The sequence below is a fragment of the Helianthus annuus genome, chromosome 6 (genome assembly GCF_002127325.2).
Source record: "Helianthus annuus cultivar XRQ/B chromosome 6, HanXRQr2.0-SUNRISE, whole genome shotgun sequence".
Classification (NCBI taxonomy): Eukaryota; Viridiplantae; Streptophyta; class Magnoliopsida; order Asterales; family Asteraceae; genus Helianthus; species Helianthus annuus.
Genome location: NC_035438.2, coordinates 54842114 through 54914202, shown reverse-complemented (window position 1 = coordinate 54914202; position 72089 = coordinate 54842114). Strand labels below are relative to the sequence as shown.

Below are 72089 nucleotides of genomic sequence, written 5' to 3'. Positions count from 1 at the left end.
TGTTCAAAATTGTCTTTACATACTTAGATTGACTCAAAAATATTCCATCATTTCTTTGTTTGACTTGTAAACCTAAGAAGAAAGTTAAATCACCCATCATACTCATCTCAAAGTGGCTGGTCATTAATTTTTGAAACTTTTTGCAAAATCTTCCATTTGTTGATCCAAATATAATGTCATCAACATAAATTTGGACTAACAAAGTGTGACCTTTATGTGTTTTAAGAAAGAGAGTTGTGTCAATAGTACCTTTTGTGAAGCCAGAATTGAGTAAGAAGTTTGAAAGAGTTTCATACCATGCTCTAGGAGCTTGCTTCAAACCATACAAGGCTTTGTTTAATTTGTAAACATGATTTTGAAATTTGGGATCAACAAAGTCTTCTGGTTGATGCACGTATACTTCTTCCTCAATCTTACCATTTAGGAATGTAGATTTCACATCTATTTGATATACCTTGAAATCTTTGGATGCTGCATAAGCAAGAAAGATTCTCACTGCTTCTAACCTGGCCACTGGTGCAAAGGTTTCATCATAGTCTATTCCTTCTTGTTGACAATAACCTTTTACCACTAGCCTTGCCTTATTCCTTGTTATTGTGTCATGTTCATCTGATTTGTTTCTAAATACCCAATTTGAGCCTATGACAGATTTGTCATTTGGCTTTGGCACCAGATTCCATACTTGACTCTTTTCAAACCGCTCAAGCTCTTCTTGCATTGGTTGAATCCAGTCTGAGTCATTTAGAGCTTCTTTGACAGACTTAGGTTCTATCTTGCTCAAGAACCTAGCAAATGCACATTCATGTGCTGTAACAGATCTTGTTCTTACACCATCTTCCAGATTTCCAATGATGTCTGATTGGACATGTCCTTTTATCCATCTGAACTTGTTGTGAAAAGTTGTTGGTTCTGATGGACTTGAAGTTTCCCCCTGAACATTTGCCTCATTTGTATGGACTGTATCAGAACCTTAATTATTAGTTGTATTTTCATTATTCTGATTCATGGTTTTTGATACATTTTCCATTTGTCCTGCAGGGTTAGTACATGATTGTTCTATTGATTTTTCTGTGAGATTTTGATCATGTCCTAGGAATTCTTCTGTTAGTGTTTCAAAAAGATGTTCAAGTTTTTCTTGTTTATCAAAAAGATTTACTTCCTTCATGTATTCATCAGAAACTTTTGTTTCTGATGAATCAACAAAAGATACATCTAAACTTTCTCTGATTGCCCTTGTGTTTAACATAAAAATTCTATAAGCTTTTCAGGACAAAGAATAACCAAGAAAAATACCTTTCTCTGCTTTTCTGTCAAATTTTTCAAGACTCTCAAAATCATTGAAAACAAAACACCTACAACCAAATGTGTGTAAAAATTTTACACTTGGTATTCTTCCATTTATGGTGTTGAAGGGTGTTTTATGAAGTCTCTTGTTAATTATGGATATGTTTTGAGTAAAACAAGCATTTGCTATTGCTTCTGTCCAAAAATGAGTGGGCAGTTTTGCATGAGCAAGCATTGTTCTGGCTAATTCAACCAATGTTCTGTTTCTCCTTTCTACCACTCCATTTTGTTGTGGTAATCTTGGAACAGAAAAGTCATGAGAGATTCCTTTGCTCACAAGGAAGCTCTCAACTTTTGAGTTCTTAAATTCTGTTCCATTGTCTGTTATGATCCTTCTGACTGATAATTTTAAAAGATTTTCAATTTTTCTGATAAAATTTATGATCAGATCCGGAGTCTCACTTTTCTTTCTTAAAAATTCTACCCATGTGTATCTAGAAAAATCATCTACAATGACAGGTATGCACTTCTTTCCATAAGCTTTCAGTGCTTATGGGTCCATAAAGATCTATATGCAAAAGTTCTAAATTTTGTGTTATTGATGATTCAGAAGTTGTTTTGTGTGAGCTTCTTTTAGATTTACCCATTTCACAAGCTTCACATATCTTACCCTTCTTTGAGGATATGAAAGGTAATCCTTTTACCAGACCGTTGTTTGCTAATTTGCTTAGATTTTTGAAATTTAAGTGGGCTAACCTTTTATGCCACAACCAACTACCACCTTTGTTATTTTTTGAAAATAAGCACAATTGAGGATGTTCATTTTCCTCTTTAAAATCAAAATAGTAGATAGACTGTCTTATTCTTTTTCCACTTAAGTAAATCTTGTTGTCATCCAGACCAATTAGCAAACATTTTTCTGGTAAGAAGGTTACCTGAAAACCTTTGTCACAAAATTGACCACAGCTTAGCAAATTGTACTTTAAGCCTTCTACATAGGCTACTTTTTCGACGGTCAAAGATCCATACTTTATACAACCATATCCCAATATCCTCCCCTTTACTCCATTTCCAAAGTTGACTAATTTACCTAGTTTTGAAACAAAATTACTGAGCAAGCTCCTATCTCCAGTCATGTGCTTGGAGCTACCAGAATCGCAGTACCAGATCTACTGCACATAATGGTCCTGAAATGGTAAAGTTAGAGGGTTTTTGGTACCCATACTTGCTTGGGTACTTTTTCTGATGAAGTTTTAATCAGATTGTCTTCTTTTGATGATCTTTCATCAGAATATCTGTTGCATGCTGAGCCATGAACAGATTTTTCAATTTTTGATTGGAGATAGTGTTAAACTAGCTTCAGAATTTCAATACACATACAAGTTTCTTTATCTGAATTTTCTGATTTTTCATCTTGTGATGGAAGTTTTGGATACTTTTGAAATTTTGAATGAATCACTTCTGGAGTTTTTGAAAAGTTTTGTCTGGGTTCATTTCTTTTTCCTTTTAAGTTGATTTTTGAAGTTTCAAAAGAGTTATCAGAACTTATTGATCTGCAGGATTCTATATCAGATTCTGATGTCAATTTATCAGAAATCTGATGTGTTACCTTTACAAAGATGGTAGGTTTATTAACATTTGTTTTTATATACCCTAAACCTTCACCTTTGCTCTTGGGTGTTGTTTCAATAAAGTTAATGAATTCTTTTGTCTGCTGAAAACCCTTTACATTTATTTCTTTGGCATGAATTTTTTGGTACAAATTTTTCCTTTCTGTTTCATAAAATTCAATCTTTGCTCTGTTATTTAAGCTTTCTTCAATTAGTAACTGGTTTTCAATTATAACTTTATTTAAGGTTCTTTGCAACTCATCATATTTTTTGTTTTCTGATTTCTGTTTTTTCTTATAGGTTTAGAAAATCTGACATAAGTTTGTTTAACTTTTGCTCAAGATCAAGATTATCTAAATTTACCTTTTGTTCTGATTTTCCAGGTTCTTCACCAGAAAGTGCCATGAGACAGAAATTTGTCATCTCCTCTTCTTCATCAAAAGAGTCATCTAACAGCCATGTATTTGTCCCAGCTATCAAACTGACTTGTTGTTGCTTTTTGGCTTCCTCCAACTTCTACTCATAGTATGCAACATCCTTCAGTCTTTTATTTTTGCACTCTGATGCATAGTGACCCTTTTGCTTACACTTGTAACACACAACTTCTGATATTCTTTATCCCTTGATTTCCCTTCCATCCTCCCTTTATCACTTTTCTGATACTTCTGACTACCTCCCCTTAACATCTGCTCAAAAGTTTTGGTGAGCAATGCAATTGCCTCAGCAAATGCAGAAAAATCTAATGATGTATCAAAATTTTCAATATTTTGGCAGTTTGAGGTTTGTGGATCATAGGTGGGTGTTCTTTGTGAGTTTGATATTAGAGCTAATGATCCCCCTCTTTGGTTTGATTCTTCATATATTTCTTCTTCGCTGTGGACAAGAATGCTATATAAGTCATGAAGACTCATATTTCCTAGTTCTAAAGTGGAGGATAAAGTCTTGGTTAGACTTCTCCATTCTCTAGGTAGAGCATCTAGGAATTTTACATTCCTTTCATCATTTGATTTTACAATTCCAATTTTCTTTAGCTCATTTAAAAGTTTTGCAAATCTATTATAGGTTTCACAAAGTTTTTCATTTATAAACTTTTAAATCTCTCATAAGAGGAAACACAATTTGTTCTCTTGTTCCTCTTCATCCTTTCTTCTCCTTCATAAAGATTTTCTAACTGATCCCATATCTCTTTAGCTGATGCACATATATCCACTTGAGAGAATATGTCATTAGGAAGTGCCACAGTGATTTTCACCTTTGGGAGCCAAGGAGGCAGGGATGCCTGGTGATTGATCAGTTCCTGGAATAGATGGTATTTCAGTAGTTGGTATATGTGGTCCCCTTACAATGGATTGAAACAGAGCTCGATCATGTCCATTAAGGAAGTTGATTATTCTGATTTTCCATTGGGGTATTCTTCTCTGACCAAGGTCGGAGGTTTAGACATAGAACCAATATTGAAAGCATTATTCCATGTTTGAAAGTTTGCCATATTTAGAAAAAGGAATGATCAATTGATCATTTGAAAATAATTTATTCAATATGCTCTGACACCAATTGTTGGTCCCAGTTGGACTTAAAAACTTTATTTTCTCGTAATATGGCAAGTGATTTCAACAGATGTGAAAATAGTGTGCGGAAATAGAAATCAAACTTTCAAAAAACAAGAGCTACAGAATTTTCAAGTTTATATCACTTTGAAACAAAATGGTTTACAAGGTGATTGTGAGGTTATTAGCTATTACAAACGAATACTTGTGTAATTCGGAGGTGAAAGGGCAATGGAGTTTTTGTAGTATGTATTGATTGCTAGGCTTAACTTATCGTCCTTTGCTGAAGAGCTTTCTATCTATAGAAAGTCTTAGGGCATGAATAAACATTTGTTTATTCATGCACTTGTCCTGCAAAAAGTAGCTTCTTATCATATTCATTGAATCCAATAATGTCAAGTTGCTTTGATAATTGTGGCAGGATAGAACTCGTTCAGACAAGTGGTGTTTATCAGAATTTCTGATAACTACTTCATCAGAAATTCTGATGAACAAATCATCAGAAAGTTCGATTATCAGATTTACCAGAAACTGATCATATTTCATCAGAAATATCATCAGATCCATCAGTATGGTCTTTTCTGATAACCTTCTCTTGTTCTTGATTAGCTTTTGATTCTTTGATGAAGATGTGTTGTTCTTTTCAGGTGTCCTATCTCGTTTCTTCTTGCTGTTTTGATCTTCAGGACATTATCTTCTTCTTTAGATCAAGCTGATTATGTTTTTCTTCAATACTTACATAAAAAGTTTCCTAACAGGTGGAAACCTGACCCGCCCGGGTAGGGGGTTGAAATAAAAACATGTTTGGATGAAATTTCTTGTGTTTAATATTTTCGTTTATATGTTTGATTACAAAATGGTTGACAATTTGACTTAAACACTAATTGTTTTAGTGTTTATGATAGGCTATCTCAAGTATGGGAACCGGACTGACGACCAAGCACGCGAAGAACGGAACACTATTAAACCAGTATCTCTTTGGAGACGTTTCATGGCAAAGCTTTCGGGTTAGAAAGCTTTAATATAGTAAAATGTAGATCAAGTGTATTAATTTGTTTTATCAGTTCGCATGGATTATCGATAACCCGGGTGAGTAAGTTATTTGTAAAAAAAACTGGGACCAAATCATCCTTTTATTAAAATATTCTTTAAAATGAGTTAGAGTGTTACAAGTGGTATTCAGAGCTTAAGGTTTAAAGGATAAAAGTGTTCGGTTCAAGACTTGGTTGCATGGTCCGATAAGTTATTATGAATGTTAACGATTGAGCATGGTTGAAAGTGTTGTAAACAACACATAGGGTTATCGTGTGAATGCACGTTACCCCAAATGAATTGGTAAAAGACCGGTATGGTTAGCGAATTACTTTTGTTAACATGTATTGTAGAAAGCCTTGTACTATAGTACGGACGTTTATTAATTTTAACGTTACTAATCTTTATGTTTTAGTAGAATGTCGCTCGCATCTGAAGATGGCGGGAGTCTAATGATCTACCAATGTGATGATAGAATGGCCCGGAGTATGACAAGTAGAGCATGCTCACCAAGGACCTAAATCAAGTAACGGTACTGAATAAAGGTTGAATGACAATGAAAGCCCATTAGGGCGAGTATCACCCATGTACACAATTTAGATATGAATGGTATTATGAAACATTTAAGTAATGAATGACTGTTGCATATGGGAATATAAGATTTGGGAAACATGGATAGGATACCTATCTAGGATGATGTTCCCAAGAGAAACTCGGTGGGTAATACGCATCATTCACAGTCGTGAATAATAAAAATAAAAACGAGTTTAGATTTAGAAACTTGGATGAGTGTGACTATCTAAGTAGACATTCCCAATAAGATCCCATCGAGGAAAAGTAATGATCACATTGATGAATGTGATAGTATAAAAATTATATAAAGTGAAAACATTCTAAATGTTTTGGGACGAAAATTGGTAAACCTAATAATTGTTAAATGACAATAAAAAAAGGTCTTACCAAATAAAATCGGAGACACGGACATGAACCGAGAATTTACTTACATATGAGGTAATGTGTTAGTTATAAAAAAGTCACGCGTATCATGTGTTGATTACTTACCTTGGCCAAGTAAGAAGTAAACACATGATACCATGAACTTCTTATAATAAGCGCATATACGTCCGATGTAGTAAGGATGATGTTAATGAGAATAGTTAAAGGGTCCTTGGGGTCAAGAAACCTTACGGGTATACTCATATAAACGCTTCTCACGGGAACCATATAAAAAATGAAGTATGACGGCATGGATGATGACCTAAAGAAATTCTTGGATTAAGTCATTTTGGACGAAAGAGCCATGGTTAACTAGAACAGAAACATGAGAATAAAGAGCCTGTGTAATAGGACGTAGTTGAAAGGGAATAATCCCAAGTGGAATTGGATGCTCATAAGTGATGGCATTCACAAAAGCAAATCAAACGGGTCAAATAAAAGTAAACACAAAATGGGAGCCTGAAACACAAGGATAATGAGCCTAGGTAATGGGTTATAACTGAAAAGGAAATCCTTGGATTAATTCATTGTGGACTAAAGATCCATGGTTGACAAAAAGTGGCAAGAAAACCGACGTATAAATGACCCGCAGGGTCATAGAAGCGGAGGTATTGCCCGAGCGGAAACCGATCGTAGTCATGGACTACGGTTGGTGTAAAAAGGGTAAAATTAGAGATGAATCGATTAATAGATTTGGCAAATAAGACCAACGTATAAATGACTCCCTGGGTAATTGAAGCGGAGGTGTTGCCAATACGGATAAGCATGGTTATGGACCATGGTTGGAATAAAAGGAGGAAAATGATTTTTTTTTATAATTATAAAGTGGGTGTATTAACACCATGCTCATTTAAATGATAACTCGGATGAATGGTGATCTATGGGATCACTATGACTTTCGGGCCATAAATGGTGGTAAAGGTCTACGGGACCAATATGAAATCCGGGTCATGAATTAAACGGGATGAACCTTAGAGGTCATCCTTTAAAACAAAAAAAGGGAAAATGTTGAACTATAACTTGGTTTTAGTTAATAACGACATTTTTACGAACGTAAAGAACTAGCGAATAATTGGAAAATAGTTTTATTTATAAGAAACAAGCTTGCAAAAGTTCAAAGAAACCAAGTAAAGATGAACATGTTTGAAAGTTTTAAAGAAAATCAAGAAAAATCGAAACTTTGGACCTCAAAATGGTGGTATATTGATGTGTGTAAAATGCAACATATAAAATACATCAAATAAGGCATAAAACTAACCCTTTTTAAGTACTAATGTTGGAAAAAGAGTGCTTTTGTCTTCCTTTTGTATTTTCAGGATTAAATGAGCTCAAATTCACAAAAGAAGCAAAAAGACAGCTAAATCAAACATAAATACAAGAAAAGGAACACAAGTGGATTGCCCGACCCCTCAACGGCATCCTCCCAAGCAAAATAGAGAAGACAGAAGACTGAACACGCCCCGTGCTCAGCCAGCACGGGGCCGTGCCCAAGAAGCAGCAGAAAAGACAAACCTATAGAAGCTTCTATTGCCCACCACGGGGCCGTGTCCAGCGGACACGGGGGCGTGGCGAAAGTACAGCAGGCACATTAATTGTAATTGCGAATTACAATTAATGAAGAGAGAGAGTGTCAGATAGGCACGGGGGCGTGTCCAGCGGACACGGAGCCGTGCCCAGCCTTCTATTCAGCCTATAAATAGGAGTGCTTGGTTTCATTGCAACTCATCCCTTGGCACACCACCTCTCTCACACTTCATCCACCATCCACCACCACCAGAACACCATCATCCACCACCATCATCCATTGTCCATCATAGAGTGTGTGAGTCGTCTCGGGATCCAAGATTGATCGTAAGAGTTCTTGACAATCAAGGCGATGTTTGCCTAAGTCTCTTACATCACTTGGTGAAGACAAGTGTTTAGTATAATACTTTTTATTTTTAATCTTTTGCACTTTTTATTTGGTTTTGTATTAATGACTTTAATAACTAGTTGCTTATGTTGAAGGTGATCTTTCCTTATCGTTTGTCCGTGGTGTCTTGGCATTATTTTACTGTCTATATAAAATAAAAGATTTTCACCATTCATATCTCCACGGTCTATATGGAGGTATGTTGGCTACCTGGTCGGGGGTTAAGGGAACGGTTTGGTAAGGGTCTTGCCCTTGTTCAGCGTTTAGAGGTCCTGCAAGGGACCTGGGTCAAATTTAGTAGGATCTCCTTCAATGCCCATAGGTATTGGATGGCGGGGATCCAAACTCTTTGACCCCCTCATAAGTTAACTACTATTAATACTATAACCCGGCTATTTAGGACTGTATCCCTGCTGACTCAGACTACTTAGTCGAGGGTAACGTCACCGCCAAAAGCGGGGCCTACCATAATTTGCATTAATAACTTAATTCATTATCTTCCAATAATCCAACCCTTTAGGATTGTATCCTTGCTGACTCAAACTACTGGGTTGAGGGTAACGTCTCCTTCAAAAGAGGGGCCTACTACAATAACTAAGATAATCTCTTAAACAAGTGCAAAAGTGCGAAAATAATCAAAGGTTATACTAATACACGAGTCGGATCCAAGTGATTCATCTTGTCTATCTGTTTTTATTTTATTTTTATTTTTCAGCATTTAGTTAGTTTTTATTTACTTAGTTTAAAAATATTTTCTAACATTTTGATTTGATTAGACGCTGAGGATAAACCGGTACTAAAAGCTCTTGTGTCCTTGGACGACCTCGGTATCTTACCAACACCATACTACGTCCACGATGGGTGCACTTGCCCATATGTGTGTTTAGTGTTAGTAAATATCGTGTTTTATAAATTTAAAACTTGGCTAAAAGTGTAAAAAGGGCTTAAAATATACATCAAAAATATATTACACTACACGCACATCAAGTTTTTGGCGCCGTTGCGGGGACACAAGAATTTTAAGAAAGCTCAAAATCGACGGCCTAATCTATTTTTCAAAACCTTTTTAAAACGCGCGCACATTTTTCTGCATTTTAGTTTAGTTTGCATTTACAGTAGCCTGAACACGGGGCCGTGCTCACTGAACACGCCCCCGTGCTGCATATTTTTTAGTTAGATACCCAGATACAGAGTCTGAACACGGGGCCGTGCTCATTGAACACGCCCCCGTGCTCAACGTAACCAGTAACTTTAATTAAAACGCCCAGATACAGACCCTGAACACGGGGTCGTGTTCACCAGATACGGGGCCGTGTCCAGCCTCTGTTTCCGTCTTTATTTTTGTTTTCTGGTCCCGAGACTCAGTTGTGGTCTGCTGAGTGATTCTTATGGATCAATACTCAGGAGGTTACAACTACACCTATGAGGAGGATGATTATATGAGAAACTATTGCACTAATTGTGGAAACCCGCACTCGGTACGATATTGTAACTTGTTTCAACCATCCACTTCATACAACCATTATGAGGAGCCCAGGTACGAGCCATCAACTTCATACACATCCTATGAAGACCCAAGGTATGAACCTCCTCCCTCATACTCATATTTTGATGAACCAAGGTATGAGCCTTCATACTCATACTTTGAAGAGTCAAGATATGAGCCACCACCTTCATACACTTATTATGGGGACCCATGGCGTGAACAACCCACCTCATATGAGTACTATGAAGAACAAAGTTTCGACCCTTATCCATCATATACTTACAGTGAAGAACAATGGTGTGAACCATCTACTTCATATGGGTACTATGAGGAGCCAAGGATCGAACAACCGGATTCAAGCTTTGAGTATCCCAATTCTTTTTCTCTCACCGAAGTGACCAATAGGATATTAGAACACATTAAAACTATCGAACGTTGCATAAAAGAATCTCGCGCAAGGGAAGCGGAGTCCCGCGCAAGAGAAGAGTTAAATTTTAATAATAACGTAGAGATAGTTGAAAATGTAAAAATGGAAGAACAAGAAAGTGAAAAACTGACACATGAGTTAAGCAACGAAAAAGGTGAGGCCGATAATGTTAAATTTCAAGAAGAGTCTAATTTCGAAGAAATTAATATCTTGTCACCTTCTTTTGAAAATCATTGTTTAGTTACCCCTCATGCTAAGTTTTTAAAAGAGCTAAACACTAGTACTAAAATTGAAGAAATGGTAAGTGTTAAGTTAACTAATGATCAAACCTCGCTAATAAAAGAAGACCCTTTTGAAAGTAACATTACACCGGTTCCATGTTTCTTTCAAAATTCCTTTATTAGTAATATCACCATTGATAAAGATCTTTGTGTTAACATAATGCCTAACTATATTTTTGAAAAATTAAGTATTAGTGATTTTTCTCCACTTCAAATACCCATTTTTCTATCTGATCGAAAGGTAATAAAATCAATCGGTGTGGTTGAGGATGTCTTGGTTCAAACAAATCAAATGGTTATTCCAACTGACTTTGTCATCCTCGATGACGCTCCTCTAGTCTAGGAAAACCTTTTGTGAAAATTCATGAAGCTTTGAAAAACCGGAAGTTTAACAACCTACCTCTTCAATTAGGGGCATTCAAAAGGAGCATAGATCTTGAGCATTCAATGAAATATCCTTTTGGCAATAATGACCCCCTAATTGAAGATGAAGATGAGCCACCCGATACAACTGAAGAAGATGACCACTTTGTTGAAGAAGAGGTCGCCATAGAACAAACCTTTAAGGTTCTTGATCTAGATGAGCCACAAAATAAGGTGTTTCCTAAAGACCCACCCATTGAGCTCAAAGAACTTCCTAAAGGTTTGGGATATGCTTTTCTAGACAAAGATGGTAATTTGCCTGTAATTATTTCATCTAGATTAAGTAGCGTAGAAAAAGAGAAATTAGTTAATCTTCTTAAAAAACACAAAAATGCGATCGCTTGGAAGCTTGTAGATATTAAAGGAATAAGTCCTTCTATGTGCACGCACAAAATTCTAATGAATGATGACTACAAAACAGTAATTCAACCACAACGAAGAGTAAATCCCAATGTACAAGAGGTGGTTAAAAATGAAGTCATCAAGCTACTTGACGCCGGACTGATCTATCCTATCTCCGATAGCCCATGGGTGAGTCCTGTCCAAGTAGTCCCAAAGAAAGGAGGTATGACGGTAATAACTAATGAAAAAAATGAATTAATACCAACAAGAACCGTCACAGGATGGAGAATTTGTATAGACTATAGACGATTAAATGAAGCAACAAGGAAAGACCACTTTCCTTTGCCCTTCATTGATCAAATGTTAGAACGACTATCCGGTCATAAATTTTATTGTTTCTTGGATGGTTTTTCAGGTTACTTTCAAATACCGATAGCACCTGAAGACCAAGAGAAAACAACTTTCACATGCCCCTACGGAACTTTTGCCTATCGACGCATGCCATTCGGTCTATGTAATGCACCTGCAACATTCCAACGTTGTATGGTAGCCATTTTCCATGATATGATAGAAAAGACAATGGAAGTCTTCATGGACGACTTTTCTATTTTTGGAGACTCATATGACCAATGCCTCGATAACCTTGAACGAATGCTATCCCGATGTGAGGAAACCAACCTCGCCCTTAACTGGGAAAAATGCCATTTCATGGTAACAGAGGGAATAGTACTCGGTCACAAAATCTCAAGCGAAGGTATGGAAGTTGATCGAGCAAAAATAGAAACTATTTCTCGATTGCCTCCACCAACCTCCGTTAGAGCAATCAGAAGTTTCTTAGGGCATGCCGGATTTTATAGAAGGTTTATCAAGGACTTTTCAAAATTTTCAAGACCTCTAACAAAATTACTTGAAAAAGATGCACCTTTCATCTTCGACAATGAATGCAATCAAGCATTTCAAACCCTCAAGAAAATGCTAGTCAATGCACCTATCATGATAGCGCCCGATTGGAAATTTCCTTTCGAAATCATGTGTGATGCAAGTGACTTTGCTGTTGGAGCAGTCTTAGGACAACGAAAAGAGAAGCATTTCCACCCAATTTATTATGCTAGTAAAACGCTTAACGATGCACAGGAAAATTACACAACTACAGAAAAAGAATTACTAGCTGTTGTGTTTGCTTTTGATAAATTTCGTTCTTACCTTGTTCTTTCTAAAACTGTAGTCTATACAGATCATGCAGCTATCAGATACCTCTTCAAGAAACAAGACGCAAAACCCCGTTTGATCAGATGGATTCTACTCCTCCAAGAGTTCGACATTGAAATCAAAGACAAAAGAGGAGCAGAAAACACTACTGCAGATCATCTTTCACGCCTAGAAGACCCGGCTTTGGAGGCAACCAGGGACGAGCAGATAAACGAAAATGGTATGCCGACTATGCTAATTATTTAGCTAGTGGTGTAGTCACCAAAGGATGGCCGCATCACCAAAGAAAGAAATTCTTTGCTGATGTAAAGCATTACTTTTGGGAAGACCCTTATCTTTTCAAAATGTGTGCCGACCAACTCATCCGAAGGTGCGTCCATGGTAACGAAGCACGAAGAATTCTCCGTCATTTTCATGAAGGTCCATATGGAGGACATCATGGTGCCGCTAGTACCGCACGAAAGGTATTTGATTCAGGATTTTATTGGCCAACCATTTACAAAGATGCACAAGATCTTGTAAAGACATGTGATGCTTGCCAAAGATCAGGTAATATTTCTTCCAAAAACGAAATGCCTCAAAACGGCATTCTCGTTTGTGAAATTTTTGATGTGTGGGGACTCGATTTCATGGGACCCTTCCCACCGTCAAAAGGAAACAAATATATACTTGTGGCAGTAGATTACTTGTCTAAATGGGCAGAGGCCGAAGCTCTTCCAACAAACGATGGAAGAGTGGTGGTAAAATTTCTGAAAAAGTTATTCTCTCGTTTTGGAACACCAAAAGCTTTGATAAGTGATAGAGGTACCCATTTTTGCAATCATCAACTCGAAAAAATATTAACAAGGTATGGGGTCTATCACCGGGTCTCAACAGCAGATCACCCTCAAACAAATGGGCAAGCCGAAGTGACTAACCGAGGTTTAAAATGAATACTTGAAAAAACCGTAGGGTTAAATAAAAAGGAATGGGCTGATAAATTAGATGATGCTTTATGGGCTTTTCGAACTGCTTATAAAACCACTATAGGCACAACCCCATATAAGCTTGTCTATGGAAAAAGTTGTCACTTACCAGTAGAAATAGCTCACAGGGCCTACTAGGCAATAAAAAACCTAAACTTAGACTTGGAAACTGCAGGTAAAAATCGATTTTGTCAAATGAATGAATTAGACGAATTAAGGAATTATGCGTACTCTAACTCCGAAATTTATAAGGAAAGAATGAAAAATTTACACGATAAATATATTAAGTCTAATGAATTTCGGGTAGGGGACCAAGTTCTTTTGTTTAATTCACGACTTCGATTATTTCCTGGTAAACTAAAATCTAAGTGGTCAGGACCTTTTTCCATCACCCATGTTTTTCCTCACGGTGCAGTAGAAATTAAAGCTCGAAATGGTATTCCATTTAAAGTCGATGGCCAACGGCTAAAACTCTACCGAGGATCCATTGAGGATGAAGAAGAGGAGATCTCGGTTCAAACGGTTAACGAATGAGAAGCATCCACATCATACCCGAAATGTTGCAAACAAACGAGTATACATCCAAACCGGTAAGTCTTCTAACCATGTTTTCGGAAAAATGGGCACTCACACGAGCACACCTAAAAAAAATTAAATTTTTGCTTGGCACGCGGCCGTGTCCGCTGGACACGGGGTCGTGTCGACGCAACTGACGGGATAAAACCCCCATTTCATAACAGTTACCTCATTCTACACGCCCCGTTTTGCCGAAAACGCTCTGGTTCTAGGCGATTTTCCGCAGATTTCCGACGTTACTTCCACGTTTAACAACATCAAGGTATGATTCTATCATCATTAGTAGTTAGATTAGTTATTTGCATGTAGTAGAAACATCAAAATTTGGGGAAAAATCTAGGGTTCTTCAAGTTCATCCGGATCGAACTTCAAATTTTTGATGTAATCTGTTAGTATTAGTCTAGATTAGTATAATGGGAAGTAAATACACTTGTATTGTTGATAGATTTGTCTGATTTCTCACAAAAACCTCAAACCCCTGTTTTTGAACCGAAAAAGATGAAATTGGAAGGGTAAACGGGTTATTTTGGGAAAAACGGCACTTGGGGTTTCATTTTCGGGGGAAACCGCACCTACTTGGCCAAAAAATTTCAGATTTTCGGGACCGGAACGAAAAATGAAGTTTTTGGGTTACAGACGTCTGGACACGGGGCCGTGCCCGCTGAACACGGGGCCGTGTCCAGCCCACTGTTTGCAGTTTCTTTAAAAATCTCATTGTTTCGTGCTAATTTTTGGTGTATTCTTTCAGATGGCAAAGTTCACAAGGTTCAATGCAAGCGAACTCGATGCTAGGGCAAGATACGAGCTACTTCAAACAAGGCCCGAGGAGTACCCCAGAAGAGCATGCACGGACCTATTAACCTTGGTGAACCAGTTGGACCGATTCAACAACATCGTTACGGGACCACTAAGGGTTGCATTAACCACTCGGCTTAGGTCGGTGCATCAATGCACCTTGGAGTTCTATAGCACTTTTACCTTCACTTCAAGGTGTGACCCATTTGACAATGAAGGGGTTGCATTTCGGTGTGGGGGGACAAGGTACTCGATCTCTATGGCACAGTTTGGAGCAATTGTGGGACTGTACGGGGAAGAAGAATCGGGAAATGAGGAAAATACCGGGGGATTAAGGGATTTGGATGAAAATGAACGTCAAGCTGCATGGGCTCAAATCGGTGAAGGAATCTACAACCCTAGCAGCACCAAGAGTACCAAGCTGAGGGACCCACTCTATCGCTACATTCACAGGCTCCTCACCTACTCTCTTAGCCAACGACACGACAGTAGTGGCGTTGTAGGGTTGAAAGATTTGGTTGTCCTTCACTGTATCCACAACCGGAAGCCTCTAGATGTTCCATATCTCCTGCTACGAAACATGCATCTCAACCGCCTTGCTCGTGCTCCAACACCCATCTTCTTTGGAGGGTGGGTGTACCGTCTCTTCAAGCACTTCACACATATCCCAAGGTACTTTGAAAGAAGCCCATGGTCGGGGCGAGTTGACTATCATATTTGCCGAGCCATGAACTTACTTTATAAGGCGGAAGACAGGACAGTGAGCTTCCAAAGGACGCAAGGCTATGCATGGAACCCGCAGGAGGCCCTAGTTCTTCACGCACCACCTCCACACTACCAATATCAACCCCATGGCGATCCGGGTCAATCCTCCTCACAAGGAGGCGGTTTTCCTAACTTTCAAAGCTTACATGATCTTTTGCAGGAAAACCTCATGTGTACCAGGAACACCTACAACCTTGCCAACAATACATACCACCGGGTCGGCGCTATCGAACGCAACATCAACGATATACAAGACGATATCGGTAGCATCCGGGAGTACATGGCGGGTCAGGGGAATGGAGGTGATGATAGCGATGAGGACATGGAGTAGGGGGTTTGAAGGAGCAGGAGCGGGTTGATGGCGAGCCCACAGGTTTAAGTCCCTTTTTATCTATCGAACAGTTTGTGGCCTACGTGCCAAGTGTTGAACAATTTACTTTCCGTGACTACTTTTATTTTCCGTTTTATTTTTCTTTTACTTTATGCTTGGAACAATTAACTATGGTAATGTAGGATGTTTGTGTTGCTTGGTGTGGTATTAAGTGATGAAACAGGTACAAACCGAGGCTTGGGGTGCTAAGCCTTAGCACTCATAAGGCCAGGATGGAAAAACCGGAGAAAGGAACCTGTTTTTCAGGCTTACAGACTGTCCACACGGGGACGTGTCCAGCCGACACGCCCCCGTGCTCACCTTCCAGTACTGCTGTTTGGTTACTTTCCTGCAAGTTTTTGTTAGACACGGGGCCGTGCCTATTCAACACGCTCCCGTGTTCGCCTTCTGTAAGTTTTCGTTACTGGCAGTTCACCACGGGGTCGTGTCCAGCGGACACGGGGCCGTGTCCAGACTGCCAGTAACATACAATCTTTGCTTTTAACACCATATTACACATCTAGTTAACCTAAAAATTTATTTTTGGGACACATTGAGGACAATGTGTAATTTAAGTGTGGGGGGGATGCTAAAACCTTGAAATTTTGTAAGTCCTAAAAACAAGCCTTACACAAAACTCTATTGGAACCGCTAATCACCCCAAATTTTTTTTCAAAATTTTCAATCTTTCTTTACTTGTCTAAAGTTTAAGTTGGGAATTTTAAGATTAATAAGGTTATATTTTTACAAGTTTACAACCAATAGCGTCGTGATAAAAAGAACCAACATACGAAAATTACGAAACAGCATGACAAGCTTGAGTTAAAATTTGATTATATATACTTGATCACATAGAAAAACCCATTCCCACAAAAAGTGAGTTTTGAGCCTTTATTGAGCATACAAATACACATCTTTAGACTAAATGCTCATTTTTTGTTTCTTGTGTGAATAGCCGCTTGGTTCTTACGACTCTAGAACTTGCCACGACGATTCATTCCCGGTCCTTACCAACTTAAACCCAAGTAAGTAAATGATGGAGGCATTAGGACTAACCCTTTTTCTTTCAAAACCATTATTTTCAATTTTCTTTTCACCCACCTAAAAACTCCCCCTAGTTAACCCCTTTGAGCCTAAACCTTTCATTTCTTTACCCTAAAAACCTTTTTACCCACCAAAAACCTTTTTATTTTTACCCTTTATTTTAGTAACAAGCTCGGTTTTCGTGTGACTAAAAAAAAAAGATGAAGTTTGAAATAAACAAACAAAGCTCTTAAAACAAAAAGCTTGTTTGAAGAAATACTTCACAAAAAATAAAAAGTCACTAAAACAAAATGTTTTACGAAAACCGACGCTTTTTACGCTTTTCGCCCTTTTCTACTAATCACTAACCCATTCACCCACCTTTAGCCCAAGCCTTTACCCAAAAAGTCCTCTTGATATTTACAAAGGTAACAAGTTAAAAAGGAGGAGGATTGATTGCTTGGCAAGCTTATGGTATGAATAAGTTCCATGCCGCTCTCGAGTGATTCACTAAAAAAATACACCTTCGGCCGAGTGTGAGTGATTTCTCCCGTGAGGTATGTGAACTTGTATATAAATGGAATTTTAAAAAAAAAGGCATGTTATGCCCAAATAAGTAATTTATCCTATGAAACGTTCTAAATAAATCACAACGAATAGGATTGTAAATAAATAAAAATAAAACCCAAAAAAATCTTGGATTCCCGACACTCTATGACAAGCCAAAACCTTCTCTTCTACCCATTCCATTTGGGAGTGTAAGCCACATATTAAAGAGTTTTGCTTGAGGACAAGCAAAAGTTCAAGTGTGGGGGTATTTGATGTGTGTAAAATGCAACATATAAAATACATCAAATAAGGCATAAAACTAACCCTTTTTAAGTACTAATGTTGGAAAAAGAGTGCTTTTGTCTTCATTTTGTATTTTCAGGATTAAATGAGCTCAAATTCACAAAAGAAGCAAAAAGACAGCTAAATCTAACATAAATACAAGAAAAGGAACACAAGTGGATTGCTCGACCCCTCAACGGCATCCTCCCAAGCAAAATAGAGAAGACAGAAGACTGAACACGCCCCGTGCTCAGCCAGCACGGGGCCGTGCCCAAGAAGCAGCAGAAAAGACAAACCTATAGAAGCTTCTATTGCCCACCACGGGGCCGTGTCCAGCCGACACGGGGGCGTGGCGAAAGTACAGCAGGCGCATTAATTGTAATTGCGAATTACAATTAATGAAGAGAGAGAGTGTCAGACAGGCACGGGGGCGTGTCCAGCGGACACGGGGCCGTGCCCAGCCTTCTGTTCAGCCTATAAATAGGAGTGCTTGGTTTCATTGCAACTCATCCCTTGGCACACCACCTCTCTCACACTTCATCCACCACCCACCAACACCATAACACCATCATCCACCACCATCATCCATTGTCCATCATAGAGTGTGTGAGTCGTCTCGGGATCCAAGATTGATCGTAAGAGTTCTTGACAATCAAGGCCATGTTTGCCTAAGTCTCTTACATCACTTGGTGAAGACAAGTGTTTAGTATAATACTTTTTATTTTTAATCTTTTGCACTTTTTATTTGGTTTTGTCTTAATGACTTTAATAACTAGTTGCTTATGTTGAAGGTGATCTTTCCTTATCGTTTGTCCGTGGTGTCTTGGCATTATTTTACTGTCTATATAAAATAAAAGATTTTCACCATTCATATCTCCACGGTCTATATGGAGGTATGTTGGCTACCTGGTCGGGGGTTAAGGGAACGGTTTGGTGAGGGTCTTGCCCTTGTTCAGCGTTTAGAGGTCCTGCAAGGGACCTGGGTCAAATTTAGTAGGATCTCCTTCAATGCCCATAGGTATTGGATGGCGGGGATCCAAACTCTTTGACCCCCTCATAAGTTAACTACTATTAATACTATAACCCGGCTATTTAGGACTGTATCCCTGCTGACTCAGACTACTTAGTCGAGGGTAACGTCACCGCCAAAAGCAGGGCCTACCATAATTTGCATTAATAACTTAATTCATTATCTTCCAATAATCCAACCCTTTAGGATTGTATCCTTGCTGACTCAACCTACTGGGTTGAGGGTAACGTTGCCTTCAAAAGAGGGGCCTACTACAATAACTAAGATAATCTCTTAAACAAGTGCAAAAGTGCAAAAGTGCGAAAATAATCAAAGGTTATACTAATACACGAGTCGGATCCAAGTGATTCATCTTGTCTATCTGTTTTTATTTTATTTTTATTTTTCAGCATTTAGTTAGTTTTTATTTACTTAGTTTAAAAACCTTTTCTAACATTTTGATTTGATTAGACATTGAGGATAAACCGGTACTAAAAGCTCTTGTGTCCTTGGACGACCTCGGTATCTTACCAACACTATACTACGTCCACGATGGGTGCACTTGCCCATATGTGTGTTTAGTGTTAGTAAATATCGTGTTTTATAAATTTAAAACTTGGCTAAAAGTGTAAAAATGGCTTAAAATATACATCAAAAATATATTACACTACACGCACATCATATATCATCTTTGTTTACCATGGCAAACATGTGGTAATACTCCTAGAGGTTGTCCAAGGAAGGAGAAGAAAGAAAATCAAGAAGAAAAGTGTAAAAACAAGTTAAAAACTCACTATTCTGAACTTAGAACAGTCTGACTCAACTTGGATTTCGTGATGATTTGAGAGAGTTTTGAAGTGATTTAGAAGTGTTGAAAGTGTTTATGAAGCGTGGAAGTGTTGTATTTATAAGTGGGACTAGGGTTTGGGAGTTAGGAATGAGGGAAAGGTGTTTTAAACTCAAAATTCGCGAGCTGTCCAAATAATCTGCTAGAGTCACCCCTTGTGGATCGCAGGGGGTTTATTATGCGGTCTGCAAGGACCGGGTGAAGTTTCAAAAATTCTCGTTTTAGTCCCTGCACTTGTTTCGTTCGTTATTTTATGCTACAAACTCCATGGTAAGCATATATTGAATGTTTTAAGGTGTACACATGTAACAACCCGACTTTTCGGATCGTTACTTGTTTGTTTTCACTTCGACTTGTAACCGTCTTGTATTCCGAGATTCGATATAAATAAAGAGTTATGTTATACTAAATACATTTTTCATCACATCGCACCGCTACACGCTTAAACGCTTATTATTTGCAATGCATACGCAACACGAATTACAGAGAATTATGCTATTTAAATTGTCGTGTTTGTTTGTTTGGTTACCATACGCCCCCGCATGAGCTTATCACGACTAACACGCTAGATCGCAAACGTTGTTATTAGTAGTAGTAATGTAATAACGTGTGTTCTTATGTGCCTTACTTGTGTGTGCTTATTACGTGTATTGTTTACACGCAAACGCTATCGCAATGCAAACTCAACGCTACTCGCAAAACTCGATTTATCACTCTAAAACGCAACGCAACGCGACTCGAAACCCAGTACTATGCTAAAATACTTAAAGTGCCAATGCTATCTAACGCAACAAAACGCATCAAACGAGCATCCTTTACGCGACAATGAGATTTCCCCACACAAAACAGGCCCTTCGAACGAAGCCAGGCTGGCCTCGTACGAAGGCATTGCTTTCGTACGAAGGCAGCCGATTCGAACCAAGGTCCCCACCATCTCTATAAATACCCAAGCCCTTCCTTATTCTTTCTCACATGCTGATTTCATACCGAAACTCTGCCGAATTGCTGTCCGACCATTTTCAAGTAAGATTTAACAGTTTTATTCAGTTATACAACATTTCCCACTTCGATTTCCACAAGAATCACTACGTTTTCATCTAAACTCTTATGTTTTCACTTAAAAACATTCATCTTTTCACTTAACTTCTTCTTTTCTTCATAAATTCCTGCTTTTAGGAAAACCCTTCATCTCTTTCATCAAAACTTCTTCTTTCATCATTGATTTACACTTAACCGAGTGTATAGGGACTAACTTCGGTTTCCCAAGTTAGAGATCTGTTGATTTCACACTCACCAAGTGTTAAGTCTAAGTGAAAACCTTTCAAAACATGTTTGTACTTTCTTTTTACACCAAAACGAACCAAAAAAGGGATGTATCTCGTTCACCGAATAGTGGAACGAGGTAATGTCGAAACCAGCTTGAAAAGGACTCGGAAACATATTCGATTTAGGTGAAAACACAACACCAAATGCCAAAAACAGCCACGTTTGTGAACTGGACTGTTCTGTGCGAAGCCAGCTTCGTACGAAGGCATTGCCTTCGTACGAAGGCACATGGCCTCGTACGAAGGCGCTGCCTTCGTACGAAGGCCCTGGTTTTACACCTAACAGCCCAATTCCCACTCATGACGTAATCAAAGACCTCTCCGACTTTAAGTTTAATCAGTATCTTAAGGTTGGAGGGATGAACACTCGATTTTCCGAAGACAGACGCGAAGACACTCGATTTTGGACAACAGAAGCCCCACGTGTACGAAGACCCACCTTCGTACGAAGGCACACCTTTGTACGAAGGCACCAACTTCATACAAAGCTTTTGTTTCCCACCAACACTCTGATTTTCGACCGTTTCAGCACTTTGGAGGACTTGTGCTTCTGTTCCCGTACGCAGGCTGACCCGGCGCTCCCTTCAATCCATTGAGGATCGTGTTTCTTGATTAGTACACGCTCTGTGAGTATACTCGAACCCATTTTCATTTAACGCACTTTTGGGTGTTACATACGTTTTCTATCAAAACACAACACACAACGCAAACCCTTTATAAATGCTAATCGCTCCCGCATGCTATACGTGATTTGTTGAATGCTTGTTACCATGCTTACACAGTGTTACACTATACCGCCTTTAGCAACGATAGTACTATAGTTTGGACTCAACACCCATGTGACAGGGGTTGCTAGGGATCACATTACTTTACTTCACGTGTTTACTTCGGTGAACATGTGTCGCGCATACTCTACATCGCAGTCACGTGGTTAGGTTGTATCATTGTTGGTAGTTACATGCTTCGCCCGTTACGTGTTACATGCTGGTTATGCGTAAACACTTTTTATACTATATCTATGCAAACTTGTGTACTCACCTTTACTTTATGTATTGACTTTTATTTTAACGTATGTGACAGGTTGATGGTCTGTTTGCTGCAATGGATTAGGAAGTCTAGAAACCCGCAAATAAAATCTAGGTTGTCGGACTTGTTTTTGTTTAAGAGATGTGAACTCTGTGATCACTGTTCTTGAAAAATTTGTTTATTGGTATGGGACAATGAACCTTTTAAATATTGTCATTTAATAGTTGTTATAGATTCTCTTGAGCAATCTGGTTTGCCTAGCCGCGCCCCGATGTTTACGCCATCGGTTGGGGTGTGACAATACAAGCATGTGTAAGGTACAGACACATATGAATATCATTCCGAGAAATGTAATCTCGGTTTTTAATTAAAAATGAGTATTTCGTGATTGTTTATGTATTGTGGAAGCATGATTAAACAAATATGATATAAAATGTGATTTCCACTATGATCAAGTCTCGATTTACAAAAGAATGAAATTGAAATACGAATTACAATAAATTCAAAAGGAAATAAAAATTTTACAAAACGTTACATTTATATTGATCATTACACCATAATCTTAGTAATACATACGATATAACACATATTAAAAAAATTATTGGAATAAATAAGTGAAACATAATAATAATTCACTAAGTTAATTACTTGGTTGGTCCATGTTGTATGTTCATGTTGCATATTTAAATACTTATATGTGTGGTCCCCTATGTTTTAAATATGTAACACAGATGGTCCTTAGAGTTGATGAGTGATAATTATTTTCATTAAATTTTAGTAAAAGACTAAATTACCCCTTATTTATTATTAAAAAACATTGCACAGCTAAATAAACCTATTATATTAAGAGCAAAATATAGAATAAAAAGAAATAGAGAACCCACTCCCAAAATTATTTCTACCTAGGCGGCCCATTATCTCGACGCATCACCGCCCCACCTTTCGGATGCTACATCCTAACCTCCTTGCAACACTCCTCGTCACTCTTCTCAGTTGGCAGCTTCAGAGAGTGATCGTCACTACCAGTCATCACGGGTCCTCACTCTTCTCCCTAAGTAAGAGCATTCACATCTCATTCCTTATCCCCGTCCATATAAAACAATTAAAACTTTTTAAAGTTAATCTATCAAAATTCTAAAACCTCCCATATTCCATTTTGGTATAATTATATGGAATGAGTAGGTTTTCCATATAATTTTATTGATAAGGTTAAGGTTTAAAGAATGGATTGTAAGACTCTTTTAATTTATAACCATAATTTTTTCTTAAAAAATAAAAATTTGGTAATTTTAACAACTAGGATATGGATGGCAGTGACATTGAGGTGAGGGTGGGCGTTGATGATGGCTAGTTTGATGAACATGATAGAGGAGGGGGCAGGGTTGGGTGGTGTTTTTTCATCAAAGAAAAGAAAAGGAGGGATGGTGAATGATAACAAGGTGAATTGACTGAAGAAGAAAAAGAACTGAGTAAATTAGCGATAGGGGTAAAAAGGGTGGGTCTTATATATAATATAAATCTCAAAATTCATCAAAGAAAAGAAAAAGAAGGATGGAGGAGGCCAACAAGGTGAGTTGGCTGAAGAAGAAAAAGAATCGAGTAAATTAGCGATAGGGGTAAACATGATGGGTCTTATATATAATAAATCTCAAAATTCATCAAAGAAAAGAAAAAGAAGGATGGAGGAGGCCAACAAGGTGAGTTGGCTGAAGAAGAAAACGAACCTTGTAAATTAGCGATAGAGATAAAAATGACGGTTATCTATAATAAATTTCAAATTTGATTTTGAGTTTTTTTTTCCTTTAAATTCTTTTATCTTAATCAGTAAGGGTAAAAAGAAACATTTTAAATACAGTTAACAAGATAACTTAACGTTCATCTACTCTAACAACCTCTACGTTAAGGTTTTAAATCAATAAGAACCACACATGTAATTTTTCAAAGTTTATGACTAAACATGTAATATAAACATAACATAGGTACCATTTGAGCAATTAACTCTAATTCACTTCCAAAAGTTGAATACAATTTCAAAATTCAAATCAAAATATCCTGATCCCATATAAAACGCCAGCACACACACTCACACTCACACCTTCTCTCCAGATCCTCATCCAAACCCTAACCACTCTCCTTCCAAAATGCGTGAAATCCTCCACATCCAGGGCGGCCAATGCGGCAACCAGATCGGAGCCAAGTTCTGGGAGGTCGTGTGCGCCGAGCACGGCATCGACGTCACCGGCAAGTACACCGGCGACTCCGAGCTCCAGCTGGAGCGTATCAACGTCTACTACAACGAAGCCAGCGGCGGAAGGTTCGTTCCACGCGCCGTCCTCATGGATCTGGAGCCTGGAACCATGGACAGCCTCAGATCTGGTGCGTACGGTCAGATCTTCCGGCCTGATAACTTTGTTTTCGGTCAGAGTGGTGCCGGTAATAATTGGGCGAAAGGACACTATACTGAAGGCGCTGAGTTGATTGATTCGGTTTTGGATGTTGTTAGGAAGGAAGCGGAGAATTGTGATTGCTTGCAAGGTATATATATGTATATGTTCGTATATTTACTGTTTTGTTGATGTAGATAGTTTGTTGAGTATGAATGTTGTTATGGAAACTGTAGATCTAGAATGTAGTTGTGTGTAACTGTGTATGTGATTTTGTTTGGATATTTGTGCTAGAAATATTATTTGATGATTGTTTGCAAGTGTATATATTGTTTTTGTAGATCTAGTATGTGTTTGTTAATTAGGTAAGATGAATTTTGTGCGTTTTAATACTCATGTGTAGTCCTTGGTTTTAAAAAGTGCGAAGTCGCACCAAAGCGCTTTGGTCTCAATAGCAGAGGCGTGAGGCGAGTGTTTCACGAATGCTAGCTGCTTAAAATTAAAAAGTACTGAAAAAGTAATTTACATTACATATTCTGTTTGTTAATCAATCATAAACATAAAAACATGTTTGACGTATGTGAAGTGTATTGGCTCTTGCGTTTGATCAATACACATAGATAGATATTTGTGATGCAGGGTCTTTATTTTGTTTTAAATTGTAGTTTTGGATTTTACATTGATAATATTCTTTGATTTGCAGGTTTTCAGGTGTGCCATTCTCTAGGAGGTGGGACGGGATCTGGTATGGGGACACTTCTAATCTCAAAGATCAGAGAAGAATATCCGGACAGAATGATGATGACCTTCTCTGTATTTCCGTCTCCTAAGGTTTCAGATACTGTTGTCGAACCTTACAATGCCACACTATCAGTTCACCAGCTTGTTGAAAATGCGGATGAATGTATGGTTCTTGACAATGAAGCCTTGTATGATATTTGCTTTAGGACACTTAAACTCACAACTCCGAGCTGTAAGTTTCCCATACTACTAGAATTATCTGGTATCATGCAATCGGTGCGCTTGTTGACTGTGTACTTACTGACCATTTGTTTTAACAGTTGGTGATCTTAACCATCTCATTTCTGCCACCATGTCGGGAGTTACATGCTGCCTAAGGTTTCCAGGACAGCTCAACTCTGATCTGAGAAAACTTGCAGTAAACCTTATCCCATTCCCGCGTCTTCACTTCTTCATGGTTGGTTTTGCTCCACTCACCTCACGTGGGTCCCAGCAATACCGCGCTCTCACTGTTCCAGAGCTCACACAGCAAATGTGGGATGCCAAGAACATGATGTGTGCTGCTGACCCACGACACGGGCGTTACTTAACCGCATCTGCTATCTACCGTGGAAAGATGAGCACCAAGGAAGTTGATGAACAGATGCTAAACGTTCAAAACAAGAACTCGTCTTACTTTGTTGAGTGGATCCCCAACAATGTGAAGTCAACTGTGTGTGATATCCCACCAACCGGTCTAAAAATGGCTTCCACTTTCATTGGCAACTCGACATCCATTCAAGAAATGTTTAGGCGTGTTAGCGAGCAGTTTACTGCTATGTTCAGGAGGAAGGCTTTCTTGCACTGGTACACCGGTGAAGGTATGGATGAGATGGAGTTCACTGAGGCTGAGAGCAACATGAATGATTTGGTATCTGAATATCAGCAGTATCAAGATGCCACTGCTGATGATGAAGGAGAGTATGAGGATGAAGAAGAGGGCGAGGGTGAGTATGAGGAATGAATGAAGAAAAAACCGTACTGAACTTGGTTTTTGTCGTGTGTTTGTAATCTTGACTACTGTTTATTTGAATTTGAAAGCTGGTTGGTTTCATTTGTGAAAAGTTTACTAGAATGCTGCAAGTGTTTTGATAAAGTGAATGTCTGTATTATAAGTATGATTTTGTACTTTTTGGGGAATTTTTTTTCTTAAACTGAATTTGCGTTATTATTTGGTTGAAGTTGCACGAATGCTAGAAAGTATGTTGATTTAACTTCAAAGTGGCCATATTTTTCTAGCTTTTTGGAAAGAAAAATCGTTAGTAACTTGTTACTTTTAAGAAAGCCGTACTTGAAAGCTTTCCTGAAGTATAGGTAATCTTATCTAGTTTCTCCATATGTTGTTTTCACTTCTCTCTAAGGTTTTATTTGACATCAATTCCATCAATAATCACCATTGGTATAACGGTTTTCAAATTCTTTTACAAGCTCGTAATCATCCTTAATATTCTCTTGAGCTACACATCTTCTTAACATTCTCTTGACTTGATGCATGGGAGTGTGTGTGACCTCCGACAAAGACAATATACACCCCGGTTGGTTAGAACTCCGATAGGAATCCGAGACGATTGGATTACAAGTTAGATCTAGTTTGGAGGAGGTAAGAAGGAAATTGGCGGGAAGATTTTTATTAGGGAAAAACCCGCAAGGAAATTACAAAGATAGTTTCAGGGCCATTCCCTTTCTCGCTGCATATGCAGGAGCCTAACAAACTAAACAAACTCAATCCTGGCCTCTCTTGCTTTATTCATTACTATTTATACTAATACTCATCTAACAAACTCCTAACCACTTTTATAAACTTTCCCATTGAGGTAAATCCTTTGAGCAGGGCCGGCTCAAGGGGAAGTGAAATAAAGCAAGCGCTTTGGGCCACCACTTCCATATGGCCTCAAATTTAAAAAAAAAACATATTATATGTAGGTGATCTTGGATTTAAGATTATTGATATTGAGATTTAGGATCTATAATTATGTATACACAGAGATGATATATGAATAATAGGATCTAAAAAGAATTTCTTACATAACAGTATTGTTCTAATCTTGGAAAAAAAAACAACTAACCAAATTGTATTGAGGGTTCATCCTTTAGTTGGTGAAGAAGCAAGAAATCGGACTCCGTTTTGTTGTAACATTGAGACATGAAGCAAAAACAAATCATGAGTTTCTTCTTAACATCTAAAGCATCAATTTCCTGAGTTGTAAAAGAAAATGAAAATCTTACAGTTGGACCTAATTTTGAGAAAACCTAGTAACCACTAACAGGTAAAAAAAATTCTAATAAAAGTGAATAGTTTAGAAAACCACCAATACTCAATATACTTAATACCCCAAGACTTCAACTGCATAGAGTCTTTCTTCATGCATATCTTCCGTCATAACTGGTGGATCCTATAAAATAAACAAATAAAATAGAAAAAAAAATGGAAGGTTATTGAATACGAAGGAGTAAGTGAGCATGTAAAAACTGATTAACCTTAGTGAATGGTGCATGCATTCAGTTGGGTTAGTTCTCTGTCAGGTATATATTTATGTGAGTATATTTATGGCAAGCTCCAAATTACAGAATAATTAAGTAGTTTTAATATAGAACTATACGTCATGTATCATATTTCTAGAGCTTGTGGTTCAACTGTGCGTCCTTCAGTAGCTTTCCGACCACCCAAATATGCTAAATACTGCATAAGCATTTTGATTGTCTCCGTTTTACCTGTTCCACTTTCACCACTGACCAGAATAGAATTACTTTTACCCTCCTAAATCATAGCCCTAGTTTCATTAAACATAATTATATGTTGAAAAAATGCAAAATAATTGTTAGGCCACTCAATAAATGACAGAGACCTGTAAAACGCATTAGCTACTGCAAATACATGCGGACTTAGTTCTCCAAACAATGCTCCCTTATATTCTTCCTTCATATGACCATCGTACAAATGAGGTAACTTTTGGAACGGGTTTATTGCAATTAGAATGTTTCCGGTGTAAGTCTGCAATGGTTTTGAAACATGTGAGGATTAAACAAAATAATTATATGTTTCAATATAAGAAGGTAGGTAGGTAGCCTACGTAAATTTCATTGAGTTCGTATCTAATTCTTAAGTTCTGCAGGACTCCTGGCTCATGCAAATATGATAGTTTTGTCATGTGATCAACACCACCAGTTGGAGCTTCTGTGTCCTTTGGATATACATTTGATAACTTAACAACTACCTGAAAGTAAACCATAACAAAAATGTATACAATCAGTTGTTAGTTGTTGATATAAACATGAAAATAATATAATTAAAATAAAATATAAACTACCAACCTTTTTGAGTTCAGGAGTCTCGATCTGTTCTATAATGCTCTTTATCCAACTCGATGTTATGTCTACCTATAATTGGATAGTAAGTGAGTGTAAGCGAGCTTCTACCTATAATTGCAATTATTTTATTACATAAATAATATATTAAACAATATATAAACTCAATACAAAATAAATAAATGAAAAAAATTAAGATGATAACCGCCTTTTTTCCACCATTTGCAATGACCATCTGTTCTATAATGCTCTTTATCCAACTCAATGTTTGGTCTCTTATCTGAACGTGATAAAACACATTTTTAGTAAATGCCCATGAGGAAAATTTGGCATAAAAAATGTCATTGAGTTCGTATCTAATTCTTAACTTCTGCAGGACTCCTGGCTCATGCAAATATGATAGTTTTGTCATGTGATCAACACCACCAGCTGGAGCTTCTGTGTCCTTTGGATATACATTTGATAACTTAGCAACTACCTGAAAGTAAACCATAACAAAAATGTATACAATCAGTTGTTAGTTGTTGATATAAACATGAAAATAATTTAATTAAAATAAAATATAAACTACCAACCTTTTTGAGGTCAGGAGTCTCGATCTGTTCTATAATGCTCTTTACCCAACTCGATGTTTGGTCTACCTATAATTGGATAGTAAGTGAGTGTAAGCGAGCTTCTACCTATAATTGCAATTATTTTATTATACAAATAATAATATATTAAACAATATATAAACTCAATACGAAATAAATACATGAAAAAAATTAAGATGATAACCGCCTTTTTTCCACCATTTGCAATGATCATCTGTTCTATAATGCTCTTTATCCAACTCAATGTTTGGTCTCTTACCTGAACGTGATAAAACACATTTTTAGTAAATGCCCATGAAGAAAATTTGGCATAAAAAATGTCATTGTGTTCGTATCTAATTCTTAACTTCTGCTGGACTCCTGGCTCATGCAAATATGATAGTTTTGTCATGTTATCAACACCACCAGCTGGAGCTTCTGTGTCCTTTGGATATACATTTGATAACTTAGCAACTACCTGAAAGTAAACCATAACAAAAATGTATACAATCAGTTGTTAGTTGTTGATATAAACATGAAAATAATATAATTAAAATAAAATATAAACTACCAACCTTTTTGAGGTCAGGAGTCTCGATCTGTTCTATAATGCTCTTTATCCAACTCGATGTTTGGTCTACCTATAATTGGATAGTAAGTGAGTGTAAGCGAGCTTCTACCTATAATTGTAATTATTTTATTATATAAATAATATATTAAACAATATATAAACTCAATACAAAATAAATACATGAAAAAAATTAAGATGATAACCGCCTTTATTCCACCATTTGCAATGACCATCTGTTCTATAATGCTCTTTATCCAACTCAATGTTTGGTCTCTTACCTGAATGTGATAAAACACATTTTTAGTAAATGCCCATGAAGAAAATTTGGCATAAAAAATGTCATTGAGTTCGTATCTAATTCTTAACTTCTGCAGGACTCCTGGCTCATGCAAATATGATAGTTTTGTCATGTGATCAACACCACCAGCTGGAGCTTCTGTGTCCTTTGGATATACATTTGATAACTTAGCAACTACCTGAAAGTAAACCATAACAAAAATGTATACAATCAGTTGTTAGTTGTTGATATAAACATGAAAATAATATAATTAAAATAAAATATAAACTACCAACCTTTTTGAGGTCAGGAGTCTCGATCTGTTCTATAATGCTCTTTATCCAACTCGATGTTTGGTCTACCTATAATTGGATAGTAAGCGAGTGTAAGCGAGCTTCTACCTATAATTGCAATTATTTTATTATATAAATAATATATTAAACAATATATAAAGTCAATACAAAATAAATACATGAAAAAAAAATTAAGATGATAACCGCCTTTTTTCCACAATTTGCAATGACCATCTGTTCTATAATGCTCTTTATCCAACTCAATGTTTGGTCTCTTACCTGAACGTGATAAACCACATTTTTAGTAAATGCCCATGAAGAAAATTTGGCATAAAAAAGGCAAACAATGACATCTAACATGTCAATTATAGGTCAACATAAGTAGATTAGAACAAACCTGCAGCTACAACATCTACATCACAACTCACGAGTGAAAGATCAAGCTTCTGTCCTAAGGCTCTCAGCCCACCATTCATTCTGCAGCTTTGAATCCCTCAACAACAGTATCTCCACCAGCAATCTTTAGAATTAAAATTGTGTATTCAGGTCATTTCAATTTTATAATTTCTTATAATCTCTAAACAATTACCAACAAACACAAAATAATAATAATTCAAAGCCAAATGACTATCCAATCCAAATTTCTCATCTTACAATTATCACTTCACAACAAATTGATCTACAAATTTTATTAGTTAACCACAAGAGCAATATACCCATCAATTACATCTCGTAAATAACAGTAATCAACAAACTTAAAGTTTAAGAATCTAATTGGGGCTTCAAAGTTCAGAAAACCCAAAACAATAAAACCTAAAATCTAAACAAAATAACAAAGTTCAATAACCCAAAAACAAATCAAAAAACAAATATAAATAAACATCTAACAATTTTTCAGAAAAAAAAATTGTCAATTCAACACGAAATCAAACCTGGATGAACATTCTATTGACTAGTAACAGAGAAAAGAGAATAAGAGAATTGATTGTATTGATTGTATTTTTATTGTGTTTTCATTGGAATAAAGAACATGAATTTATAAGATGATACAAGACCGTAAAGAAGGAAATAACTAAAGTCTTGGTTGGACGCTAGGTTGTCAATGAGCTGGACAGATCTTCTAATTTTGGGAGATGATGTTGCTATCTTGACTGATCCCACAAAAATCGTTCCTTTTTTCTAACACTCCCCCTCAAGTTGAGTAGTGGGATCTCCAATACTTAACTTGTTTAGGCATTTGCTGAATATCCTCTCATTAACCGCCTTTGTTAGGATATCTGCTAATTGATCTTCAGACCGCACAAAAGGTAGTTCAAGTATCCCTGATTCTAGCTTTTCTTTAATGAAGTGTCTATCTACTTCTACATGCTTTGTACGATCATGCTGAACCGGATTTTCTGAGATTTGAATAGCTGCTTTGTTGTCACACATGATTCTAGTTGGTTCTGTCGGAGGAAAACCGACTTCAGTCAGAAGCTTCCGTATCCATAGTATTTCTGTCAAGCCTCGTGCTATTCCTCGAAATTCAGCTTCTGCACTGGATAAAGCAACCACCTTTTGCTTCTTGCTTCTCCAGGTAACTAGATTTCCTCCGACTAGGGTGAAGTACCCTGATGTTGATCTTCGATCCCCTTTATCTCCAGCCCAGTCTGCATCAGTGTACCCTTGAATTTTCAGATGTCCGTTTGATTTAAAGAGGACTCCATGGCCAATTGTACCTTTGAGATATCTCATGATTCTACATACTGCTCCCATGTGTGCTATTTGAGGCTGGTGCATAAACTGGCTAACAACACTTACTGCATAAGCTATGTCAGGTCGTGTGTGTGACAGATATATCAGCTTTCCTACTAGCCGTTGATACCTCTCTTTTTCGACTAGTTTTGCTCCTTCCTCCATTTGAAGTTTATGATTCACCATCATTGGTGTATCTGCTGGTTTGCAATCGATCATTCCCGTTTCGGCTAGCATATCTAGGATATATTTTTTCTGGCAAATAAAGATTCCTCGTTTGGACCTTAGTACTTCAATTCCAAGAAAATACTTAAGTCTTCCCAAGTCTTTCATTTCGAATTCTCGGAACAGGCTCTCTTTTAATTTTATCATCTCTTCCTTGTCATTCCCCGTAATGATCATATCATCAACATATACAATTAGACATGTCACAAGTCTTCCTCTTTGTTTGATGAACAAAGTGTGGTCCGAGTTGCTTTGTTTGAATCCATATCCTTTCATTGCGAGTGTAAATCTACCAAACCACGCTCGAGGAGATTGCTTTAGACCATAAAGGGATTTTTTTAACCGACATACTTCACCTGTCTTGAAATCTGTTGCAAAACCAGGAGGAGCTTCCATGTAAACTTCTTCTGTTAATTCTCCATGCAGAAAAGCGTTCTTTACGTCAAACTGATGAAGTGGCCAATTTTTGTTTGCAGCTATTGAGAAGAGGACTCTGATAGTGTTAATTTTGGCCACTGGTGAGAAGGTTTCCAAGTAGTCGATCCCGTATGTTTGAGTATATCCTTTAGCTACCAGTCGGGCTTTGTACCTCTCAATGGTTCCATCTGACTTGTACTTCACTGTAAAAACCCAGCGACATCCCACGGGTTTCTTTCCTGAAGGAAGAGTACACTTTTCCCATGTATCATTTTTCATCAAGGCCTCCATTTCTGTTCTCATTGCTTTTTTCCAGTTCTCAGATTCTAAGGCTTGTTTTACATTGGTTGGAGTATGTTCAGAATATAATGAGGAAACAAACGCTTTAGCTTCCTGAGACAGGCTCCCCCTGGCTATGTTGGCTACTGGATAATTTGAGTTTCGAGATTCCTTCTCTGGGGAATATCGCTTGGGAGGAACTCCCCTATTTGCCCTTGGTGGCAACACATACCGTTCTGGTGCTTCTCTTGGTTCAATGTGCTCTGCTGTTGTCACCGGTTCTATGTGTTCACCATCACCATGATTAGGGAAAGTAGGAGAACTTTGCTCAGCTTGCTCCTGTTCTGTGTGCTCACATTCATAATGATTAGGGGAAACATCAGAATTTTCGGGAATTTCATTATTACTTACCTCGGGCATCAGGTTGGAGGGATTTTCTTCAGTGACACTGTGCTCAGTTGGTTGTGTGTTTGTGTCAGGCGGTGATTCTCCTTTGGTACTGTGATCTTCTCTGGTTATGACTTCCTCAGACGATGGGAATCGAGTCAGCCAACCCAGTGTGTCTATGTGTTCGTTCTCCCCCTGACCATTGGGTTGGGTATTATAGAAGTATTCTGTTTCAAGAAAGTCAAGGTTCATAGTAGTATGTGTGTGGCGTGTTTTTGGGTTATAACAACGATAACCTTTTTGATTAACTCCATAGCCCACAAACACACATTTCTCGGCACACGGGTCAAGTTTTGTTCGATTGGTTTTGGGTATGTGAACAAAGGCTGAGCAGCCAAAAATTCGTGGTTCAAGAGTAAGAGGAGGAGGGATCTTGGCAAATTTTTCTAGGGCTTGTATGGGGGTTTTTAGTTCAAGAATTTTTGTAGGAAGTTGATTTATGAGGTATACAGAAGAAGCGACTGCTTCGGGCCAAAAAAATTTAGGGACTTTGGATTCGATTAGGAAGGCCCGAGTCATCTCAAGAATTATACGGTTTTTGCGTTCGGCGACTCCATTTTGTTCAGGAGTATGTGGACAGGTGGTTTGGTGAATTATCCCTTTGGTTTGGCAAAACTGTTTTATGGATGCATTAACGAATTCCCCCCCATTGTCGGATCGAAGAATTTGAATTTCTTTTTGAAATTGAGTGTGAATCATAGTATGGAATATAGTAAATTTTTCAAAAACTTCAGACTTGTGTTTCAAGAAATAAACCCACGTCATACGGGTACAATCATCTATGAATAGCAAGAAATAACGAAAGCCTTGCCCCCCCGTAATAGGGGACGGACCCCATACATCAGAATGAATTAATGAGAAAGGCACATTAACTCTTGTATTATTTGGCTTGAAAGGTTGTCGATGGCTTTTAGCAAGAAAACAAGTTTCACAATTTATTTTATCACGAGGAGAAAAGAGTTTAGGGAATAAAAGATGTAGATACCCAGAAGATGGATGTCCGAGACGCCTATGCCATAACCATGCTTCCCGGTTTGTAGTTCCATGAGCCAGCATCACAGTACCTTGTTGAGCCACCTCATCCACATAGTACAACCCCTGACGCTCAGTGCCACGTCCAATAATCGTCCCCGTCCTGATATCCTGTAAGATACAAAAGGTGGGATGCATTAGCACTATACAATTTAGTTCTTTTGTCACATGACTAATTGATAGTAATTTGTGTGACAATGATGGAACATAAAGGCAATTTGAGAGTTTTAATGTTGGAGAGATTTCAATTGTTCCTCCTCCTTCTGCACGCATAACCTCTCCATTCGCAGTTTGAATATGAGTTTTTCCCGGTTTGGATGTTGACACCAAATCAGAAATTTCATATGTCATGGTGTCGGTTGCCCCACAATCGAAAATCCAAGATTTATTTCCCATTTTCTTTTTTCAGTTTCTACACTTGCTCCCCGACCTCCTTTTAAATCCTTATCCCCACCAAAAAAGATTTTCTCCTCCTTTTTTTTCTTTAGACAAAAAACACACGTGAGCACATTCCTCTTTTTTTATTATTTTTTTTATTTAAAGACCTATATTCCAATCAGCCTTTTGTCAATAATAACAATCACCTTCAAAGCTATTCACCACATCTCTCCACTCACGAAAAAAAAAACAAATGGTCACCGGAACCTGTAATCGCCGGAGAGAACCTGCAATCGCCGGAAAACGAGAAGATGAATGCGTCGTCTTTCTTTTCTTCTTCACCAGGAGAAGACACCTGCAACTCAACCCTAATCGTGGCGGCTGAAGATGAATGGCGGTGACGGAATCGCGACTGCGATTCACGGCAGCAGTGGTTTTCGGTTTGGGTAGCAACGGAAGGTCTTTGTTGCGGGCTTGGTTTTGCGGTGGTTTGACTGAACAGGTTTGTTTGATTTTGGTTTGAGGTTTTTGGGAGTTTTGATTTTGGTTTGAGTTTGGGATTCCTTTCAGATAGACTGTAGATGATGAGCAAATTGTTTCAGGAATCAGAAACACTGCTCTGATACCATATTGACTAGTAACAGAGAAAAGAGAATAAGAGAATTGATTGTATTGATTGTATTTTTATTGTGTTTTCATTGGAATAAAGAACATGAATTTATAAGATGATACAAGACCGTAAAGAAGGAAATAACTAAAGTCTTGGTTGGACGCTAGGTTGTCAATGAGCTGGACAGATCTTCTAATTTTGGGAGATGATGTTGCTATCTTGACTGATCCCACAAAAATCGTTCCTTTTTTCTAACACATTCAAACATGAATTGAAGATTCATTCGCCTTGTGAGAAGAAACATGTCTCCTGACACGATTAAAATCGTTGAATGCCTACACTCACAATTAATTTCACAACTCCCACAAATCTATATGCATATCAATGATTAGTTCCACATATCTATACATACATACATACATGGACAAAATGAAAAAACGAACAGAAAAATATTGTAGAATCAAAGAATTTTAAGATTAAACATACATGGAGCAGATTCGACTTCGACTGGTTTTGAATTAGGGTTTCTGAGAATTGCCTAGATGAGAATCGGACAAAGATGCCATCTGAACTGAAGTAATCAGAAAATATGCAATTGAAGATTTCGAATGAAAATGAGAATCGGCTGATGCTCTAATCGGATTACATCATAAAAATCAAAGAAAACATACCTAGATGAGAGTTCGAATGATTGAGTTATAGGGATTTCTGAAGTGGGTATGGCCAAGTACAATCGCTACAGATGAAGCCGTAGATGAGATTTAGGGTTTGTAAAATTGAACGTGGGTGAAAGAAATCAATTTGATTTGGTTTTGAGATTTAAAGAGAAATCAATTTGCCTTACTGATTGAGAGAATTGATTAGGTTACCAAAATTGACGAAGAGTAGGTAGGAAGAATCAAAATGGCGCTCAAAATCCCAATTCTCTGGTTAAAGAGATATGCCACCTCAAGGTCAAAAAGTCAACCTTTATTTTGCTTTAGTATAATAGATAGATTCATCTATTTATTATGCAAAAAATATTGGTGGTGTAGTGGCAAAAACTATCTCAAACTAAGTTTTTATTTTTGTAATTCATTTACCCTTAACCATAATTTTGGGCCCAATTTTTTTCGTCGCCCGAGACCTAAATTTTTTCGAGAGTTTTCGGGGACGGCTCTGTTGCGGTTTCAAACCACGGCTACATTTAGATAAGGGGATAATGGTCCATGTGTTCGTTACTAAATAAAAAGGGTCCGTTTTTGCTAATTTATTCTTCTGAATGAGGGTGTTCTATATTCGGTTTCAAACCGATTTAAGAAGTTTCCAACCGAACCAAATTAGGTATTCGGTTTCCACTTCCAAAAATCTAAATACGAATCAAACTGAATAAACCGAATAGCAGAACTGAGAACTGTTATTTAAGATTTGTTACTTAAGCCCAACCCAATTACAATCTTAGTCCTATCTTTTCTAGCCCAACCCAATCTAATAACAAATAATGGTTATTAAAATACTTTGGGGGCAAAAGCGAACCAAACTTGAATTCAGTTTTCGGTTTGGTTTGGTTCTGAACAACCTGAATTTGGTTCGGTCCGCTTCTGTCGAAAAAAACCTTCAAACTAAAGAACACGAAAACCGAACCGAAGAACACCCGGTTCAGTCCAGATTGTATTATGGGGAGTGTTTTGTCTGATTTTTCTGTGAATCTTGATCCCAAGAAGTGGCGACATTCTAGCCAATGGACTAATGGGCTGGGAAGTGAGCCAGCTGGGGCCAAATTTGCTAGAAAGGTCACAAGGGCCGTTCGGTTAAGCTAGTACTACTGTACTAGAAGCTTGCAGTCGGTACACTGTACTTTTAAAGGCCAGATACTACAGTAATACGGGTTAGAAGATTTGGGTTATATCTCTAACCCATTTAACAAACAGGTGTTTAACCCGTTTAATCAAACGGGCCAGATTCAACCACTTACAACCCGTTTACAACCCGCCAACTCGTTTAAAAAAAGAAGATTGCTATGAATGGGGGAATAAGCTTAGCTCTGATATTATTCATATGATCTAATCCAAATAAGTTTATAAAACAAAATTATGCAAATTACATAATCGATATTGTAGACTGATGGTAAACCTTACATGACTAAATAGTTACAACTAAGTGACCTTTCCCATTACGCTTTTCTTAACACGCGGAATCGGGGTATACATTCGAGGAACCAGCTGGGGAGAGTGTGTTTTAAGCTGTGTGTGCTGAGTCATCTTGCGGGATTCCACATATGATATACATATTGAGAACGCCTGTAGTGGCGACAACGACGAATTGAAGTCGATCGAAAATATACCTTCCTTCAATGGAGAGAGGCTGAAAATGGGTCTTTTGTTTTGAAATTCACCCTGTTGATAAATTATATAAAAAATAAGTGATCATATATTTTCATGAGTTGAATATAATCACATTATACATATAACAAAAGAGGTGTACTAGGAATAGTCCCTAAGACACAACCTCTGTTTTTTATTATTTTTCTTTATCAAATTTACAACAATGCCATCAACACATGGTTTTTTTTTTCTGTTTTTTTTTTTCCTTTTGGTGTGTTCAACCCTTCAACTTTTAGCATTGCCACTTGCACCCCTCAACTTTCTAAAAACTTTGTAAAATGTCATTTTGACCCCTCGAGTTTTACGTGCTTATTTTTATGTACGTTTTTTGTTGGTCTACATTTTGTTCGGAAACGAGTTGGGTCAAATATAATACGTTTTCACTAGGTGGTATAAATTCGAGTTACTTTACGTTACGACTCCGCTGCAACCAAGGTTTAAAAGAAAGGAAATGAATTTCGAGGCGTTTTCCCTTCGCCTCATGAGGCATAAGCCTCGAGACGAAACGAGGCTTAAGGCCGAGGCGGTATTAATAAATAAATATAAAAATAATAATACTAACTAATTTCATCATCAGATTCATCAAAATCATCAAAAAACACACTTAAAAAGGCATTAAATGCTTGAAATTGACACAAAAAGTCAAAAACATCAAAAACAACTATCAAAATCCCCTGAGGCGCAGCGCCTCAGCCCCTCTGAGGCGCATATACATTAAAAACACCATGAGGCGCGCCTCATACTCGTTTTTTGGCCGTTTCACCTCGAGGCGCACACCTCAAACGTTATTTAAAACCATGGCTGCAAGCCTGCAACGCGTGGTACCATTCTTTAACTTTAACGTAAAAAACACTATTTTCTTACGTGCTTATTTTTAAGTAAGTTTCGTTATAAATCCAAGATGGTTTATGTTTCGACGTAAATTTTCTCGGTAATGAGTCAGGTCAGACATAACACGTTTTCGTGCTTATTTTCATGTGCGTTTTCAGTTGGTCTACGTTTTGATGTAAATTTTGTTCGAAAACAAGTCAGGTCAAATATTTGAAGGTATACGTTCGAGTTGCTTTAAGTTTCAACGCCACCGCGTTGCGGGGCGGGTCAAAATACCAGTATTATATAAATTTGAATAAAATTATCATACCTGAGAGTAAAGCTCAAACTGGCGCGCAGTCATGTGAACGTTGTCTGATCTCGATCCACTAGACTGTGCCTGGCTAGAAAAGGTTCTTAAACGGCAGCCGACATCCCAGCCACCGCAATCACACACCCCACCGGACCGCCATCGATCAACCAACGGCGAAGGTTCTCCTTTACTCGGCACCCCATGAGTGCCACCAGGTAGAATAACCGTTGTGCTAAAGCTTTCTTGGTTATCTTCACCGTTTGACTTTCGTGAAAACTTCACAACAACGGCTTCCAGTTCTTCTTGCGGCTGGATACTCTGGTTCACGGAAAACAAAACAAATTCCCGAGTGTCGGAAAGAGAACTCGAGACCTTCATTTGAGCGGTTACGTTAGGTACATAACCATGATCTTTACTCTTGTTACCCTGAGTTAACCAACTTATCGTCTTTTTCTTCACCTCGTGTACAGTGAAAAACGTATAGAGAAAACTTCTGTTATTATCTTTTACGGAAGTTAAACTTGTCACGGTGGCTGCAAGTATTTCCTTGTTGTTTTCAACTGCAAATGTAAACAAAAGACGCTCGTTCTTGACCGTTGTCTGAAAAAGAGCTTGCTTCCATGATGACGACGAACCATCATCAACTGTAATTTCATTTTCGAAATCAAGTTTCGCTTTTGTTCTTGAATCGTTATAGCGCATCTCCTTTGACAGAAATATCGGGTCTAATAACCTCCTTAACGGGCTTGAATTAGACCGGTTTCTATCCGTATTTGAATCTTGAGAAACAGGAGAATCTGCTCTTTCGGTACCAGATTTCAGACTAAAGCTAAAACGACGAAGTGGGGACGTACTTCGAGATTTTAAACCGGAGTTCTTCGAAGAATCGATTGAACTCTTTCTTGAAACATCGAGTTCCCTTCGTGAGTTTTTAACGTTTATAGCTTTGTATTGAAATGTGGATGTATTTGAATTGTTATTATCGCTTACGGACTCGTCTTGAATCTTCAACTTCCCCTTCGAACATGATTGTTTCGGAGAATCTTTAAACGATTGAAAACTTCGATCGCTTTCCGGACAAGATTTGACGTTTGGAGTGAAATCTTCGTTAGGGGAAGCTTTAAAATGGGATTGAAGAGTTACGCGATGAACTTTTGGACGAGCGGGAGAGCGGCTTTGATCTCTACTAGATCTAGGAGACGATCCGTCAGCCGAAAACAACGAAGAATAGCTGCTAGACGGTGAACATTTGATATTTTTAACAAAACCGTGTTTATAACGTTGATTTTGCCATTTCTCTAAGCGGGCCCAGTCCATGACTCCAAAACTCAAAGCTCGATCTTGAAACGGTTTTCCTCGTTCGAGATAACTTGGTAAATGTTTCATGTGTTTGACGATTTCTTCCGTCTCCGTTGACTTTTGCTTTTGGTCAAAGCTTGAAGGTGATGATTCCGTCTCGGGTACACTCTTTGCAACTTTGGAACGGAATTTCTCCAGTTCGAATTTGTCTCTTAGTGTGGCGCGGTTTGATCTACGGTCACCCATTTTACGTCCTTGTTGTTTTTTCAACAAAATTTCACATGCGAAATGATTAATATTGAGCTACATTCTTGGCCAGAAACTGTCCTCTAAAGATTTCGATGACACGAGGAGTATCTTCTCTGAAAACAACAATAAAGATATGAAATCAATCAAGCAGTTTATATTAAAATCAAAATCTCTCACACACAATAACAAATACAGAAAATGAAGATGATATCCTGAATTCAGTAATATATGCATCAAAGAAAAACACGTTCTGCTGAAATCTTACACAGATTATGTTGTTAGAACGGCTCTACCGACACTTCTAAATGAAATCGCCGAAAAACTAATAATCTAGATTCTCCTATATGATCCCGGTTAGTGGTTACGTAGTCATAGTACAGAGAATTCTAGCTTCAAAATACAAAATATTCTCATCATCATGTAAATTTTTTTTTTTTTTTTTTTTTTTTTTTTTTTTTTTTATAAAAGTTACATTCTTTCAGCAAATTTAGAAGCTAAAATTACCAATCTACCCATATTCCCCAAGATTCTTTGGTATCATTAACATTACATGGTATCTACATGATGGTTCAAGAGTTAAACAAATTAGGTTCGAGTACCTGAGAAATCGATCCTAGGCATTAGACAAGTGAAGTGCCAATTCGACATTTCACAGGCGAAAAAAGCTTTAATAAGCTGTATCTATAGGCTGTTCCTGATTTTCAAGATTCTGAATTATAATACAAAAAAAAAAAAAAAAAAAAAAAAAAAACTGAAAATGAATCTGGTGGTCCTGAAAAATCACTACTATGAGTATGAGGATAAACAGAAAAAAATACAGGACACACATAAATAAGTTGAAAAACACAAGAAACACATAAATAAGATTCTCTAGTGATGGTAAAGAATAATTTAAAATAAGATTTTGAATTTTGATTCATTGAAAATCTGATTAGGACAGGGGAAACAACAGCAGCTACAAAAAAGCAAGTAGCAAAAGTAATCAAGTAAAAAATAAATTGAGATCTTTGTGCACATGGTTCTCCTCATGATAAAGTAAAAAAAATCTCACTTTTAATCAACAACAATCCACACAAAAGTAAACCCTGAATCCACAAGCATATACACTACTAAAGTAAACCCATATTCAAGTTTTTGATTCATCTTCAAAAGCAAAAAAAAAAAAAAAAAAAAACCCATAAAAAAGTGCTTTTTTGGCCATAAAAAACTAAGATGCATGAATCTTTTCACATTTCTAAAGCAGGTATACTCATTGTCAATTAAACCTGCAAGTAACAATCAAAACAAAAGAAAAAGGCAATCAATCTTAGATTTCTACACTAAAGTAGACCCATATTCAAGTTTATGATTCATCTTCATAAGCATAAAAATACCCATAAAAAGTTTTTTTTGGCCATTAAAAAAAAAAAAAAAAAAAAAAAAAAAAAAAAAAAAAAAAAAAAACTAAGATGCGTGAATCTTTTCGCATTTCTAAAGCATGCATACTCAATTAAACAACCTGCTAGTAGCAATCAAAACACAAGAAAAATGCAATCAATCTTAAATTTCTACACAAAAAAAAAAAAAGAAATCTTTTTCGAAGACTAATTCAAGAAAATACTCACTGAGGCATTTCGTCGAACAGTTACCAGACCAAAAACAAAATACACAAACTTTAATACGTACTTGTTTTTAGAACTATCAAAGAAAAACCCTGAAATTTTTGGGCTTTCTACTTGTTCTTCTTCTTCAGTTCTTGACCAAAACCCAATGAAAAACTGGCAGAAAAAGTGGGAAATTGAGGTTGATTTGGAGAAAGAAAGTGTTTATCCTCGTCCTTGTTTGGGCTGGAAGACACTTTAGGGGTCGTTTTCGACCGGACGGCTGAAGGAAGAGGAAATATTCGCGGGTGATGGGTGAATCATGTGGAACCCACTGGATAGACTTGCTTATTGCAATAAGATTGTCTTTATTATTGGATGCTGCTAAAAAGGCTATTGCTTTCTTTTTATCTTCATGAATAAAGTTGGTTCTTAAAATAATGGAGAAATTAAATTTTTCCTTTGTTTAATGGGTAAATTATACTTTTTAATCCTTTATTTGAAAAACTCGTTACAAATTTTAGTTTAGTTTATTTATATAAGGCCACTTTAGTTTTTTTACCAATCTAATTAAAATATTTTATAAATAAAACAAAAACGAAACTAAAAACTTATAAAATATATACAATAATCATAATCTCATATATCTCTCTCTCTAGAAACTCAGTCACCCTCTCCCGTCTCTCTCTCTCTCTACAAATCACTGTCTTTACACCACCAACTATCAACTATCTCCATCTCTCTCTAACTATCTTCATCAATCTCCAAAACCTTAGACCCTGCTACCTCTTTACCCAAGGCTTGTACGGAATTCATAGCAGTATGTAAAGCTGCTGCATTTTCCTTCATCTCATCAAACCCCAATATCAAGATTCAAGATTCAATTTTTAACCATAACCCCCCCCCCCTAATTTTTCAAATTCAATTTAGCAACAATTTGAGGGTTAAACAACAAACCCACCCTGTAAACCCCAAGAAACTATGTTTAATCCAAACCCTTTTCAAATTAGGGCCAACTTAAGTGATTTAACAGCTAAAGATTGGATATTTTTTCAATATCTAATTAGGGTTCTTGAAAAAGAACAAGATTCTTGAATCAAAGGAGTTGTGCGGTGCGGTGGTGTAGGTGTAACAACTCTCGCAAAAATTACTATTTCTCATTTTATTTTGTTTAATAGGAAACCCTAATTGAGACCCCCACGTATTATTCCATAACGCCTAAAATTTTCAGAACAATTAAAATCAGGATCAGGGCCCCCTAAAGCTCAAGGGAGTATCCCCTAATTATGTTTATCCTTCGAAAATGATTCTAAAACACGTAATTTCGAATTTCGTCAACTCAGCAGGCCTAAGTAGGTGACAAAGCAGGCCTAGCCTACTTTGGATTGCCCCGCGACACGCGACAGGGACAGGTGATCCTGTCGCGACACGTGGGAGGTCCAAATTTGGGCTATAAATCCAGGGGTTTGGGACTTGAACTGTTTGCTTGTTTCGACGTCAAAATTCGAATTGTACGCTGAGTTATACGCTGTTTACTACAAAAACACACACAAACACGAAACGCTGCCGTGACAACAGGGTAATAACTCGATCACTATTACGATTCAATGTCTGATCGATTGGAACTATCCGATGGATGTTTAAGTGCTGCCCACATTAGGGTTATAATTTGTCATTCGTCGTGAATTCGATGGATATTAAGTATCGCACTTTGTCATTCATTGTGAGGGTTTGTATCTCGTGGGTTGTCGTAAAAAGTTGGATTAAAGTTACTAACCTAGTTTTCGTGTGCATTGTTATTTGAATTAGGTTACAAGGCTAATCAGTAGGCTAGACTCTGCCCGTTTAAATCTGCAATGTGAGTCATTCTCTTTTTATCAAAATGCTTTACAAAAACCTAAAATGTTTTCCAGTTATAATTACAGGGATTAAGTTTTTGTAATCTTCAATTACTGCCGGTATGTGGGGTTTTGTATACATTACTTGATACCCGTCACCATTGGACAAAGGGTTAGCCAATGGGCGATCTGACCATAGTCACAGATGCAGTCGAGTGACAAATACCGATTTGGGGTAATTGGTTGATAGAAACATTGTAGTCACCCCTAATACTGTGTATTGTAACAATGTGTCGTTCTGTGCAAATGAGTGACTCGCCAGTATTTCCTTGTTGATAAAACCTTTTTAGAAACATGTTTCAGGTGACCTGCTGTGAATCAAGGAAAAGTGCTACGGAGCACTAACAAGCTTGAAGTAGTGGCTCAGTAAAATAAATAAATATGTTTTTGTAAAACAGGGGTTTCTCGGTGAATCTTCCTTTATTGTAAATTTCGGGGTTTATCCCGAATTGTGAAATAAAATAATCGGGCATTTTAAGTTTTAAAAAGATCCTGTTAAAACTTCCGCTGCTAAAATAACCAATACCACGGGTTTCTGTCCGCGGCTTCTGGACCGGGTCAAACTGGGTCGGGGGCCGTGACAGGAAAAGCTTGTATCAGAGCCGCTGATTTAAGCCAATTAAGTATTTAAAAATACTTAATTTTTCTGATTGCCATTCTGTGATTTTGTGGAATTTTAATTTACAAAATTTTAACTTAAGGTTGTGTGCGTCTTCGTGTGTGCTAACAGCATGAATGAACTATCAAAAGCCCTTCAAAATTTTACTATCCATACCACAGATATGGATACTACCGACACTACCACGGGCTATCAGGCAGATGTTGAGGAACCAATGGTATTCCGGGCTCAACCCGAGGATAAACCAAAGGTGAAAAAGAGAAGAAGGTTTGTTGGCTGGAGGCGTGTTCGTAGGAAGAGACTAACGATACCAAAGGCGAAAGTTAAAAAGGTTGAGGATCCCAAGGATAAGGGAAAAGGGATAGAGATTGGGGAAAGTTCTGGGCAAGCCCAGGAAATGCCATCCTGGGAGGAGCTAGATCATAAACTGGCAATTAGTGACCTCATCGGACCTGCCGATGAAGACTTTTTCTATTACCCGGTTGAATCCCAACTCCCAATAGATTTGGAGCCTGCTATCCCAGATCCCATTGTTAACCCCTAACCTCTACCAGCAGAACTGGAAGAATGGTGGACCACCGACTGGCAATTTCAGAACCTTTTAAATAACCCTAACACCTATTTCCCTCAGTTCGACCCGGAACCTGCACCAAACCCACCAATGAGCAATGAAAACTTGGCTGAACTCCACCACTATGGCGAGGAACTGGTGGATGCAGGAAATAGGATCCGGGAAGTGGGAGAACAGATCTCCTGGAAATACGACGAGAGGGAACGTCGTTTCTGAAGTGCCAGCTGATGAGGATAGTATGTGGTGGTGTGGTGTGTTTGTTTAATAATAATAAAATAATAAATACTATAATCTTGTAAAATAACTTAGAATAAGACTTTTCTAAGATAATCAGTGTGTACGGATGCATACTAGTAAAATATATAAAATCGGATAGTCGCAAAGTCGACAATTTTGACTATACGTGTTAATGTGATTATGTGTTTTCATTTTGGGTTATTTGACTATTTGTTAATTTACAGTATGGGTAAACAAAGAATTTCGGACATCTATCGTCAACTAGATAATTCACCAAAAGATAAGGGAACCTCATCTCAATCAAATTCCTCAAGATACTCAGCAGATACTAAGGAAGGAATATTTGTTCGTAAGGCACAATTTGAGGAACCACTTACTGCTAAGAAAAGACGTCGGATTATTAGAAAAAGTCAAGAAAAAGAAATGATAATTAATAAGTAAACTCAGGAAATAGGCAATAAACCACCATGGGAAGATGAATTGGATGAAAAGTGGGCAGATCTCTATATGTTGGCCACTACAGCTGTAAATGCCAACTTTTAATTAAAATAAAACTGCCAATCCCGGACCAACCAATGAAATTACATCTCAACACCTTGAACCAGTACTAGCACTCATATCATCTATAAGCCAGAAACTTTAGTAAGAGAAAATAGAATAAAAGCACGTTGAGCATAATATTCCTAGCTAAACTAAATAAGAAATGCACAACCCCTAGTATATTTTGAAGTCAGTTGTAAAATGTAATAGACATGTACATATATAAAAGTCGGCAATTTTAGCTATACATGTTTGGTGTGATTCGTGCGATTACTTTATTTGCAATTGATTGTATTGATTTGTACCAATAACTTATCTATATATTACCAGATGGAACACGCTGTTAATGAACCAGTTAATGAAGTTAATCAATCAGAACACAATAACGAGAATCATTTCTTAAATCGGCAAGATATAGAAAACATTGTCGCTCAGGGAATAGCCAATGCTATTCCAGCAATCATCGCCGCAGTTAAAAGTCCTGTTGAGTCTTCACAAGCTCACCCCAGTAAACGCACACGCGACGATAATTTCAGTAATAGTGTTAACGGAGGAGGCATTGACGACAACTTAATTCAGGCCCCAATATTCAAAAGAATGAAAGCTGCAACACCTGGTTGCACTTACAAAGAATTTCTTGCCTGTAAACCAGCTAAATTTGCAGGCAATAAAGGGGCGACAGCCGCATTGCATTGGTTAGAGAAAACTGAAGCTGTGATTAAAATAAGTAAATGCGCGGAGGAGGATAAAGTGACGTATGCTTCTCACCTTTTCAAGGAAGAGGCATTAGAATGGTGGAATACGGTATTACAAGCCAAGGGAAGTGACACGGCCTACGCCATAGGTTGGGAAGAATTTAAGCGGCTGGTAGAAAGAAAATTCTGCCCAGAATATGAAAAAGAACAAATGGCGAATAAATTCTTGAGCCACCGAATGGTGAATGTTGACTATCGAGGGTATACTTCGAAATTCTTCGAATATGCTCGAATTGTGCCTACTCTGGCATCGCCGGAGCCGGTACTTATTTCTCGCTACATCTGGGGTTTAATTAGCGAGATCTGTGACATTGTGAAAGCTGCGAGACCCCGCACAATCGATGATGCGGTGGAACTAGCCAACACTTTGACTGACGGACTGGTGCGTACGCGAGAAGAAAATAGGAAGAAAGAATTGGCTTAGAAAATTACCCAAGGATTTCGTGTAAGTAATAATAGCAATTTCAAGAAAAGAGGAACTGGGCAATCTTCCACTCCGCCGTTCTGCAGAAACTGCAAAAAGAAACACTTTGGAAAGTGTAATGAAACCTGCAACTTTTGCAAAGCTGTAGGACATCGAGAAGAAGATTGCAGGAAGAAAACGAAGGTCTGCTATAATTGTGGAGAAGCTGGACATTTCAGACCAGAATGCCCTAACTTGGTCAAACCAACAGACAACAAGGCTAAACCTGCAGAAGGAACTACCAAGAAGAACGCAAGAGCCTTTCAATTGACCACGCAGGAAGCCGAACTGATTCTTGATGTCATAGCTAGTACGTTCTTAGTTCACAACGTTTATGCGAAAGTATTATTTGACTCTGGTGCAAACCAAAGTTTTATAAATACTTCGTTCTGCCAAGCTCTTAAACTACCTTTAACCAAACTTAGGCAGATGTATACCGTAGAAACAGTAGACGGTAACTTTATTAGCATAGATCAAGTTTCGCAAGAAGGCAAGATAAAACTTTCAGGTCATGAATTTTCTGGAACTCTGTTACCTATGAGTTTAGCTGGATTCGATGTTGTGTTAGGAATGGATTGGTTAGTAGCCAACCATGCTCGAATCCTTTGTGATAAGAACTCTGTAGAAATTCGTGCACCCACCGGAGAAGTAATCATGGTTACAGGAGATAAACCACGAAAACCCATGAAGTTCATTTCAGTAATGAAAGTTGCTAGTTATGAACGAAAGCAAGGAATCGTGTATATGATTTCGGTAATCCTCAGCACTAAGGGTAAGGAACTTAAGGAAATTCCTGTAGTATCAGAATACTCGGATGTATTCCCAGAAGAACTACTAGGATTACCACCCGATAGGGAGGTAGAATTTAGAATTCATGTGATTCCGGGAACTACACCCGTAGCTAAAGCACCCTACCGATTAGCACCCACTGAAATGTTAGAACTGAAAAAGCAATTAGATGAATTGCTCAGTAAAGGATTCATACAACCTAGTCCATCCCCTTGGGGAGCACCAGTGTTGTTTGTGAAAAAGAAAGATGGTTCGATGCGAATGTGTATTAATTATAGGGAATTAAATAAGGTTACAATTAAGAATCGATACCCATTACCTAGGATTGATGATCTTTTCGATCAACTTCAAGGAGCTAGGTATTTTTCTAAGATAGATTTACGCTCCGGATATCATCAGTTAAAGGTACAGGAAGAAGACATACCTAAAACTGCTTTCAGAACTAGGTATGGTCACTACGAGTTTACAGTTATGCCTTTTGGACTTACAAATGCTCCGGCAGCATTTATGGATATGATGAATAGAATCTGTAAACCGTATTTGGATAAATTCGTAATTGTCTTCATCGACGACATACTTATTTATTCCAAGAGTCAGGACGAGCATTGTCAGTACTTGCATACACTTTTAACTTTGTTAAGAAAGGAAAAGCTTTATGCCAAATTCTCCAAATGCGAATTTTGGCTTCAGGAGGTGCAATTTTGGGACACATGGTGAATCACGAAGGTATCCACGTAGATCCCTCCAAAATAGAAGCAATCACCAAATGGAAGGTCCCACAATCAGCTATGGAAGTTAGAAGTTTTCTAGGATTAGCTGGGTACTATAGGCGATTCATTAAGGATTTTTCTAAGATAGCGGTGCCATTAACTAAGCTAACCTGTAAAGCAGTAAAGTTTGAATGGGGACGTAGGAAAGAAGAGGCTTTTAAGATTCTAAAGCAAAAATTAACAAATGCCCCAATTCTTGCTTTACCAGAAGGAACAGAAGATTTTGAAGTTTATTGTGATGCTTCTAAATTAGGATTAGGATGTGTGCTAATGCAACGCAAAAAGGTAATTGCGTATGCCTCAAGGCAATTGAAGAAGCACGAGGAAAACTATACGACTCATGACTTGGAATTAGATTCAATAATTTTTGCCCTCAAGATCTGGAGACACTATCTGTATGGAAGTAAGTTTACAGTCTATACGGATCATAAGAGTTTAAGGTACATATTTGGGCAAAAAGAATTAAACATGAGGCAAAGAAGATGGATGGAAATCCTGAGTGATTACGATTGTGATATTCAATATCACGAAGGAAAAGCAAATGTAATCGCCGATGCTCTAAGTCGTAAGTATCATGAAAAGCAAAAGCAAGTTCGTGCTCTTAGATTAAATCTTCAAATAGATTTAATGGAACAACTGAAGAATGTTCAAGAAACAGCAATCAAGGATGATGCTGAAGAAATGAAAGGAAGGAAAAAGGAATTAGAGCAAAGCACTGATGGAATTTGGAGATTCCACAAGAAAAGGATTTGGGTACCTAAACAGGGAAACTTAAAGATAAGATTTTAGAAGAAGCTCATAAATCTAGGTATACCATGCACCCAGGAAATAATAAGATGTACCAAGATCTAAGAAATAAATTCTGGTGGATAGGAATGAAAAAGGACATAGCTAGATATGTATCTAAGTGTCTGACTTGTTCGCAAGTTAAGGCAGAACACCAGAAACCTTCAGGGTTACTTCAACAATTAGAAATGCCTGTTTGGAAATGGGAACTAATAACCATGGATTTTGTTACTAAGTTGCCCAAAACCCGAAAGGGTAATGACGTGATTTGGGTAATTGTGGATCGATTAACCAAATCAGCTCATTTTCTACCCATCAAGGAAACCTTTAGCATGTAAAGGTTAGCCAAGTTGTATGTAGACGAAGTAGTATCCTTACATGGAGTCCCACTCTCCATTGTATCGGATAGGGATAGTCGTTTCACTTCACATTTCTGGACGAGTTTTCAAGAAGCAATGGGAACCCGATTAAATTTAAGTACTGCCTACCATCCCCAAACTGACGAACAAAGTGAAAGGACAATCCAAACCCTGGAAGACATGCTCAGAGCATGTGTGATCGATTTTGGTGGTAATTGGGATAACCACCTACCCTTAATTGAATTCTCCTATAACAATAGTTACCATGCAAGTATTGAAGCTGCCCCATTCGAAGCACTGTATGGACGAAAGTGCAGAACTCCAGTTTGTTGGGCAGAAATAGGAGAAAGCCAATTATCAGGTCCCGAAATTGTACAAGAAACCACCGACAAGATCACTCATATCAAGGAAAGATTAAAGACGGCTCGAGATCGTCAGAAGAGTTATGCAGACAATCGACGCAAACCGCTCGAATTCCAAGTTGGTGACAAGGTACTCTTGAAAGTTTCTCCTTGGAAAGGAGAAGTGCGGTTCGGAAAGAAAGGGAAACTAAGTCCAAGGTACGTAGAACCATTCCCAATAATCCAGTGAATAGGGCCAGTCGCCTATCGCCTACAACTACCCGAAGAGCTAGCTAGAGTACATGATGTGTTTCATGTATCCAACCTCAAGAAATGTCTGTCCGACGAATCCCTGGTAGTACCTCTTCAAGATGTAGAGGTAAATGAAAAGTTGAAATTTGTTGAGAAGCCACTACAGATAGAAGATATAAAGGTTAAGTTTCTCAAACACAAACGACTAGTGCTAGTTAAAGTCAAGTGGGATTCAAAGAGAGGACCGGAATACATGTGGGAACTGGAATCAGAAATGAAGCGAAAATATCCTCATTTATTCCAGTAAATCTCGAGGACGAGATTTTTATTAAGGTGGGGAGGATGTAACAACTCTCGCAAAAATTACTATTTCTCATTTTATTTTGTTTAATAGGAAATCCTAATTGAGACCCCCATGTCTTATTACATACACCCTAAAATTTTCAGAACAATTGAAATCAGGATCAGGGCCCCCTAAAACTCAAGGGAGGTATCCCCTAATTATGTTTATCCTTCGAAAATGATTCTAAAACACGTAATTTCGAATTTCATCAACTCAGCAGGCCTAAGTAGGTGACTAAGCAGGCCTAGCCTCCTTTGGATTGCCCAGCGACACGCGACTGGGACAGGTGATCCTGTCGCGACACGCGGGAGGTCCAAATTTGGGCTATAGATCCAGGGGTTTGGGACTTGAACTGTTTGCTTGTTTCGACGTCAAAATTCGAATTGTACGCTGAGTTATACGCTGTTTACTACAAAAACACACACAAACATGAAACGCTGCCGCGACAACAGGGTAATAACTCGATCACTATTACGATTCAATGTCCGATCGATTGGAACTATCCGATGGATGTTTAAGTGCTGCCCACATTAGGGTTATACTTTGTCATTCGTCGTGAATTCGATGGATATTAAGTATCGCACTTTGTCATTTATTGTGAGGGTTTGTATCTCGTGAGTTGTCGTAAAAAGTTGGATTAAAGTTACTAACCTAGTTTTCATGTGCATTGTTATTTGAATTAGGTTACAAGGCTAATCAGTAGGCTAGACTCTGCCCGTTTAAATCTGCAATGTGAGTCATTCTCTTTTTATCAAAATGCTTTACAAAAACCTAAATGTTTTCCAGTTATAATTACAGGGATTAAGTTTTTGTAATCTTCAATTACTGCCGGTATGTGGGGTTTTGTATACATTACTTGATACCCATCACCATTGGACAAAGGGTTAGCCAATGGGTGATCTGACCATAGTCACAGATACAGTCGAGTGACAAATACCGATTTGGGGTAATTGGTTGATAGAAACATTGTAATCACCCTTAATACTGTGTATTATAACAATGTGTCGTTCTGTGCAAATGAGTGACTCGCCAGTATTTCCTTGCTGATAAAACCTTTTTAAAAACATGTTTCAGGTGACCTGCTGTGAATCAAGGAAAAGTGCTCCGGAGCACTAACAAGCTTGAAGTAGTGGCTTAGTAAAATAAATAAACATGTTTTTGTAAAACAGGGGTTTCTCGGTGAAACTTCCTTTATTGTAAATTTTGGGGTTTATCCCGAATTGTGAAATAAAATAATCGGGCATCTTAAGTTTTAAAAAGATCCTGTTAAAACATCCGCTACTAAAATAACTAATACCACGGGTTTCTGTCCGTGGCTTTTGGACCGGGTCAAACCGGGTCGGGGGCCGTGACAGTAGGGACTGCACTAGCGGCGGTTTGGTAGGGGCAGGTGGTTATGGTGACAGGTGGTTGGCTTGGTGGACGGATTTGGTGGTGGTGAGACTTGGATAACAGGTTGAAGTTTAAAACCCTAATTGGGGAAATAGGGTGAAAGAGGGGTTTATAAGGTGGGAGGAATCTGTCACAACCCCTGACCACACCCTAGACGTGAGTTGTGAACATTCAAGTGGTACCGATGTTTATTAAATACGCAACGGAAAATTTCATCAGGACCGTAGTTAGGAAAATTTCAGAGTCGTAAAACACTACATCTTTAATATTAATCAACTGGGATAAAACCCATATTACAAACAAATGTTTTTATAGGGAAACCCCTATTTTGGCCAAAAAAAAAACAATTTCTTTTCTTTACTATGATAACATAGCCACTTTATTTAAGCTTCCAGCGCTTCATAGCATGCTTCTTTTACTTTCACAGTAAGTTACGTGAAACGCGTTTAAAAACATTTTATCAGCGAAAAATACTGGTGAATTCATTCATTTGTATGAAATACATTCTTATAATTACAGCGTTTAGAGTTTTTACATTTGTTTATCTTATCAAACTACTACTGGCTAACTCATTGGCAATAGTAAAGAAACTATTTTAAATAGTATTTGTCACTCGGTGCAGTTCTTATGACTGTGGTCATATCACTCATTGGCTAACCCATTGTCAAATAGTGATGCATATCAAGTAAAGTATACAAAACCTCACATACTGACAGTAGTTTCCCAGTAAGAATATAAAGAATTAATCACTATAATATAAGTAACAATTGGAAAACATTTAGGGTTTTGAAAGCATTTGATAAAAAGAGAATGACTCACTTTGTAGATTTAGGGTTTCAATAATAGTCTCCTGATCTAAGTCCTGGGTTCCTAATTAAACACACAATGCAACAAGTATTAGTGTATTAACCTAATTCAAACTTTAACGATAATCACGAGATCAAAACTTCAACGTAGTTAACAAAGTATAGCCTTTTCCAGGCAGCATTTTGACATCCGCTGATTTGGTTTCAGATTGATCGGACAGGGTATCGTACTAGTGATTAGGGTTAGCACGTTGATTATGGAGCAGAGTTTCGAGGTTTAGGGGCTCCGGGGAATAGAACAAAGTTTCGAGAGAGAAGGAGTATTGATTTGTGATCAAACTGGTGCAACTGAACTTCTCCTAGACTGGCCTTTATATAGCCCAGGCTGGCTTCTCCCGCGCGTCGCCGCAGAAGTCATTGTTTCTTCCGCGTGTCGCCGGGAGGGTCGGCCTGGTCTAGACCTGCCACGTGTCCAGCATAGGTCTGACACGTGGCGCGACATCGTGACACGTGTCCCTAGCCGCCTTTCTCGTCCAATCGCGCATTTTCTCACGATTTTCGTGTTGGTTCTTATCGCGTATGCTCGGGTCTTGATCCTAAATAGTTCGGTTTTTAATTGTGAGTCTAATAAGGGTACTTTTGTGCGGGTTGGTTCATCAACCGTCAAGTTTTCTCAACTGCTAAGTTGGGTATACAAGTTTCAGCGCGCGTACTTCTGGTTTTGATTACGGGTTGTTGTCGGGAATATTTCCGAGGGTTGTTACAAAATCAGGGGTAAAAGGACATAAATGCCCTCACATGGGAATCACGTGATACAATTTAACGTTTAATTTTAACTTTGTTAGTGCTAAAGGATGAAAGATGTAACGATTTCTCCAAATAAAGGATTGTGACTGTAATTATTGAAGTTAAAGGTTATCCGTTGTAATCAGGTACAAACATAAAGAACGAAAAGTGTAATTTACCCTTGTTTAAATTATCGGAAGTTGGTATAACCTGCATTGTCATGGTATGGTTAGAAGGTCAAAGTGTGTAAATTGTAAACGAGTTGTGATCTCGGCTTGATTTGAGTTTTTTTTCTTTCTAAAGCTTAAGCTTCGCTCATAGATAACTTTTTCAAACTCAAACTCGGTCGGGCGAGGCTCATTATATATTAGTTAATTAATTTATATATATATATATATATATATATATATATATTAATTATTATTTTCTTTATAAATTTATATATATATAAGAAGGATCCGTTATGAACCACCCTTTATTGCGAGAACCAATGTGAACACAACCAAAAATACCTAAATATAGCTAAAAACACACAATTTTTTTAAATATTTTTTTATCAAAAAATCGCTACTTTTAGTAGCAAAAAAAATTTAAACAAATTTCTAAAAAAATTACTAAAATTAGCGATTTTAATGTAAAAAATATTAAAAAAAATTTTGTGTGATTTTTTGATTTCTTTTTAGTTTTTTTGGAGGTTTAGTTTTTAGCATTTTAGCTTGAGGGGTGGGGGGTTGCGGGTTTAGGTTTTTGAGGGGTGGGGGAGGGGGGTTTAGTTTTTTTTTTTGGGTGGGGGGCTAGGTTTTTTTTTTTTTTTGGGGGGGGGGGGTGTCACACCCCAACCAATGGCGGAAACATCGGGATGAGACGAAGTGTGAAGATTGCTCGAGACATCATAACGCTATTTGTGACAGTAATTTAATAATTCAAATTTCATTTCCAAACTTCAAGTAGTCATCAATACAAGATCCCAAGTAACAACAAGTTTAATCAAAATAACAAACCAACATAACCAAAATTCGATACAACTTATTAAACCTAACGTCTAAAGTGTGTATCTAGGCATCGTGCTACCTCTTTCATTTCATCATCATCAACCTGTAACATGTTTAAAATACAATTCAATGCAAAAGCAAAGGCGAGTATACAAGTTTGGTACATACATAGCATAAGATAAAAGTGTGAACAATTCCTCATAGCAAGCATGCGATTCAAGATAAACATTAAATATGGCATGTGTCTAACATATCAAACCAAGAAAACGCAACTTGCTCATGACATAACCAAAGTTTCAGTAGAGGCGGGTCGTTAATCCTATAGCGCTACATATGTCACGGTTTGGCTCATATGAAGTTAATGATAAATTCAACACATAAGATAAATCCAAGTTTAAAGCATCAAGCCATCACGTATACAAGCATGTTATAGGAATGTTCATGTGTTTAAGCAAAATATTCATGTGTAAGTTTGTTGATAGATAAACATGTTACACCCCAAAAGTGGTAAAAGTAAAAAGGGGAATACGAGTATACTCACGGTTTACAAGTGGTGACTTGAAATTCCGAGAGCAAGTTTGTAGATGAATTAGTTCGGAGCACCTTGTCCTTCTACACAAGGGAACGTAGGTGTGTGAGTTGGCGTATACGGAAGATTATAGATTCGGAGTTTTTAAAATATAAAGAAAGTAACATAGGTGAAAATAATCATCTTGTACACATAACTCTTGTTCTTGACACTATTGAAACTCAAAAGAGTTGGTATGATTTCATGGATTCTAAGATCCATTAGAGTCGTAACAAGGGCATGGTCATAGATGATGTAATGTCCACTTAACAAATAACTATTAAGTCATCATCAAGTCTTAGTTACTTAGATGTATACGTATAGAATAACTTAGATATTATATAGTTTTACAAGTCTTAAGATTCAAGCATGAGGTAGGAGATTAATGTCTCCATTTAGGTACCTCTTTGTGTCATAGAATAAATACATGAGGTAGGAAGAACAAGCTTCCATTTAGGCACCTCTATTGTTCACCACTACACTTGTTGTTATAAACAACAAGGAGGGTCATGAACATACAAGTATCAAGGTATTAACAACAACTAATCTATAGTAAAACATCAAGTAATGAGTGGATTCTTATGAAGGATAGCCCAAGCTAATCCAACCATCACACATTCAACAAGTTTCACACTTGAACATTACTTGTGGGTAAAACCCTAATTAAAACAGAAAGTTTATGAGGTTTTAACCTCTGATTTAGATGTCTCAACCATGTTTTTAAGCTTAACCAACCATAAGAGGGGTTGTAAGCATTAGGACATTGGTTTGAGATGTGTTTCACACAAGTTAGATGAATTTTGCATAAGTTTGAAACAAAACAGAAAGTTTTTGGTCAATTTCGGAGCAATTCCAGGTCTGATTTCTCCAAGGAGAAGTCAAGGAATCAAACTACATGATTAACCAAGCAAGTAGGAAAAAGAATCAAGCAATTTCGTTAAGAAATGAGCAAGTTATACCACTTTTAGTGTAGGTGTATCAATCTGCCCGAAAATGCAGCTTTGTGCTTGAATTTGGGAGGGTTTTGGTGAAGTTTGAGAGTGGTGAAAGTGTCCAAGTGCTTGGGGGAGCTTGGGTACTTATAGGGGAGTGATTAGGGTTGATTAGAGGTGATTACAAGAGCCAAAACTCGGTTTAAACTCAAGAATCCCGCCCAAAAACGAAGCTGGTCGCGACCTTTCAAGAGTCTGCTGAACATGGACCTCACGCGGCCCGCCTGGGATATCCAGGTAAGTTCACGCGGGGCGTAAGCCCTTTGGGGTTTGGAAACAAGTTTGATTTTTGACATATTTGGCCCCTATAGTTGTTATTTGATGCAATTAAGGTGTTTTAAGGACCATTTTCGCCACAAAAGCATAGATTAGGTTATGATTAAGCACGAGGAGTATAAACCAAGTATAATAAAACGTATAAGTATCGAATCAAGTGTCATTCTCGATCAAAAACACGTTCCATGCATAAGTTTAGTTTAATTACAAGTTTCGCACACAGTTTCCAAGAATCACGATTAAACATAGATTGATTCACCAAATCGAACATACGAGTATACATAGAATGCGTTTAACATAGATGTAACAAAATACAAGCTTCATTAATGATCCAAGTCTCGGTTTGATAATGATTACAATGAAAGGAGCGATTATAAGAATACAAGGTTTCCAAAAATAGAAATCTAAGCAATGGTTTCTAAATAGGGAAATTATGAAAACGCAGGGCGTTACAGGGGGGGGTTTAGTTTTTAGCATTTAGCTTGTGGGGGGGGGGGTAGGTTATGTGGGAGGTGGGGTTAGGTTTTTTTAGCTATTTTTGGTTGTGTTCACATTGGTTCTCGCGGTTCTCGCAATAAAGGTGGTTCTCACATGAATGTTACCATATATATATAGAAATGCCAGTTATCATACAATATGCCTAATTGTACATTACTTACGCTATAACCACAACCGTCAGATCATCTCAATTAAACCCCGTGCTTAACTATTAAATTAATCAAATTAAAATATATATATGTGAAACCGCCAAGGTTAAAATCGTCCATTACGAAATCAAAAACTCTGATAATCAGCAAACAAAACCTCAATAATCATACCGTAAGATTCTTATTAAAAAATCGTATTTGAAAATCCAACAAGTAATCAAATATCGATCGATTTTCTTATTCACCAACTCCTTCTGCGAATTGAACTTTTGCTGAATTTGGAAGTTCAGAACTGAAACAAATCGATAGACCGTCTATCGAAGGAGATGATGCAGGATGAAAAATCAAATGAAATATTCGAAATATATATAAAACCTGCGAAAAACATTTCAGACAAAAAGAAAGGTTGTGTTGTTTGTAAAGTTTGCGAAATCATATCACATTACATGCGAATTCATATAAAAAGAAGGTAATATGTTTAAGATGTCTTATGATGTGCGAATTCATGATTTTACACATGCGATTTCAAAAAAAAGTTGATAATCTTTGAAATTTCTTATAGTTTGCGAATTCATTCTTTTACACGTACGATTTCAAAAATAGTTAATTATCTTTGAGATTTTGTGTAACACCCCGTGTTTCGAAAGTCAAAGTCAAAGTCAAGATTGAAGTCAAAGGAAGAAAAGATTGCTAATTGCGATTTGTCATTGCTTGCTCAATTCCTGTTTTGACTTCTTTGACTTGTAGATAGTCTATTTATGCTTTTATGCTAGTTGTATTATGTGGCGTATTTATTAATAATCGAGGTTTATTCGATATTTATCGCATATTTGATCACTTTATCGCTTATCGCAATCGCGCTTGCAACTCGAATCACGCGTACTGGATATTGTTTTTATGTGTGTGTGCCTTTTATGTGTTACTTGTGCATGTTTACTTATGTTTATGCTGTGGTGATTAATCGAATCGCAATCGAATCATAGATGCTAAACGCAAGTAATTTAGGATGATTATATGTTAGATATAGTAGTTGGGATTAAAAGTAATTTGAATAGGAAACTCTATTGCATCGCAAGGCTCGTAATCGCAATCGAAACGACAAAACTCGTCGCACCGAACACTCGAATCAAGTGGCTAATCAACCAAGTGACCAGCCGATCGACCAGCCATTCGATCGGGCTGCCACCCGATCGACCAGCCCCTCTCCTCCCCTTTCCTTTTTGGGAAACCTGATAAATACCCCTGTCAACATCACAACATACCATTTTGCACTCTCCTGTCCGACCAGCGCTCCAACCTCACCATTCCTTCGATTTCTCGCGATTCCGGTAAGATCTCAACCTAAATCTTGTACTTTCTTGATCTACACGCACTCCTACACCTTTCTATATTTTGAATCTTAACTTTTAACCGTGAAATCACTAGATTTGAGGTGTTCTAGGATGATGTCATCATGGTGTTCTTGAGAACTTCATGTTTTGGCTTCAATCCACCAAGAACAACTTAGATCTGAACGATTTCCACACAAATAAACAAAGATCTTCCATAGATCTAAACATATTCACAGTGAAAGGGATTGAAAGATGGTTTTCCAACTTTCTTTCAACTCTTTTACACTCAATGCACTCAAGACCGATAGAATCGGAGCTCGTACTGACCTTCTACTCATTCTTGTGGTTGTGTTGGTTCAAGATCTGGATTCTATCCACGAGATTACCGATTTCGGGTTAAACGTGCAACACCGTCTCGAGCAGTTAACGGGTCAGATTTGGGTGAATCATGTCCGATCAGGTTACTAAGTCTTGACGAGGTTTCTGTTGTCTAATACGTCATCAAATCATCTCGATAAAACGACAAACTATCAAAATGACCAAGGAAGAAGACGACCGGGACACCAGAACGGAGTGTCGCCCGATCGGACTGTCGCCCGATCGGACTGTCGCCCGATCGGACTGTCGTCCGATCGGATTGTCACCCGATCGGGTTGCCACCCGACCGGCTTGCACCTTGGCCCCACACTCCACTTCTTTTTTCAAATTTTGAGGGATGAACATTGAACGACGTGCTGGCCGATCGGATTACCACCCGATCGGACTAACACTCGACCATGTATGTTCAGACTTCAATAATTAAACAATTTTCAACATGTTCAATGCCAGTAGATTGCCACCCGATCGGACTATAATCCGATCGAGTAACAAACTGCTGTGAACTTGTTCTCACTAAAGTGTCCAACCAATCGGGTTGTCGTCCGACCGAACGTCCGTCCGATCGACCGACCTGAAAGGTAGAGATACTTCTATGTTTTCAAAATGCTACAACAAAAACTTCAAAAGTCAAGCCATCATACACAAACACATCCTGCCCAAAGGAAGTAACAATCCACTCGAAAGGTCACCCGAATGACCGGCTACCCGATCGGACTACCATCCGATCGGACTGCTGTCCGACCCATTTGCACTCTGCATCGTTTTACACGTCGCTTATCGTTATGCTATCGTTCTGATCAGCCTAACCTTACTCTCTAGCGCTCCCTTCAATCCACCAATCGCTGTGAGTATACTCGATCCCTTTTTGCTTTACGCACTTTTGGGTGTTACATACGCTACTTATTCTAAATCACATCAAACACACTACGCAATACTTTAATCGCTAACCAATTACCGCATGTTATACGTGACTTAATGAATGCTTGTTTGTTATGTTTACACATGGAATGTTGTCTACCTGCCTTAGCAACGATAGTACTATTTGTTTGGACTCAGCACCTGTTCACTCAGGGGTTGTTAAGGACAATTTGTTACATGGCTCACAGTGGTGAGTGTGTATTACGAACTGCCTTGGGCAGTCAACCCGCAGTCATTGGTATCGATAGGTTCATGTCAATAATAATATGCCTCATTTTACACTGTGTACGTGCTGGTTATGCATAACGATTTCGAACTCTATTATATCTATTAAACTTGTATGCTCGCCTTTACAATATGTGTATTGACTTTTACTTTAACGTATGTGACAGGTGCTTAGGATGCTTATTTGCTTAGCTTGCTGTGAAATCGAGGCTAGGAAAGATCTAGAACAATAAACAATTATCTGTAATAAAAATCTGAGTTGTCGGAACAGAACAATTTGACAAGATCTTGTCTGTAATAATTATGTTATCTTTTATGACATGGTATGGGACGTGTTGCTTTAAATAATTGGTAATCATAATTGTTATGGAAACTTTTGGACAATCTGTTTTACTCAGTGCCGCGCCCCGCGCTCAGTGCGAAATCGTTTTCAAATCAAATGCGATTCTGAATAAAATGCTGCTAATAATTTCAAATTACTTTGTCCTAAAAAATGCAAAAAAAAAAAAAAAATTACGAATTAAATTATAAAAATACAATATATTTAAACCTACTTAATTTTTAATGAAACTTGGTTCAAAATGTAGATAAGATTATTCTCGTTTTAATGACATATTTATTGTTTTGTAATAAGTCATACTTTAGAAATTATACGCGCCAAATAAGTGAAGCAGTTAAATTAATTATAATATATATAATAAAATAATATTAAATACTTACATATTCATAGTGTACGTGTACACTTTTTGAGAATAAAATAATTAAATAACTCAAACTAACAATTATTATTAGTTGTTACGTGTGTTTGAGATGATAGGTGTCATCCAAAGAGAACTTTGCATCACCCATGAGAGCTTTCAAAATACTCATTTTTTTCTATCTTCTGAGTTAGGTGTCGCCCTCTCTTTCTCAATATCTAGCTTTTTATTATTTTTATTTCACTAATAATAATAAAAGCCCTGCCCTGTTTTAAGTGTTTTAACTCCCGATCACCGCTGCCCTTTCCGATTGACCTGAGCCCATAACGCATGTCAAGGCTCTGCCCGACTAAGTTCGTTGGGGTTCTGTCTCATGACATAGGGACAAGGTTGAATTAGGGGTACTATACTTACCACGAGTGCATTATATATTTTTTAGCTTAGAAGTTATACCTAAGATTTATACCAGGAGATTTGCTAGTTGAACCCTAAAGTTACAAAGTGAGTCTATTCTCTTTTCTCACCAAAACTATTAATTATTATTTTACTTTATCCAATAGGAAACCCTAATTGAGACCCCCAAGTAATCCTGCATAAACCCTAAAATTTTCAGAACAATCAAAAACAGGATCAGGGCCCCTAAAACTCGGGGGGGAGGGGGGGGGTTATTTCCTAGTCAGTATTATCTAAACAGTTTGTTGTCGAAATCAAATTTTAACGAACAGTCGACTCAGCTAGGCTACCAAGACACGGGGCTACCCTATGCTAGGGTGGTGCCCCTCGCGCCACGCGACAGCCCCTCGCGCCACGCGAGGGAGGTGTTTTTCCAGTATAAATAGAGGGGTGTGGGACTTAGATTTCTACGTTGGTTCGACGTTAAAATTCGTTCTGTGCACTGAGATATCGTCCGTTTACTATAAAAACACACACGATCACGAAACGCTGCTACGATACAGGGTATTAACTCAATCGCTGCTACGATTCAATATCCGATCGATTTAAACTATCCGAGGGATGTTTAAGCGCTGCTCAAGCCTGGGTTATACTTTGTCATTCTTCGTGATTCCGATAGGATGTTTGAGTGTCGCCCGAACTCGGGCTATGCTCTGTCATTCGTTGCGAATCCGCTGGATGTTTAAGTATCGCACTTTGTCATTCGTTGTGAGGTTTTAATGTCGTGAGCTTATCGTAAAAGTTGTATTCAGTTACTTACCTAGTTTCGTGTGCATTATTGTTTAAATTAGATTATCAGGCTTATCCGTAGGCTAAACGCTACCCCATACACTCGCAGTCAAAGTAGATGCTAATTATCAGAAGGAATAGAATCAAGAAGCTTGCTAAATCATGCTTATACTGTGAGTCATTCTCTTTTTACCAAATTTGCTTTCAAAATCATGTTTGGTTTTAAAGTTATAATTACGGGGATTAAGTTTTTGTAATCTCCAATTACTGCCGGTACGTGGGGTTTTGTATACATTACTTGATACCCGTCACCATTGGACAACGAGTTAGCCAATGGGGATCTGACCATAGTCACATATACAGTCTAGTGACAAATACCGATTTGGGGTAATTAGTTGATAGAAGCATTGTAATCACCCTTAATACTGTGGATTATAACAATGTGTCGTTTTAAACAAAAAGAATGAACTCACTCAGTATTTCCTGCTGACAAAACCTTTTTAAAACGCATTTCAGGTAATTACAATAGATCGGAATAAGAGTTGGATACGGCACCAAAAGGCTTACAGAAGTGGCTTAATTTATCAATTCAATTAAATTATGAAAAGTTGTTTTATGTATTTGGGTTTATCCCATATTAAAGCTACCTTTGTAAAAGATGGGTTTATCCCATCTATTTAATAAATAAAATCCGGTGTTTCTAAACTCTGATATTTTCCTAACTCACGGTCCTGATGAAATTTCCGCTGCAATGTTTTTCTAAATAACCACCGGTACCACTTGGCTGTTCGAGGCTCCCGATTCCGTCCAGGGTGGGGTCGGGGGTCGTGACAGAAGGTGGTATTAGAGCCACTGATTTAAGCCAATAGGTGTTGTGATAATAATACCTAAGCATATATAAAAGAGTTAGGAGATTGCTATTAACCGATAACACACATGATAACATTTAGACTTGAACCTAAGAAAAGATGCCTTAGTATAAGCTTTGAGATAAGCTAAATACTTGTGTAAATAAAGTGTGAAGGGTTTTTGGTATGCCATGAGAATGATAACTAGAACGTTGCAAGTATAATAAATAAACAATAACACTTAACCACTGTTATTTCTTATTTATTAGTACTACCTTGTTCTAGAACATGATCCGTCATGTAAAAACTAATTTGCTTAGTCTTTGTTGAAAGTCATAATGCACTTTCCAAATCATGATTTAAGAAAAATACTATTTATGGGAAATACAAATTTCTTCTCCGGCAAGACTGGGTATGGTGTAGCAGACTCTCCAGCTTGTCCGGATATAATAAGGTTACCTCTCCGGCAAGAACCGGGTAAGCAAGTATATAATATGTCAAACAAGTGACAAGATTTCCCTAAATAATATCATGACCTGATATCTGACTTGTTTTTTTGGAAATATGAATCTGTTAAATACATTGACCTTACTAAGGGTATGTATATTACAGCATGTGAAATATATGATTACATAGATATGTATATCTATAAGGAATTCTAAAAGTCAATTAAGAATAAAGCACAAGCATATGTGTCTATAATAAATCTAGATTTCTTTATCCGAATTCTCTTGCATATATCTATAATTCCGATGTCAAACATTATTTCGTTTGATCATCTACCTCGTAACTCGTGCGACAATGGAAACCCTTTAAGTTGGGACGCCATTAAAGGTATAAGAATTTCCAATGCGTTACCATAAACTATTAACGCAAGTAAGAAGCATGTAAAGTTGTGCTAGTGCACAAGAAAACACATGAAACTTAACTTATACGTCTGACGTGATGTCGTGGTCACAATCAAATTTAATCCAATTACTACACAATAGATAGTGGCAAGTGGGTATCGAACACAGGGAGTTTGTGGAATATGTGTTATTTGAAGGTTTATCTAAGTTAACTAAAATTAAACTAAATGCAATAAAAGAATTCCAAGAGTTGGTTTGATTGATTTGATTTCTAAAACTAAGATTACTATTCTAATTGCAAAATGAAAGTGTTGGTTGTAAACAAATTAGAGACAAATGACCATCTTTAGTTTCCGGTTTGCTTTGACGTTTATGCTTTCATTCCACTAGAAAGAACTACATAGACATAGCTCATGTATGACTACTTGCAGTGATGAAAGGGAACTAAGTACTCAGATTCCTAGAACGCGAGGTTGTTACCCAATGATCAATCAACCCTTACCCAAGCCTAACTATACCCATGATATCTCGATTTCCAACGGCACCAAGAACGTATGGTTTCTAATTAGTTTAACATAAAAATCAACAATTTACAACAAAGCAATCACACACCATAATAAACAAATCATAAAGATAAAGATTGTTATTCTAGAAATTAGGAAATCAAACATAAAGTCTTATGCAAACCTTCAACTAAAGACAATCATCAAGAGTTTAGCCACTCATGGCTTGAACATACATCATAACAAAGTCTTGATCTTCAAAATAAGTTAGAAACATAAGAACAATGATTCCCCATGTCTTCTAGCTCCAAAGAACAACCAAAATTCGTCTCCAAAGTGTGTGTAACCGAATGGGATTGATTGGGAGTGAAAAGACACCATAAATCCGCATTAAAAGGTGGAAGTTACACATTTACGCAGGTCAGCGTCGTAAGCTACGGTGGCCACCTTTGCTTACGGTGGCTTGGAATGGCTTACGGAGGCTTTAAACTGTCATACGGTGACAAAAAGTGTCAGTCAGCACCGTAAGCTACGGCCCTTGCCGTAGCCTACGGCAGGCTTCAACATGAAAACTTGTTTTCAGCATAACTTTTTCGTTTCAACTCCGTTTTCTTCACCGTTTTCGCCTACGTTCTCATAATTTCGTCCTCTATCATGCTATCTTATTAATTCTTCAATTCCAAAATTTTATTTTTTTCATTTATTCTCCGTCTTTCAATCTCCAATCCAGTCGCGTCTATTCGAAGCTTTATTTCCACACTTTTAAGCCCCGAATTACCTGAAACACAAGCAACCGTAGTTATCTAATTCAAGATAAATACATGGATAAATGCAGGATTATATTATACTTTATAACCGTTAAGGGTTGTCCTACGGACTACCCGTCACATCCCCACACTTAACCGTTGCATGCCCCCAAGCAGCTCATCCAAAACTACTAATAACTCCTCAAGCGATCAACATAAATCAAGCAAACAAATGTCCTCATTTTACTAACTTTTCTTAAACCCCGCATAACAAACCCCTCACAATGACTCTCCTCTCGGTGACAAATAATACTAGCAAAGATGAGCTAGAACACACTTAAGGCAAATGGGTCGTTGAACAATAATAAGCTTGTACTCAAATCGGTCCTTCGCCTAAAGAATTTGCTAAACATGCATGCGAATCAAAGGGACTTAAAGGTTGTAACACGGCAACGCAAATGGGTAGGAAATGGAAATACATATGCGAAGTAGTTAACGATTCAACCCGGTCTTTTATTTCTAACTAAAACAAAACATAAACAACTATATACAAACTATCTCATTCATTTTTTTTCATTTTTCATTGTTTTTTCTCTTTTTTTTCTTTTTTTTTCATATCTCTTTTTTTTCTTTTTTTCGATTTAACAAACATAACAAACAAGCATACTAGAACAAGATGATTATACTAATAGACCGGGTCAAATACGGGTCAATTTTTTAAGAGAAAGTAGGCACGGGTTAACAAAAGATCGGCTCAAAGCTCAAATGGGCTACTAAAGTCCAAACCCCCGCCCCTCTCGCTACCATGCTCATATATATAATTTATGATGTCCAACCCCCCAAATCCCACACTCGCACTCACCATGACGAGGCTACCTAATTGCTCTAATCCTTTTCACATGCATATCAAGCTAAGGCCTCAAATCGCATTCAAGCATAAGTTCTAATGCACCACCACCCATTTCCACTCTCAGCATGAAAAAATGTATTCTAATAAATTCAAGTAGTGGCTCAACTCTCACCAAGAAAGAACAAGGGGATATGGGTTGTCGGTGTGTCATGCAATTTAATACTCAACTGTTCAATTTGGACCATTTTTCGCTTGATTTTTAAAAGATTCACAATTTTTTTTAAATTTCCCCTCATCCCCACACTTGGGATACATTGTCCCCAATGTATGGTTTTGAAGGGAAGATCGCTAAAACACCAAAAACATCAACTTTGTTTTTTTTGTTTTATAAACAAAAGCAAACTAATAAACTAACAATATTTCAAAGCTAAAGAACATGACAAGTCTAAGGAAAAAGTACATTGACCTGGTGAAGTTTGACACAACAGATATTGTAAATGATCCAATTTCCTATCACCACCTTCACACAAATATCCGCACATCTTCCCCACACTTAAGTGTTGCCATGGCCCTGAAACATAGAAAACTAAAGAAATAACAAGATCAGTGAAAAACCTCAGGTTTCCTCCCGAGCAGCGCTAAGTTTTCGCGTCTTCAGCCAGACCGTGCCACCCCATTTAAGGTGGCTCAAAGAAGCGGTTCCTGCCATCTCCATCACTTCCTCGTGCCATTGAGCAAAATGCATCCGTCTCGTTTCGACTTGGTGGGTAATCAAATACACTCTTGCTTGAGCCCATATGTTTTTCTTTACGGTCCGGTGGGTGATTTCTTCTGATTCTTTGAAACACCTTTTCACTAAACCCGCTATCCTTCGCCACAACAAAATCGTAACTAATCATCTTAGTCTGAACATCAAATGACAACTTACGGTTCTTTTCGGTCATGGTAATGATTCCTTCTCTACAATCGATTTGAGCATTTGTCGTATAGAGAAACGGTCGACCCAAAATCACCCTTTGTTGTGACGCCATCATGGTAGTAGCATAATCTAAAACCAGAAAATCCACCGGATATTCGAATTCTCCCAACCGAATCATAACATTATTAACCATTCCCCGTGGACGCCTCCAACTTTCATCCGCCAAACTCACCATGGTGTCTGCATCCTGAAGCGGACCAAAATCATACATATCATATAAGTCACCTGGTAGCACACTCATACTCGCCCCATAATCCAATAATGCATGGGGAATTTTTAATTTTCCCACTCGAATCGGCACAAGTGGTGCTCCATGCTCCTTGTCCGTTTCAACCTCGGCATCCCTTCCTATACCTGCACTCACTTGACAAGAAGAAGTAAGGAATGTTTCATTAATTTCATTATTAGGAACGGTGCTTACCACATTGATATTAATGCTTTTTGTGTTCTTGGGATTTATCACCGTGTCACTTGGTGACTGACCTTTTGCTTTCTTCAATAATGCCACGTCACTTGCAAGTTGACCCATTTGAGTAGTCAACGATTGAATAGCTTTGTCAGGGATTTCATCTTTTTGCATGCGAACATCATCCATTTGATTTCTTCACTGCATCTCTAGTTGCATTGCCTTGAGCATCTCCATGACCTCATTTCCACCAGAAGAACTTTGACCCGAAAACCCACTTTGATTATTAAACGGTTGGCATGGAGCAAAGTTACCTTGACTTCCATGAAAATTCAAGTTGGCTTGGTTTGAGGGATTTCCATATCTAAAATTCGGGTGGTTTCGTAAATTAGGGCACGTTTTACGAGAAAATAGGAGAATGTATGTGTCTTAGGTGATGATTTCGCTCATATGGTCATAGACAGGTGATTTCGCTTATTTGGACATATTGGGATTTCGCTTTTGTGGTCATGTACATAGGGGCGAAATCAGAACACTATAAATAGGTGTTCCATGAGTGAAATCATTAGTTATTGCCTTGTATTCCATACCGAAGTGCTGCTGGTGTGAAGATTGCTTGTATTCGTGATTAAATCAATACAATCAGTAGTTAAAGTGAAGAATCAGCTATTTCTAGCTTTGTTTCTTGTTATTCCGCACCTGAAACAGAGTAGAACACCTCTGAACGACTCATTCGGGTCAGATCGCGATCCTACAAGTGGTATCAGAGCTCAGGAGGAGGAGTTCTGCAGAGACTAGCTGGAATTCATCAAGTTTTCTTACTTCTACACCTTCTTTCATAATTTCAGATAGATTTACCGGTCGAAATTCGCTCAAAATTTCACAGACTGTGTGTTATTGGACATAGACAAATCCCTGAAAGTTTGACACTGAAATACGGACTAAAATGGACCACATTAGCTTTCGAGTTGATTTCGCTTATACGGACACCTGGTGATTTCGTTCATAGTACACACCTGATTTCGCTTTTGTGAACCACCAAGAACCCTAATTTCGCTCATATGTCCACCCAAGAACCCTAATTTCGCTCATAAGGCCACCCAAAACCCTGATTTTGCTCAAAGTTAAACCTGATTTCGCTTTTGTGAACCATAAAAACCCTAATTTCGCTTTTATGTACATTGGTGTTTTCACTTTTAGTGCACAAACCCTTGATTTCGCTCATAAGTGACTGTTTGTGAACATTGTGCTGTCAAATCATGGATACCGAGTTCTATAATGCATTTGCAACACCGTCTAGCCCGTCCGTCATTGCTCAATTTATGAATTTAGAAAACGAGACGGGAACCACCCAAAAGCCTCCGAAATTGATGAGTATCGAAGAATACTACGGGTGGAAAGATAGATTCGAGAACTGGGTCCAGGCAAATCATCTTAGGTCTTGGGAATGTATACTGAAGAAATATGTGTTGCCTCGAACAGATTTGCAAGTTCTCAAAGAGTTATCAGAGTTTACTGATCAAGAACGGGTTATGTACAAAGCTTAGAAAATGATGATCAGTCTGCTTCAGCAAGCTATCAAAGAAGACATATTCATATTGCTTCAACACGACAAAACTGCAAAGTCGATCTGGGATCCACTTACAGTCAAATTTGAGGGTAGTGAGTATATGATAAAGAGCAAAAAGGCGTTGCTCAAGAAAGAGTTTGATTTGTTTAGCAGTTTGCCGGGAGAGGATACGAAGAAACTGATTGAAAGATACTGCCACCTAGTGCGATCAATGTCGATGTTGAATATTACAAAAGATCGTGAAGAGTGGGTAGACAAGTTAGCCGATGCATTACCGCAGAAAGAGTGGGGAACGTATTTAATGATTCTAAAAAATACGGGTGTTTATGATGGGCTAACGATTTCTCAGTTCATAGAAAAGATCGAGAGTCAGGATCTGGAACAACAGAAGATCGCTAGGATGAATAGTCCGAGTGGTCAACAGGATGTAAAGATGTATTACAAAGGTAGCGTTCCGATTCCAGAAGCTGAGAGAAGTCCGAAAATCCAGACTGCGTTTAGTGCTGGGGGTTCTACAGAAAAGGTTGATCAAGGTTCTAACAAAAGCAGCAGTGGATTCTCATCATTTCCAAATGTCAATCCTAAAGAGTCAAATACAAGCTTTCAGTCTCAAGGCACAAAGACAGGAAATGGTTACGTGATTCAGTGCAACATCACTCTAAATCTTCCAGAAGGTCAAAGTTTTTCAGAAGAAATTGCTAAAGACCACATGGCTCTACTTGGTTCAGTGTTACTCTCATATGAAGGTCTTGTTGCTGGGAGGATCGTAAATCCTATGCTTACAAAGGAGGATTACGATCAAATAGACGCCGAAGAGATGGAATTAATGGATATCAAATGGTGTCTTGCGAGTGTTCTTAGACGTGCTGAAAAGTTCAAGACAATTACCGGGAGAAATGACTTTCTTGATGCACATGTTTCTACTTTAGGTTTTGATAAATCTAAAGTTACTTGTTTTCGATGCAGGGAGAAAGGCCATTTCAAACGGGAGTGCAAGAACAGGGAAGCTAGTGGTGCTCAAAATCCATTCGGAAAAGATGATTACTACCGGAAAGCCATTTATCAGCAAGTTGGTCAATCACAAGATTCACAGACGGCTCGTGGTAGAAAGATTGAAGATTCAAAGATAGTGTGTTTGGTAGATTTTAACTGGAACGACTACATATCACCTGATAGCAAAGCATGTTTAGTCGATCAGGATGATGAAAGACTACCTGAAGGTTTCAGCTGGGATATGTTTGTTGATGGAAAAGGAGAATTCAAAGCTTTCATCGCTAAGATTCTTAGAGAACCAGACATGTTTGCCACATGGATGAAGTCTATTGGTGAGACTGTGAAGAATGTGGAGAGTGAGTCTGTTGCATCTGATGAAAGTTAAGAAAATGCTGATGAAAACTCACAAAGTTCAGATGAGAATGTTCAAAATGATGTCAATTCAGAACAGGAAGTTGTTTTTGATCAAACACCATCAGATTCTGGTTTATCAGATGCTAGTTCTGAAAAATCTGTACAGTTTGATCGTTCACCAGTTGATGATAGCAGCAGTGATGATGAGGAAGAAAAACATATCAATGTTGCTAAATATCATCTTTCTCCTGAAAGCCTTCATTTCTATTTTGCAGATCGCTTGGAGAAATTGAAGGAAAAACGAGCTGCTAAAGAACAACAACAAATGAAAACTGAAGATGTTGTTCAGAATGTGAATGTTGAAAAAGTTGCTGAGGAGATTGCTGAAGATGAGAAAGTGATTGAAACAGAAAAGGTGAAAGAAGAAGAAAAGTTGGTTGAAGTGGTGAAGACAATCGAAGTTGAAAAGATTGTTGAAGTCATCAAGCCTTGCACGAAGTGTTTGGAAGCATGCAAGGAATGTGCAGCAAAAGACGATATAATTGCTGAGTATGAGAAAAAGAAGGAGCAGTTGCTGTTCAACCTCAACTATGTGAAAGAATCCTATGATGTCCTGAACAAAACAGTAACTGGTCTCCAAAAGACAAATTCAGAAAGAGAACAAGCACTAACGATGATGAATGCTGTAATGATGACAAAGCAGAAAGCGATAAATTTTTACATCGAAGAGAGTGCTAAGTGGAAGCAAGAGTTGGAGACAGAAAAGATTGAGAATGAGAGAATTAGACGTTTACTACAAAGTTATTCTAGTTCTGATTATCTCATTGATCGTATTTACCCAACTGTTGCAGGTATGGAAGCTTTTCAAGATGACAAGCCAAAGAAGAAAAATTGTGGTAAGAAACCGACTGTTAGCTATAACAAGTGTCCGCCTCCGATTTGGGAAGGATATTCTCCTAGAAAACCAAACGAGGAGCAACTTGAAAAAGCAGTTAATATAAAGCTAAAAACCGACACAACTGATGAATTACCAGAAAACATTGACGTCACATTTACCTCGTCTGACACTGATCATGAGTCTGAGTTAATCAAAAAGGTGGTCGATCAGGTGTTGGATACTGATGAGGAGTCCGAGTCAAAGTCTGAGTCTGGAGGGTCAAATTCGTCAGTCAACAGTCAAAAGTCGTCGGTCAAACGGTCTTATAGTAAAGAATTTTTGCTATCAAAAGCAAATTTGGATGATGAAACATTTGAAGTCGCATACACTTTAAATGATTCGGACAAATTATACTCTGACAAGGAGTTTCCAATAAGAGGTGTTAAACCAGAAATGATCAAAAAGGTTTTTAAACTAACAGAAATTAATATTTCTGAAATAAAAGATGAAAATCTTACAAGAAAACCAAGACCTTACACCTCAAGAACACAACAACGATTAAACAAGAAAAAGGGTTACAATTCTGGTTCGGGTTTCCAAAAGAAATCAAACCAGAATGGTAACAACAAAAAGAAAGGATTAGGTTTTATTCCACCAGAAAACCATAAAAATATGAAAAGTTCTAAAACAAAAACAGAATTTGTTTCAGGTGGAAGTGCAGAAGAGGAACAGAAGAAACCGTTCTGGAGACAGTCAAATCAAGAGTTTCTTGCTGAAAATAAGAAGAATGGAACTGGAGTGTTGCATCCAAAAGAGACTCGCACATGTTACAAATGCAATGAAACTGGTCACATTGCATGGAACTGTCAGAAAAATGCCAAAACAAAACAGGGAGTTTCTAGGAAATTGAAAGAAAAGGTTGTTGATGTTGAACCACCAATCGAAAAATTTAAGATTTTTGAAAACTCAACTTATGAGATTGGTGAGTGTTCTTAAAAGAATTTGTATAAAAAGAAAGAGAAAGACAACCAAGTGTGGGTTGTTAAAAAGGTTGAAGAGAAAGTCGGCGATGAATCTGGTTCCACAAAACCAGAAGAGCCACAGGTTGAAAAGAAAGTTTCAGTGAATGATGATGATTTTCCATCACTGAAATTTGAAGAGGTTAAATAGAGAGTTGGTACAGTTGAAATATCGAATCAGT

General features: G+C 37.7%; 2 protein-coding genes and 1 long non-coding RNA gene across 4 annotated transcripts; 1 reads left to right on the top strand and 2 right to left on the bottom strand.

The window, feature by feature from the left end:
• Nucleotides 1–23671: 23671 nt before the first annotated feature.
• On the top strand, nucleotides 23672–26416 carry LOC110865507 (tubulin beta-2 chain). The gene is made up of 3 exons (XM_022114765.2): nucleotides 23672–24616; nucleotides 25169–25438; nucleotides 25527–26416. Exons 1-3 carry the CDS (start codon nucleotides 24223–24225, stop codon nucleotides 26207–26209), a joined length of 1347 nt encoding a protein of 448 aa, XP_021970457.1. The 5' UTR covers nucleotides 23672–24222; the 3' UTR covers nucleotides 26210–26416.
• A 1199-nt stretch (nucleotides 26417–27615) lies between these two features.
• Nucleotides 27616–29185, bottom strand: LOC110864002. Its single transcript, XR_002549536.2, has 4 exons — nucleotides 29127–29185; nucleotides 28558–29029; nucleotides 28317–28460; nucleotides 27616–28237 (listed from the first exon to the last, which is right to left on the bottom strand). It is a non-coding gene; the product is annotated as an uncharacterized LOC110864002 (long non-coding RNA).
• Nucleotides 29186–37386: 8201 nt separating this feature from the next.
• On the bottom strand, nucleotides 37387–42375 carry LOC110865506. Of its 2 annotated transcripts, none has more exons than XM_022114761.2 (3): nucleotides 42086–42375; nucleotides 38891–40533; nucleotides 37387–37761 (listed from the first exon to the last, which is right to left on the bottom strand). In XM_022114761.2, the coding sequence occupies exons 2-3, from the start codon at nucleotides 40415–40417 to the stop codon at nucleotides 37522–37524; spliced, it is 1767 nt and encodes a 588-aa protein (XP_021970453.1). In that variant the 5' UTR covers nucleotides 40418–40533; nucleotides 42086–42375; the 3' UTR covers nucleotides 37387–37521. The 2 variants fall into 2 exon arrangements, with proteins under 2 accessions (XP_021970453.1, XP_021970454.1); XM_022114762.2 differs by lacking the exon at nucleotides 42086–42375 and adding an exon at nucleotides 41020–41188.
• Nucleotides 42376–72089: the final 29714 nt, after the last annotated feature.

Bases quoted from the DNA above. Each gene is read 5' to 3' on its own strand.
- LOC110865507 (XM_022114765.2), top strand. From the start codon at position 24,223: ATGCGTGAAATCCTCCACATCCAGGGCGGCCAATGCGGCAACCAGATC. The intron at 24,617-25,168 runs GTATATATATGT...TTTGATTTGCAG, and splicing joins GAATTGTGATTGCTTGCAAG to GTTTTCAGGTGTGCCATTCT. The intron at 25,439-25,526 runs GTAAGTTTCCCA...TTGTTTTAACAG, and splicing joins TAAACTCACAACTCCGAGCT to TTGGTGATCTTAACCATCTC.
- LOC110865506 (XM_022114761.2), bottom strand. From the start codon at position 40,417: ATGGGTGACCGTAGATCAAACCGCGCCACACTAAGAGACAAATTCGAA. The intron at 37,762-38,890 runs GTATGATAATTT...ATTTATCAACAG, and splicing joins AGTTTGAGCTTTACTCTCAG to GGTGAATTTCAAAACAAAAG.